General features: G+C 45.9%; 8 protein-coding genes across 18 annotated transcripts; 3 read left to right on the forward strand and 5 right to left on the reverse strand.

Annotated features, from left to right (window-relative positions):
• Positions 1–256: 256 nt before the first annotated feature.
• Positions 257–7,540, forward strand: LOC113121892 (RAC-beta serine/threonine-protein kinase-like). 2 transcript variants are annotated; one of them, XM_026292765.2, is made up of 14 exons: positions 257–592; positions 1,240–1,319; positions 1,411–1,542; positions 1,655–1,766; positions 1,855–2,008; positions 2,777–2,908; positions 3,099–3,164; positions 3,251–3,319; positions 3,490–3,612; positions 3,787–3,915; positions 4,008–4,222; positions 4,842–4,934; positions 5,020–5,122; positions 5,234–7,540. In XM_026292765.2, exons 2-13 carry the CDS (start codon positions 1,274–1,276, stop codon positions 5,105–5,107), a joined length of 1,359 nt encoding a protein of 452 aa, XP_026148550.1. In that variant the 5' UTR covers positions 257–592; positions 1,240–1,273; the 3' UTR covers positions 5,108–5,122; positions 5,234–7,540. The 2 variants fall into 2 exon arrangements, with proteins under 2 accessions (XP_026148550.1, XP_026148549.1); XM_026292764.2 differs by having other exon boundaries at positions 4,842–4,929.
• A 545-nt stretch (positions 7,541–8,085) lies between these two features.
• Positions 8,086–17,399, reverse strand: slc22a17 (solute carrier family 22 member 17). 3 transcript variants are annotated; one of them, XM_026292747.2, is made up of 11 exons: positions 17,244–17,399; positions 17,029–17,092; positions 15,822–16,365; positions 12,783–12,886; positions 11,968–12,122; positions 11,724–11,889; positions 11,223–11,347; positions 10,876–10,981; positions 10,541–10,764; positions 9,352–9,463; positions 8,086–9,180 (listed from the first exon to the last, which is right to left on the reverse strand). In XM_026292747.2, exons 3-11 carry the CDS (start codon positions 16,293–16,295, stop codon positions 8,904–8,906), a joined length of 1,743 nt encoding a protein of 580 aa, XP_026148532.1. In that variant the 5' UTR covers positions 16,296–16,365; positions 17,029–17,092; positions 17,244–17,399; the 3' UTR covers positions 8,086–8,903. The 3 variants fall into 3 exon arrangements, with proteins under 3 accessions (XP_026148532.1, XP_026148533.1, XP_026148531.1); XM_026292748.2 differs by lacking the exon at positions 17,029–17,092 and having other exon boundaries at positions 17,244–17,383; XM_026292746.2 differs by having other exon boundaries at positions 17,029–17,368.
• A 2,907-nt stretch (positions 17,400–20,306) lies between these two features.
• On the reverse strand, positions 20,307–25,184 carry mcur1 (mitochondrial calcium uniporter regulator 1). Of its 5 annotated transcripts, none has more exons than XM_026292804.1 (11): positions 24,562–25,184; positions 24,317–24,382; positions 23,358–24,159; positions 22,924–23,040; positions 22,738–22,841; positions 22,560–22,661; positions 21,683–21,724; positions 21,498–21,569; positions 21,361–21,414; positions 21,100–21,214; positions 20,307–20,989 (listed from the first exon to the last, which is right to left on the reverse strand). In XM_026292804.1, the coding sequence occupies exons 3-11, from the start codon at positions 23,512–23,514 to the stop codon at positions 20,934–20,936; spliced, it is 819 nt and encodes a 272-aa protein (XP_026148589.1). In that variant the 5' UTR covers positions 23,515–24,159; positions 24,317–24,382; positions 24,562–25,184; the 3' UTR covers positions 20,307–20,933. The 5 variants fall into 5 exon arrangements, with proteins under 5 accessions (XP_026148589.1, XP_026148587.1, XP_026148591.1 ...); XM_026292802.1 differs by having other exon boundaries at positions 24,317–24,410; XM_026292806.1 differs by lacking the exon at positions 24,317–24,382.
• A 1,231-nt stretch (positions 25,185–26,415) lies between these two features.
• On the reverse strand, positions 26,416–30,755 carry nrros (negative regulator of reactive oxygen species). Its single transcript, XM_026292733.2, has 3 exons — positions 30,384–30,755; positions 29,441–29,555; positions 26,416–29,351 (listed from the first exon to the last, which is right to left on the reverse strand). The coding sequence occupies exons 2-3, from the start codon at positions 29,540–29,542 to the stop codon at positions 27,393–27,395; spliced, it is 2,061 nt and encodes a 686-aa protein (XP_026148518.1). The 5' UTR covers positions 29,543–29,555; positions 30,384–30,755; the 3' UTR covers positions 26,416–27,392.
• A 2,337-nt stretch (positions 30,756–33,092) lies between these two features.
• Positions 33,093–35,825, reverse strand: fbxo45 (F-box protein 45). Its single transcript, XM_026292799.2, has 3 exons — positions 35,362–35,825; positions 34,766–35,122; positions 33,093–34,630 (listed from the first exon to the last, which is right to left on the reverse strand). The coding sequence occupies exons 1-3, from the start codon at positions 35,686–35,688 to the stop codon at positions 34,445–34,447; spliced, it is 870 nt and encodes a 289-aa protein (XP_026148584.1). The 5' UTR covers positions 35,689–35,825; the 3' UTR covers positions 33,093–34,444.
• Positions 35,826–36,156: 331 nt separating this feature from the next.
• On the forward strand, positions 36,157–39,938 carry tmem241 (transmembrane protein 241). Its single transcript, XM_026292797.2, has 15 exons — positions 36,157–36,849; positions 37,098–37,144; positions 37,255–37,332; positions 37,414–37,495; positions 37,580–37,657; positions 37,794–37,819; positions 38,028–38,079; positions 38,175–38,223; positions 38,317–38,362; positions 38,444–38,479; positions 38,569–38,603; positions 38,702–38,771; positions 39,148–39,241; positions 39,588–39,652; positions 39,808–39,938. Exons 1-15 carry the CDS (start codon positions 36,778–36,780, stop codon positions 39,863–39,865), a joined length of 888 nt encoding a protein of 295 aa, XP_026148582.1. The 5' UTR covers positions 36,157–36,777; the 3' UTR covers positions 39,866–39,938.
• Positions 39,939–39,994: 56 nt separating this feature from the next.
• rbbp8 (retinoblastoma binding protein 8) lies at positions 39,995–47,641 on the reverse strand. 3 transcript variants are annotated; one of them, XM_026292752.1, is made up of 17 exons: positions 47,506–47,641; positions 45,051–45,180; positions 44,842–44,884; positions 44,587–44,682; positions 44,426–44,517; positions 44,254–44,326; positions 43,910–44,088; positions 43,745–43,819; positions 42,162–42,223; positions 41,916–41,983; positions 41,558–41,831; positions 41,172–41,268; positions 40,944–41,090; positions 40,811–40,850; positions 40,548–40,635; positions 40,327–40,468; positions 39,995–40,212 (listed from the first exon to the last, which is right to left on the reverse strand). In XM_026292752.1, the coding sequence occupies exons 2-17, from the start codon at positions 45,133–45,135 to the stop codon at positions 40,115–40,117; spliced, it is 1,659 nt and encodes a 552-aa protein (XP_026148537.1). In that variant the 5' UTR covers positions 45,136–45,180; positions 47,506–47,641; the 3' UTR covers positions 39,995–40,114. The 3 variants fall into 3 exon arrangements, with proteins under 3 accessions (XP_026148537.1, XP_026148538.1, XP_026148536.1); XM_026292753.1 differs by lacking the exon at positions 47,506–47,641 and adding an exon at positions 45,398–45,637 and having other exon boundaries at positions 42,162–42,220; XM_026292751.1 differs by lacking the exon at positions 47,506–47,641 and adding an exon at positions 45,398–45,637.
• Positions 47,642–47,941: 300 nt separating this feature from the next.
• Positions 47,942–59,752, forward strand: LOC113121855 (mucin-5AC-like). Of its 2 annotated transcripts, none has more exons than XM_026292697.1 (5): positions 47,942–48,044; positions 50,227–50,345; positions 50,780–50,960; positions 54,020–54,065; positions 54,512–59,752. In XM_026292697.1, the coding sequence occupies exons 1-5, from the start codon at positions 47,956–47,958 to the stop codon at positions 59,270–59,272; spliced, it is 5,196 nt and encodes a 1,731-aa protein (XP_026148482.1). In that variant the 5' UTR covers positions 47,942–47,955; the 3' UTR covers positions 59,273–59,752. The 2 variants fall into 2 exon arrangements, with proteins under 2 accessions (XP_026148482.1, XP_026148481.1); XM_026292696.1 differs by lacking the exon at positions 47,942–48,044 and adding an exon at positions 48,054–48,201.
• Positions 59,753–60,948: the final 1,196 nt, after the last annotated feature.

The raw sequence follows: 60,948 nt of genomic DNA on the forward strand, positions 1-60,948 counted from the left end.
CCTCCAACAGAACCGGGCTCAGTTTGGCCCATAATGTAAATATATTTAGGTTCGTTGAGGCCAAACGTCAGCGGGACCGCCATGTTGGTTCGGTGCCTCAACAACAACAACAACAATAATAATATTAATACTAATACAGTCCTGTGTCAGGGGCTGGTTGCATCATGACATCTGGTGTTTTACTCTGGAGGATCTCAGCTCAGGTCCGGGCTGTCGTCGCACCTGGTCTGCTCAGGTGGTCCAGCTCCGGCTCCTACGTCACTTCCGGTGTACGTCTGCGGGTCTGCTGCACCGTCTGCCAGGGACGGAGGGTTTCCACGCGACCCGCAGCACTAAACCTACGAAGAAGCGGTTTTATGTGTGTTTGGGGGGAACTCGTAGAACCGCTCAGCGAACCAGTCCGGCAGGAGCCGCTGGACTTTATTCTCCGGAAGGTTTCTGAGTAAAACCGCATCAGGACAACGATCCCAGCGCGGCGAGCTGGTGGGCACTGCGGGGTTTCACACAGCCGGTCGGTGGTCTGCGCAGCCGGGCCCGGGGCTCCGTGAGGGCCGGGAACACCGGCAGCTGGAGGGTCCGCCCCGGGGTCGAGGTGAGAGGAACCGGTACCGGGCGGCTAACTGACATGCTAACTGCGGTTAGCACGGAAGCTGTTTGGCTAGCAGCCTTGCTGGGCCGTGGGCAGACCGGTCACAGGCTGAGGCCAAGTGTCGTCAGGGGGGTTTGTATGTGGGCTGGCGAACCCCGACAGAACCGCTGATGAGCCGTGCCGGACTGTAACGGTACCGCTGGGACCCGGTTAGCTGCTGCTGTGCTAATGTTTACGTTTCCTGTTGGCTCAAGGGACAGAGCTGAGCTGTGCACACGTCTCTCACAGGGAGATCGATAGTATTGATCACACGTCTCTCACAGGGAGATCGATAGTATTGATCACACGTCTCTCACAGGGAGATCGATAGTATTGATCACACAATGAACCAATCTTGACCTGTCCTAGCGGGGTCACCTGACGTCACGGGCCTAGCTTCTGTCTCATAACAGGCTCAGACGTGACAGGGTCCAGTTTCTTTGGGCTGTTGGGTTTGGAGGAAAGTGGGACTGAGGGATCCTGAATTAAACAAACCTGTATTTACTAGAGTCCACAGGTACAGGCCTCAGCTGCTCTGTGAGCCTGAGTTGGACCAGTAAACACAGCTCTAAGACTGAAGTAACAGCGTTTGTTCCGGTTCCTTCCTGTAGGTAACCACACACAGTGTCTGGTCTGAGCCCCAGCATGAATGAAGTCAGTGTTGTGAGAGAGGGATGGCTCCACAAGAGAGGTAGGACCCCCCCTGTGTTCCCCATCCAGGTTTTGTTGTGGCAGCTGCTCAGGCTTTGAGACCATATATCATTGACCTGTGTGTCTTTAAGGCGAGTACATTAAGACATGGCGTCCTCGTTACTTCATCCTGAAGAGTGACGGCTCCTTCGTCGGCTACAAAGAGAAGCCCGAGGTGTCCGGTGACCACAGCCTCCCGCCCCTCAACAACTTCTCCGTCGCAGGTCTTCCTTCCTCATACGTAAAAGCGGTGATGTTAATGTCTAAGACGCCTTGTAGCGTTTGCTGTCAGTCCAAGTCCAAAGTCCAAAATCCAGTGTGTTTGTTTTGTTGTAGAGTGCCAGCTAATGAAAACGGAGCGCCCCAGACCCAACACCTTCATCATCCGCTGCCTGCAGTGGACCTCAGTGATTGAGCGCACCTTCCACGTGGACAGCAACGAGGAGCGGTAAATGTCAATCAGCCGGTGGCTCACGATGAGTTTAGAGCAGCGTGGTGCTAAGATTTGATGAGGGTCATATGTGTTTACTTGTCAGGGAGACATGGATGCAGTCGATCCAGGCGGTGGCGAACAGCCTGAAGAGTCAGCAGCAGGATGAGGAGCCCATGGACATCAAGTTTGGCTCCCCAAGCGACAGCAGCGGCACAGAGGACATGGACATTGCTGTGTGCAAATCCCGCACAAAAGTGGTCAGTGTTTGCACAAGCAGGTCCTGGATGTTTGCTGTTGGTCTCATCTTCACTCAGCAGGTTGTTCAGGCCTTAAGCCTCTTCCTCAAAGTGTTTTCTTGTTCTTTGACTGAGGTCCGGGTCCACAGTGTGTGCACCATGATTCACTTTCTGTAGTTTGTCATGTCTTTAATGCATGTGGTCCATCAGAGCTAGGAGACATTAGCATTAGGGGACAGTACATTGGGGGGAACTTTAATATGCTTCATAGGACCTTTAGAGGAAGTTCCCCTTTTTTGTGTCAGAACCACAGGAACTAAGAGCAATGATAGTTCTCAGAAAGCTGTTTCTAATTTGAACTTCAGAGTCGGTGTTTTTCATGACAGTCAGAACCACAGTGTTTACGTTCGTTCATCAAACAGTCATTTCTGAGAGTTCATTTTAGCAGCACTAACAGAAAACCACTGACACACACTCTGGACTTTACTGGGTCTATAGGATGAAGAACGTTTATCAGAAGTGACCTCACTATACCAGCCGTCAGTCGGCTTACGTTACTGCAGCGTGAACACAAACAGAAAAAGGTCTGCAGTTCTTAGGTCAGTTCCTCAGTGGGGTAGTTCCTAGAACAGAGTCCATAGATCTGTTTGGTCTGAAAGAGTCTGCAGACTTCAGGTGAATTTCAAAGCCAGGCGGCAAAGTCCTCCCCCACCTGTATGAACAGTTGTGTCCAAGCTGAATGAGGTATCAGGTCTCCTCATGGATGGTCTCTGGCTATTGTTCCTACAGACCATGAGTGATTTTGACTACCTGAAGCTGTTGGGCAAAGGGACGTTTGGTAAAGTGATCCTGGTGAAGGAGAAAGCCACTGGGACGTACTACGCCATGAAGATCCTCCGCAAAGAAGTCATCATTGCTAAAGTGAGTGCTAATCACGACACAGTGAAGCCTCCCCCGTCGAAGATCTTTGGAACAGCCTTGGTTGGTTTCTCTCGTGGCATGTACTAAGTGTGTGTGTGTGTGTGTGTGTGTGTGTGTGTGTGTGTGTGTGTGTGTGTGTGTGTGTGTGTGTGTGTGTGTGTGTGTGTGTGTGTGTGTGTGTGTGTTTTAGGATGAGGTGGCACACACGGTTACAGAAAGCAGAGTTCTCCAAAACACACGACATCCATTTCTAACGGTAAGTAACCGGTTGCTTCAGGTTTTTGCTTCCCATAATCCAGGGTCCATTCCACCAGCATAACATGCTGTTGTTCTCCTCTGCAGACACTAAAATATGCATTTCAAACACACGACCGACTGTGCTTTGTCATGGAGTATGCAAACGGGGGAGAGGTACGTGTTTCTGTCATGTGCTGTTGTGGTTCTGTGTGCGGTGAGTTTTATCAAGGCTGTGGAATAAAACGGTGTGAGGCGTCAGGTCAAGCCTTTAAACCCCAACTGTTGGAGTTGGATCAGGAAACTGTGTTTTCCTCCACCATAGTTGACTTTGAGTTGTCTTGCAGCTCTTCTTTCACTTATCACGAGACAGAGTGTTCACAGAGGACAGAGCACGGTTCTACGGAGCAGAGATAGTGTCAGCGCTGGAGTACCTACACTCTCGCGATGTAGTTTACAGGGATCTAAAGGTGAGAGCTTTTATGTTTGAAGGCACTGGTTCCTTCTGCTGACATGCAGGTTACTTGCACTGTTGATTGAGAAACGTAACTGGCTTCTTAAGTACAAGGTGTAGTCCTGTTCCTAAACTTTAAACCGTGTGCTGTTCCTTTAACGACACTGTCATTTGGATCTTCTCTGCACAGCTGGAGAACCTCATGTTAGACAAGGATGGCCACATAAAGATAACAGACTTTGGGTTATGTAAAGAAGGGATCACAGATGGAGCCACAATGAAAACCTTCTGTGGAACCCCAGAGTACCTGGCACCAGAGGTAAGTCAACCACAGCTGCAGTGACCAGGATTTGGGGAAGAAGAACTGATGCCACAGGAAGAGCAATAAAACCATCATTCATATTCCGTCAGGTGCTGGAGGACAATGACTACGGACGGGCGGTGGACTGGTGGGGCCTGGGGGTGGTCATGTATGAGATGATGTGTGGTCGGCTGCCCTTCTACAACCAGGACCACGAGCGTCTGTTTGAGCTCATCCTCATGGAGGAGATCCGCTTCCCCAAGAATCTGGCTCCTGAGGCCAAGGCCCTGCTGGCTGGTCTGCTCAAAAAGGATCCCAAACAAAGGTGGGAGGTGGATTCATGCCACACTTGGTAATAATCAAGCACTGACTCATTTGTAGAAAAGACTTTGTGAGGGTTTTGCTGAAACACTGATTTAATGCAGTGCAGCTGTTGAGACTGTAGAGAAGAACTGATTGATTTGATATGACTCTGAAAGACTCAGTAGGTTTTGAAGGTTATTCGCTGCGTCATCCTGCATCATCCCGCCCACACTGCATTATGGGTAGTGCCATGATTTACATTATGTATTGAGGATAAATCAGATGGAACATGCTGTTAATGTACAGCTTTACATGACTCTTCAGTGAAGAAGGAGCATTTTACCTTCATCAGGTTTGGTTCTGTGATTATTGCACTTTAGATTAAATCTCCCATCATGCTCAGGGTGCTGCTATAAAATACATAAACCAGGTTATTTCCTCCTGTGTTCCTTCGTGATTGGTTATGGTGCAATAACCCAGCTCATAATTGATCATTGTTGTGGTTGAGCTCTGCCTCAGGGCTCACTAGCACCTGAAGGACCTGAGGAATAAAGACACCTGCTCATTGTGCTTCTCTAATGCCAGTGTTTGCACAGTTGCGTGAAAAACAAAAGGAGCCGTGTTTGCCGTTGTGTTTACAGGCTGGGAGGAGGACCAGACGACGCCAAAGAAGTGATGAGCCATAAGTTCTTCACCTCCATCAACTGGCAGGACGTCACTGAAAAAAGGGTGAGGTACTGAGGGAGAACAGCAAACAAAGATGTGTCATTTAAAAGATGTTCTGGATAAAGACATGACTGATTTCCTTTTTCTCCACAGCTCATTCCACCTTTCAAACCCCAGGTCACATCAGAGACAGACACACGCTACTTCGACGATGAGTTCACGGCACAGAGTATTACGATAACTCCTCCAGACAAGTGTGAGTGCATCTCTTCCTCCGCCTGTTGTTGATGCTTGGGTTGTGTCTCCACGGGTCTGTACCGTCTGTTTTCATCTGTGGAATCGTTCTTCTTCTTTGTGTTTACTCCAGATGACAGTTTAGATGCAGAGGACTCAGACCAGCGTACACACTTCCCTCAGTTCTCCTACTCTGCCAGCGTACGTGAATGACGTCTGACTCCAGAACAAGCAGGCCGGCCTACACCCAGATCACAGTCCCATGTACACACTTGCACCGCTGAGGGAATTTTAGTGACACAAACAAAAACACTTTCATTCGGCCTCGAACGCACACACCAGCATGTGCACACATGCTAGCAAATTAGCCGAGACACAGATCACGGTGTGTGAAATGAACACACACAGCATGAACGACTGACCTCAGCAGGTCCGTGTGCATGGACTGGCAGCTTTGTCTCTGTGCGTCCTCTCAGGGCAGGACTTCTGCAGCACTACACTGGGCACCACATCACAGCCTTGACACTTTGAAAACCAGGTTATGCCAGCAAGTACCACCTCTTTACCAGCCGTACACATGCTCCACCCACACCGACCAGCCCATGCACAGACGGCGTGTATATATATATATATATGTGTACATACATACTGTATATATATATATACACAAGTGTACTTGATAGATTGAACCCAGACTGACTCATGAGCAGCCGACCAGCTATGGCTGGAGGACGTTCACCCCCAGACCAGCCGTGCTGTTAATTACAGACAGTGAGAGCAGAAGAAGAAGGATGTTGACCAGTTTCCTCAAACTCAGCTGTTGTTCCCAGTCCAGTAATTCTCTCTCCCTAGCCAGTCTAGTTTTATCATCCATGTTAGTGTTGAAACTATTTTAAAACAAGTGTTTAATTGTTCCCATATTTAAAGATCAGTTCAGTTGTTGAGTCTGTAGCTGAGGCCAAAAACTTGACTGACGTGGTCGACGTTTAAAACTTCAAATGATTCCAGATCTAGAGCCTCTGGTTTGATGCTGTTAGTCTAGAGCACCAGTGTGCAGGTTTACAGTCGAACTAGATGCTGCATGAGCTGGTCCACCAACATTCAGAACATCACTGATGAGCAGGTATAGGTGAGATGAGCAGCTCGTTTCTGCTCCGTAGTGCTGGAAGAGACGTCGGCTGCTCTTTGAGCTGAACTAAACAAACACCAAGACCTTTTTGTTTGTCATTGTCTTAGTTTCATTTCTTTCTCCGTTTTCATCCGTTTCTCTAATTTTGCAAGACACGTTGTCTGGAGTAAGTATACGTTCTATAAAATAAAGTTTGGAAATCGCATTTCTTCTGATTATGTTCTTCATCGCCAGGGGTTTCCATCAGAGAACTGTCTGTTCAGCTGAAACGCAGCAGCAACAGTGATCTGTTGTTGAATGGTTTCCACTTCCCCTCAGTAAATACCTGAATCTACTGTTCAGCACAGATTAAATATTGATCGTTCTTTTGTTTTAGTTTTCATCTTTAAGAACAATTAGTCTCTTCCAGACAATACTGGAACAAAGCAGGTAGATTACTCTGGTCTGTTGTTTTGCAGCCATTCTCTGCAGAGCACTGCTTCCTCAGGAATATGTAGACGTTTAGCTCAGACAGCCCCCTGCATTCTCTAGGACACCCCCCATGTCATGTCATGGTTTATTTGATTTATTTTGGAGTGAGTGACAGAGGGTGATGCAGACGTCTGAGTGAAAGAGGTGGAAAAGGGCAGCAGGTCTTGAATGTCGTCACTGAGCTGCAGGTGGGCCCAGTTCCTGCAGGTGACAATGTGATCGAATGGCTTTGGTTTACACTTCATGTCCGCTCACTGGCTCAGGCACAGCCTTCATCCTCTCGCCTGGTGTCCTTTGGAAAGAGGACCAGATATCGGGGCCACTGCACTGATGGACTGTGGATTTGCCTTCATTAGCTATCTTGGCCACAGGGGGGTGCCGCTGGACTTTTTTAACCTTGGTTGTGAAGCCATAGACTGAACCTCGCTGCTGGCCAAGCGATGCCTCACAGCTGAACATGCCAGTTAATGGCCCTGAGCTCTCCTGTAGACATACATAGACACAGCAGCTGCCTCCTCACTATGAGTATGTACCAAACAAAGAAAGCTTGAGGGGGGGGGCTGCAGCTTTGTCCTTCCTGATTTGCAGCTTTACTGTGGTTACCTTGCTTCTCTGTATATTTGGATGTGATCACCTAATGATGGTGCAACAAGTCTTTATCTCTATTTTGCTTGTTGCTTTTGCTTTTAGCTCAGAGAACAATGAAAAAACAATCTTTAGGGGGGCGACAGTGTCCCGGCCTGTAACGGGTGATACCTGCTACAAAATGGTAGCTTCTAACATTTGTAACTATAACGTGCCAGTAAATATTTTTACTGAATAAAACTTTTAATGTGTTTACTTTCTGTCTTATTAAATCTACCACAAGTCTTTGAGGGTCTACTGTACCCCTGGGGGTTGCACTTTGGACCTTTGACCTCAGCATTTCTAAATCCAGAGACTAGTTTATGCAGCGTCAGTAAACTGATTGGATTAATTGGACTAAACAGCATGTTTGTGTTTACAGTAATTATCACAGGAGTGAGCTGCTACAAACAGAACAAACATTATGCTGCATGTCAGCTCTTCTCACACTGAGCCACAATATTCACATCTGAGAGATTAAGTCACTTAAACTGTATTTGTTCATGACCCAGCCCTAACCACATGTAATGTTGTGGGTAAACCCAAGTTACTGTGTAGTTTGGGGGATTTAAACCAAAGCGCCAGCCTGTTAGGGAGCTTCACCAGGGTAAGTGAATCTACTTCCTGTTGCTTACATGTTGTTTGCTATTACTGTGCCCTATTAAGCAATAATAGAACTGAACTGAAAGAGGTGTGTCTTGGACCAGGCCTATAAATTACACATCATCATAATAATGAAACCATGAGCCTGTAAACAACAGTCGACTGATAATGTGGTACGTTTATTTCATGCTGTGGTATCTCAACCAAACTTAACAACATTTAGGTAAATACTTCAAAATGCCAGACTTCTGGATAATGTATTGATTATACACATCGACAATATACATAAAACAGAAATATAAGTGACTACAGGCCATAAAGTTTGAGCATGAACAGCTTCCTATTAATTGTTGATCAGAACTAATTTATTCTTATTAAATTTGAAGAGTTTGTCAGAATGAACTAGTGTGGTCAGAATTAACCAGGAATTAAACATCATGACCTTTAAAAACAATGATTCAAATGTCTCTGCACTTTTTCAATGCATCACAATCTGTACATTAAACTTCCAGCCACTGCTCTAAAAACCTTAATGTTCTAAGAAATGAAATAAATTAAGTCTAAAGTGTTTATGAAGCATCAGCCACAAATCCCTGTTAGAAATCAGAAAATGTCAGATACGAGCATATAAAATGACATTCTGGGTACTTCCTGCTTATCTCTGAGCTCTTATTGTGATGTCCAACACAGGAAACATGACGACCGACCGTCTGTGCAGGTTTACACACACGCTAAGAATTATCTGAGGCCGTCCAAACCAGCTCCGGCATGTCAGGACAAAGCAGCTGACACCCCGACAGAGGCAGCTCATCTTGGACTCCTGGGTTTGGAATGACTATGATATGTTAGGAACCTCAGAGCATCAGATTAAGTCCACACCGTCTGTCTTGTCCCCTCTGTATGATGGTAAATGTGAATGTTCTGGCTGCACACCGACTGGTTTCAGCATCGTCTCTTCTCTGGATCTTTGAGTCTTTTAGGTCTCTGGGTTGGGTGTAGCGAGCAGCGGCACATTGTCCCTCCTCCTCCGGCCCAGCGGAGGGCGCCTGTACTGCTCCCCATCAGCCAGAGTCTGGGGCAGCACCTTCCTCTTGCTCTCAGGCAGCAGCAGGATGGACAGCACAGCCAGCAGCGCCAGAGATGAGTAGACCACGTGGTGTAGGAAGTATCCGTAATGGTTCCTCAGGTCTATGAGTGGTGAGGTAAGCCGGCCCACACAGCCAAGGGCAAGAACGGCACCGACACCACTGCCCCTGTGCCACACACACACACACACACATTTAGACATTTGATGTTGCATTCAGTTCTGTAAAAAAAAGCTCCTCTTAATCTGAAGAACGTTATTTCTTGACTCCCAAAGAACCGATCTATGTAACGTTAACGTCTCTGCATTAAAAACCTTTAAGACCGGAACATGTTTTCACCTGATGATGGTGGGCATGATCTCTGCAGTGAAGAAGATGCAGAGGGAGGCAGTGGCCTGAGAGGAAAACAGCCCCAGCACCGAGAAAACTGTGATGGCCATCTCACTGAGATCTGCAGGGGAACAAGGGGAACCAGCTTCATTGTCTGATGAAGTGCAGAACTTTTACTCTTTCCTTTCAGGTGGGGTCACGTACTTCACAACAGTTTAAGACAAACTAGTTCATTTCTGAGTAGAAGGAAACATTAGGGCCTCCTGTCTCCAGCCCCTTGTAAACTAGATTGAACTAAAAAAGACGAGATGAAAAGAGAAGAGATGAAAAGCATCCAGGCGGACCTGAGCACTAGGGTCAGGAAGGGTGGAGACCACTACAGGAAGAAAATAAAATGGGCTGCAATAGAACAATGTGAGCGAGGTCTATGACCAGAGACGACGTGTTTAGCTGCATGTTGTCTCTATGGTGTCCAGCAAACCAAGTGGACTTATTCCAAACCAGGGTCACAGGGATCTGCAGGAGTAATGTATTTTTTTACATAAACAAGTGAAGCTTCTAACTCTGGAGGAGCCACCAGGGGAGGAGGAAGCTGGACAGACTTTCCAGACTTAAAGGAATAGTGAAGGACTGTTGGGAACGTTTGACTGAACCTTCTGTGAGAGGTGTCTTTAAGTCCCACCACCGGGAGAACTTCAACCAGATCCCGAGGGAGGTTGGGGGACATTGAGTCTGAGTGAACCATGTTCTCCACCTCCATTGTCAACACAGCCACTCGGAGCTGTGGTCATAAGGTCTCTGGGGCCTGTCTTGGTGGACACCAGAAGTAAGGGGTGCCGTTAACCTAATGGAGTCCTATCGAGTCTGGCTGGCTTGTGGGACTCATGAGGCAGCTGAGATGTACCGGCAGGCCAAGCATGCTGCAGCCCGGGTGTTGAGGAAATTCTAGCAAACCGTCCAGCACCTCAGGAGGGGGAAGCTGTGCTAAGGTGGCTCGGGCATCTGTTCTGCCTCCTGGGCACCTCCCTGGGGAGGTGTTCCGGGCATGTCGAGATCGAGGACACACTGCAGGGACTATTCAAAAACTCAAAAACTCTGTATTCACACCAGACTCTCTTTACTTCTGGCTGTCTGACACAATTAGCTTTAGACACTTTGATAACGGAACAAGCCTGATGGTTGTCTTGAGCCTACTTACACTCCATGAGTCCCAGGAGGATCAAAGATGCCAGCCCCGTCAGCGTCATGGAAAGGAGCAGGATACCACGGCGACCACACCTGTCCACCGTTGCCCAGAGCAACAGCCAGGCGCCTCCACCTGCACACACAGACAGCAGGTACATCCAGTAGAAGCTGGGGGAGGTGCCTCTAACGTCCCCTCGGAAAGAGCTGTAACAGTGACTGATGCCATGAGAGATGAACCTGAGGAAGGACACACAGAGCAGAGGACGTTTCCACATATGTAGAGGAAAGGTCGGCAGCAACATGACCGGAAAGGACTGTGGAAACCTGCAGCACCGCAGGTCGACTTACGAGGTGAAGCCCAGCACACACATGTTCTTCCAGATGTTCCTGCTGTGAAAGAGTTCAGGGAAGGACAGGTGGGGGTGTGAAGAGGGGGCCAACTCTGAATCCAGCTCTGCAGGAAACAAGGAAACAGGTTCTCTTTGCTTAATCCACCGTGGTCTCAAAGAGTCTCAACTGAGACATGTTCAGCAAAAGAGGTTCACACAGAGTCTCTGACCCCAAACATAAAGTGAACAAGTTTATCTATGAACAGACTAAACCATAAGCAAAAAGAGTTGATCTTTTTGAGGATCACATTTTCACTGGTGGCGTTTAGGGTCTGTCTTAAGGAACAGATGAGGATTTCAACACACCTGTAAAGCTCTCATCATCTCTGACATCTCTGTTGGAGTTTCTTCTCTCACTGAATGAGTTCACATCTGCAGATCGCTCTGACAGGAGGAGCCAGCGAGAAGACTCTGGAAATACCCCAGGAATCCTGCAGGAGAGCAGGGACAGAAAACACAAGCATGACTCAGTCTATGATCGTTCCTCACCTTTACGTCACCAGCACCAGACACAACGCTCAAAGATTTGTGTGCTGTGACCCCTCAGCAGGAGAAAACACTTCTTAACCCTGCATTGTTCCCATAGTGATTCAAACCTGCACTTCATTTCCACTAATCATTCTGGAGGCTGCGTTTGGTTTAGACAGCAGCACATGGTGACAGGTCTGTGAGGGAACGTTAACAAAGCGCCTGACGAGTTCTGACAGGAGACAAATGCTCAGGGTGAGGAGGGAATAGGAATCAATAGGACTCACCAAAGGGTTCAGTGAGTCAGTCGGTGTTAAAACGGTATCTAAAGAGTCATACCCATAGCTGAGAAACAGTGTTAGCGGTGCGGCCCCGGCTCCCAGCAGACCCCTCCAGGACTGGCAGCCTAGAGCGACGGCCAGCAGCAGCAGCTCTCCAGCTACTGTCATCAGCCCAGCGAGCATGGTCACCAGCAGCCTCAGAGAAGGCTCACACATCTCCAGGCCTGAGGAAATAGGGCATTAGGACCCAGAGGTGTCTAAAGGTGCTTTGAGCAAACACAACCATAGCCAGAACTACTCACGGGTGATGTACAGAGTAAGGTAGACCCCCGCACTGGCAGCTGCCAGACAGAAACGCATGACGATGAAGATTGAGGGGTATGGAGAGACACAGACCAGCACCCCGAACATCACCGACAGGGCCAAGGAGATCAGCAGAGTCTTAGACCTGCCCAGCCTGGAGAGACACAGTGAAGTTATTACAACTATACAGCTGCTGCAGGGAATCACCGCTAGGGCTGCAACAACTGATCAATATTATTGATAAAAAATCGACACTCCCCTCTGACACTGATGTCACAGTCCAGGCACAGCAAACCTCTTTAAGGTTCATATCACGTTGAAAACAGACGAAAAACTGATTCATCCGTGACTCAAAGAGAAAAATGACCAAATAATTGATTGTTAAATTAGTTGTTTGTTGCAGCCCCAATGACTTAAAACAGAAAAACAAAACACATACAGTCTCTGTATATTATCATGTTATATATTATCATGTAGGTGCAATAGGACAGATTACACAAAGAGGGACGATCGTAATACAGTGACACACAAAGGAAAACCTTTCTGGAATCCTTCTAGAGCATAATGTCCTGAACACACATCACATTTGTAGTTTCATGTAATTTACAGAGAAATAGAAAAACCCAATTTAAATATGATTAAATGTTAATTAAAGTTATAAGCTCAGACTCTGGACCTTGACCTTGTCATTGTAGGATCAGGTCTAAGGACCTGCAGAGACTAGTTCTGTGTGTTAGTTATTGTGGACTGGCTTAGGTGTCTCTGTCCATCAGTGACCCACAGGTAAACCCCTGTGTTACTGAGCATATATTACCTGTCAGCAGCGTAGCCCAGGCCCAGGCAGCCAGTCAGAACCCCCAAGATGAAGCAAACCTCCTCTACTGGGACCAGCCAGTACTGACCACACACCAGATCCCACTGGACAGCACAGACACAAGGATGACATGTTGTTTTCAATGACTAACCAATGAAAATAATGAAGGGAGTAAATGGAAGTACAATAAATACATTCTAATACACTTTAAAACGACGAACGTACCAGTGGAACTGAACCAGTGTCCTCACTCGCCCGTCACTGACTCCCAGTATAGAAAATAAAGATATTTGATATTTGAGCTGGTTGATGGGCAAAGAATTTTTTGTTATATTAATATGACAAATGAAAAAATTAGTGCAGAAACTTTGAGTGTGGAGATTAATCAGAATAATAATCCAGAACAATCCACTGGCTCCTTCATGTCTTCATTATACATTAGAGGTGCAGTTACAAACACTGCGCCTGAAGCTGTGTGACATGCTCATACTGCTGTTTCTGTGCTTTTATTTTTGAAATACTGTAATGAAAGGCTTTTATTTTGAAGGTGCAGTATGTGCAGTAAACATCCGTGTAGCTTCTGTGAGACAGCACTAACTGCAAAACCAGAGAACTTTACTGCTGCATGGTTAAGACCATGACACCTGGGCCCACCGAGTCCTCAACACATGAAAGTAGAACCGTGTTCTCCTGTGTGTGTTCATTAGGTACAATAACTGGCTCCTACTGGCGTCAGGAGGCGCCAACGTAGAGACCGATGAGGTCTGAAATTCACCAGACCGGTTTTTGTGAATGTGGCTGTAGCACCAGTCCAGTGACTTTAGGGAGAACTGAAACCTGCAGCCATTTCCTCATTCCATTTCTCAATCCAGATCCTTTAAATAGTTCACGCTACCTCGTTTCCACTGAGGGCCTGAAAAAATGATCTGTTTCAGAAACAGCTTTTCATATTTCAGCCTGGACCGAAACACCAAGCAGCTCCAGTCTCAGCTGAACGTTAATAATTTAGGCAGCTGCTACTCACAGCAGCACATCCATCACAGACCTTAGACCTCACGATTCAACTACAGCGCAAACACGTGACATTGTCCTCTGCTTACTGGTTATCACAGGGCCAGACCTGTGTCTGATCCAGTCTGAACTGGACCAACTGGGAGCTGTGGGCCTTTAGTCACAGCCGATAGATGCTGGGGTAGAACGTTTCTGGCTGTAACGTGGTCTCTCTGAGCCTGTCAGCCAAACTTCTTTATTCATTATTATTGAACTCGGGTCGGCAACAGTTCACCGCTGCCCCAGGACACTGATGGAAGCTCGTCTTTATCTAATCCAGAAAGTGGAACACCTTCATGGCACCGATGCAAACGGTCAGCTTAGGATATAATACTGCCCACGGGAAGTGGTGCTTGTTGATTTGGTGACAAATACTGACAAACGGTCGCTCCTCATGTGCAGTCACAGGAAGTGTCTCAGCACAGTCAGCAGAGGAGGCAGAAACCAGAAGGACCTCCATCCAACTGTGCATGGTTCTGACCAAACTGTCCGACCTGTGCACAGCCTAGAACTGGCTGCCCCATCACTGGTGATGAGAGCAGGTTCACACTGAGCACACCTGACAGGTGTGAAAGAGTCTGGAAACCCCGTGGTGAACACCTGCTGCCTGTGGAATCATCATGCATGAGCTGTTTGGTTGTGATGGTCTGGGGGAGGGTGGCACACGGACCTCTAGCAGTACCACGACAGCTGTTAGGGACTGGGGTGAACTCCTCAGCCCTTACACTGGTGCAGTGGACCCTGGGTTCCACCTGGTGATTGACCCTCATGCTCCCTGACTTGAATCAATAATAATTCAAGAGCTAATGTTCCCTTTGTTGTTCAGAACGACAGTTTCATTACAGCTGGGAACTGTTACACTAAATCCTATAACCTAAAACCATATACTAATACTCCATGTACTAATACTCCATATATTAATACTCTGTATACTAATACTCCATACTGTATATTAATACTCCATATACTAATACTCCATGTACTAATACTCCATATACTAATACTCCATATATTAATACTCCATATACTAATACTCCATATATTAATACTCCATATACTAATACTCCATATATTCATACTCTGTATACTAATACTCCATACTGTATACTAATACTCCATGTACTAATACTCCATATATTAATACTCTGTATACTAATACTCCATACTGTATATTAATACTCCTATACTATACTCCATACTAAACTCCATATAGAATACTCCATATATTAATACTCCATATACTAATACTCCATATATTAATACTCCATATACTAATACTCCATATATTCATACTCTGTATACTAATACTCCATACTGTATACTAATACTCCATGTACTAATACTCCATATATTAATACTCTGTATACTAATACTCCATACTGTATATTAATACTCCATATACTAATACTCCATATATTAATACTCCATATACTAATACTCCATATATTAATACTCCATATACTAATACTCCATATACTAATACTCCATATATTAATACTCCATTTACTAATACTCCATATATTCATACTCCATATACTAATACTCCATATATTAATACTCCATTTACTAATACTCCATATATTCATACTCCATGTACTAATACTCCATGTACTAATACTCCATATATTAATACTCCATATACTAATACTCCATATACTAATACTCCATATATTCATACTCCATGTACTAATACTCCATATATTATTACTCCATATACTAATACTCCATGTACTAATACTCCAGATTAAAAAGCAGGTTGTCCTTAATTAAAGTTAATGGGGTGACACATAAAAATCTGGATTTGTCTTTCTGCTCCTCAACAGCCTCCACAAGGAGACACTTTGACTTTGTCACAAAATGTGTCTAACCATATTCTAAAAGCGACTTAGCAGGACTCTGGGTCCCTGCTGAATAAAAGGAGGAACCAACAGAGACCTGGAGCACTAAAGGAGACCAGTATTTGATTAGACAGCTCAGCAGGAGCTTTACCTCAGTTACAATGTTGTTCCTCAAGCCCTCTGTGGCGTTGTAGTCCCAGCCCGCCTCACAGTCCACCACAGCAGACTGACTGCCGTTGGAGTACTGCTTGCACTGGGATGGGCCCCCGCTGTCTCCGGGCCTCTGCCCCTTCTCCCAGGGGAGGGAGGTGTTTAGTAGCTCAGGTGAGGCCAGGGACCCTGGCAGGTGGCAGTGGTGGGGAGGGGAGAAGGTGAGGAGGGGGTCAGACGAGAGCAGAAAGGCCAGGAAGAGGTTGGGCAGGATGGACAGAGCGATCAGCATCCTCTGCTTCTTCTTGCCCAGAGCCAGGACCATCACCTCCCCTGTGGAAGGCAGCACATGTGGGGCTGGGAAGGAGGAGGAGGAAGGGGCCGGGGAAGACGGCACCGGGGAGGAAGGCAGGGACAGAGGGGGATCGGGGCACGAGGAGGGCGAGACTAGAGGAGGAGAGTCCAGGGACATCATGGCTCGGGGTAGAGAGACGGACGTTAACTGTTGGCCCCCACACAGAGGTGGGACAGATGTTGGAGAAGCTCTGTGAAGGAAACGACGACACAGCATTAATTTATAAACCGGCTATATAGGACTAATGTACTGTGTCCATTATATGTAGTATTATATGTAGTATTACTATTATATTAGTATTATATCAACACACAGGGGGAACAGCAAAGTTACAGTGTTTTAAACACTGAAGACTGTCCAATAGAATAGTTACAGAACTGTCTACTACAGTACTCTGGCTACTGCAGTACTCTGGCTACTACAGTACTCTGGCTACTCCAGTACTCTGGCTACTACAGTACTCTGGCTGTTAGTACTGTACTGTACTACAGTACCCTCGTGTCCTGTAGAGTTTTTCCAGCACCAGATTGATGCTGCAGTTTTACACATGGAGACTCTATTTTATATAAAGCAGATAATCCAGTCTCAGTGTTTCAGACATTTGAAGATGTTTCCTCATAAACATCCAAAACACTGGAGCATGAAATTCACTCTGATAGACGTGATTCAGGATCCAGGTGTTTTCCTGCCGGTACATAGGTCCATGAGACCTGTAAGTCCATGGGGTACATAGATCCATGAGACCTATAAGTCCATGGGGTACATAGGTCCATGAGACCTATAAGTCCAGTCCATGAGGTGAGCAACAGCCAAAGTTAAACCCAGGATGTCCCTTTGGGATCTCGGGACTCACCTCAGCAGCCTCCTCTATCGTTGGACCTGGAGCTCCAGTTTGTCCAGCCTCAGGCAGCCTGGCCCTGGGTTACATAAGAGGCAGAGACATGGGAGGAATCGAACATGTCCCGTCGTGGCTCCATTACCGAACAAGACGTTGTGATTACAGCATCCCTGACACAGCTGCCGCCGCTCGGCCTGCGGCTTCCAGCCCAAAGAAAAACACGGACTTACCCTTTAACACGAGCCGCGACAGCCCGACTACATCCCCGCGTCCCTTCCAAACACCGCGATCCGGGTAGGACAGCAGCTTCTTAGTTCTTCCGTTTCTAACACACACGGACCCGGACAGCACAGCTGAGCGCGTCGCTTCCACGCTGGATGACGCTTTACGCAAAGCCAGGACGCATCGCCGCACTATTGTCTCCAAACACCCGGGTCGGCTACAGTTGGCCCCCCACCCAACGCAAAATTTCGCAAAAATAGTCTCAATCGTTTGTGCCGGTTTGTGCTGTAAACATTTTCGGTTGTGCTGTTTTGGTTTTTAAAATATTAGACATTATATTTTGGTGATGACGTCATCAGCCCCCCCACATGCTCCGAACTCACCTGAAATAGTCTCAATCGTTTGTGCCGGTTTGGTTTTTTAGATATAAAAGATTTATTTAAAGGTCATTCTCCGGTCACTCAGCCGCCCCACATGCTGCAAATTTACCACAACTAGTCTCAGTCGTTTGTGCCGGTTTGTGCTGCTTCGGTTTTTCAAATATTAGACATTACATTTTGGTGATGACGTTTCTCTTAGTACAGCTGAAGTAACAAGGTAAGATCCAAACGGATCCAAATTTAGTTAAGTTACCGATCGACTGTGTGTTTCCAACTTGTACCAGACACAGGAAGTGTGGACTGTAACACCAACTCCAAGGTAAATGTTTTTACTTGCTACTGTATATCATTATGTTAATAACAACAGCATGTCATACAATATGTTTGTGTGCTGAGACTGCAGTACTGAGAGGAGTCCTGCTTTGTGAAGTGAACACATGAATGTTTTGTCATTGATTTTTCAATGATAGTGGAAAATGAAAATTTGCAAAGGTGACACTATCACAGAAAGCACAACATAAGCACTGACAAAAAGCATCAAATGCACATGTGTTTAGCACAGACATTCTTGATTTCCTGAGTTTAACAGGCTGTTGATTATTTCCATTTTTCAACAGTTCCACTTTCAGTCTTTCCCCTCACAGATGGATCTGCATGGAGCCACTCAGGACAAGGAGAGAGACAGGAAGAGCTTGGCCTCTCCAGTTTCCAACAGAGTCTTCCTCTGTTGGATGGATGTTTGTGACAATGTCAGACTTCCCAGAACAGGAAGGATCCATTTCTGGTTCTACATCTACACTGCAAGTTATGGCTGATAGTTGATTGGCTTCTTTGACAATCACTGTTGCAACAGCTGCATCTTCTTCACCCTCCTCTTTACTTTTTTGTTTTGCATAACAAATGTGCATGTTGCCTTCAATGAAGGACAGATGTCGAGCAATGAATCGATCCACCTGAATCGGCAACTTTTCATGCTTGAAAAGACCACGTTTGATGTTTTTGAACTCTGCTTCAACGTTGGCTGAACTTGCGATGATGTTGGTGCTTTGGCTTTGATAATGACTTGTACATATACATTTGTGTTTGACTCCAATAGTGACAGAAAGACTTGTCCAGTCCAGTGTCTTTAATGCTACCACTGAGAGGTGGGCTGTACTTTAACATCTGCAGTGACAAAACAGGATCCTTGTCACCTAGTTCTAAGACATTTCTCTCTGGCTTTGCTTTGTGCAGGGTGGCCAAATTAGGTAGATGGCTTGGCTCAGGATCTCCAAAATCCATCAGCTCTGTTGCCTCTGGTGCCCTCCACACATGGGGTTCCATTCTACCCCCACACAGGTCTTTGGATATCTGCTCACGCAGGTTACCAGACATCGGACGCTTGGAACAGCCAGTGTGCAGGGAGTCACCTGTGTTTTTCATGAAGCACTTTAGCAACATTGGGCTGACACTCCTTACACCTGCCTCTGATCTCTATGTGTCTCTCTGTGGCTGATGGATAGACCTTGGCTCTGTTAAAGGCAAATGTGCAGGGGCTTTTCACTTCCTGCCAAATGTGATGATTTATCACATGCGTCCAGATGCCAGGCTTCAAAATTGTGTATTCCCTTTTTTGTGTTTTAGAGATCTTGTTTTTGTATTGAACTGTTTCAGGCATAAATTCAATCCACTTCTGAAATGGAACTTCAAGATCAAAAGTCCAGGTCTCTTTAGGTCTGGGGGAAAGGGACCCTGGCTCAAAACCAGTGTCATCACTACTGACACTTGTTTCATCACTTCTATCACTTTCAAGAGTAAACCCTAAAGCAGTCCAGATGTTGTGTGTATGGAGCCTTTGCAGTGATCCTGTTCTCTAGTTGCTCACTAAGCTCTGTCCAGATGTTTGATCAGGAGTAGCTGTGTTGCCATGTTTGACTGTGGCCTCTTTTGATGAACACAGGACTGTGAAAATGGAATCCCTGCTGACTGCTGGTTTCTTGGGCGTCTGGCATAAGCAAAACATAATTACTCACTGAAATAATCCTGACTCCAAAAATGTCATGTACAGTATAAACCTGTATTACTGTATTGTCCCTAATATAAGGACAATACAGTAATAATATGTTATATCTCATATTACTAACAATAGAGTAATGCTGAACATGTTCTCAAACTAACATGGGTCATATGTACAACTGTAATTAGCATTTAATTGCTAGTGATATAAGTGATATAAGTGTTAGCAATGTGTTTTTTGTTCAATAAACATTGGAAATCTTAGCTCACTAATTCTGTACCGTTGTTCTTGAAGTTACACTTACAGAAATTAATCTTTGTTTTAGTATCGTAAGAGTAGTAACCAAGTACCATAACTTTTATTATTTGGCATATTCATTACCGTTTGTACAACAGTTTTACTACAAATACCATGGTTAAACTATGGTTACCACTGTTAAAACATTGTACTTACATCGGCCAGAAATCTGAGTTTGTAACTTTGACTTTTCCTCTACTAACTTGATTTTCACAGCAGCATCTTGAAGAGCGCCACCTCGTGGTGGGAGTGATGGGTATCAGACGATACTCCTTGTAAATAAGGTCAATCAGATGGGAACTGAAGTGCTGAAGTTACATAAAGCTGCGACTTGATGGCGCTGTCGCACAAATCTGTTTTAAGTAAGACGGTGACAGAAAAAAGAGTCTGACAGCAGATGAACATTGAGCTGCTTTTAATAAACTATTGATAAAGAGTCGTTCTATGAAAACATCACTAGAATCAAACTATTTGGTAAGAAAGTGAATAAGTGAGCAACCCAAAATAAAATGCTAAATAAAAGCGAAATAAAAAGCCGCACAAACGATTGAGACTATTTTTGCGAAAGCTCGTCTATAGTGAGCCAACACTCTATGAGGAAAATGGTGCCAACGTCCACAGCCTGATTTTACAGTGACAGTTTGCTAAGGGGGGTCTCCGGGACCAGGTCTTCAGGTTTAATCAAAGGCTAAATCCCTTATTTCGATGGATATCGCATTAATACATGAGGTTTTCATTGATATTTTTATAATCTTTAATTTAGTGTTTATCATTTAGATCTAATGATGCTGCAGCTCTATCACTGTGAAAAGTCACGTTCTCCATGATTCAACCGGAACCTTCTTCTTCTACTGTTTCTGCCATGTGCTGAGAACAATCAGCCACCCAGTGAAATGTTTATGGTTCTCAGTAAGTTGTTCTCATATAGAACCCCCAGAACAACAACAGGCACCTCATACAGCAGACTCTCTTTATTTACAGTGAATCATCCGTTGGATCACTTCCTCTGATGCATCTGTAAAGGTTCACATCCAAATACGATAGAAGCCCAAGACCACAGTCAGGCAGGTGAACACTGAGCCTGTAGGACAGACGACAAACACAAGATCATCACCTGGATGAGTATTTGTGTATTTGTCACCACTGAGCCAGAGATGCCGGAGACATGGCCCCTGCTGTGCCATGACCCACCTGCCAGGTACTTTATAGTGTCCAGTTTATGAGACTCCAACATGGTTTGGACCCCAGCTGCTTCAGTGTCTATTTTCATGTTGGTCTGAGTCAAATGGCGATCTTGCTCTGCAGTCTGTAAAAAAGGCAGAAGACGTGCTCCTCAGAGATCCGCTCGGACCACAACGTAAAGGGGGACACACTGAATCTGTCCACGGCTACACGGTGGTAAATTATCTCAACTACAAATTTAGTTCACTGAGACAGGAAAGAGCTCTTCACCATTTCCATGATCTCATTCCGCGTTTCCAGAAGCTTCTTCTCCTGATCTGCTTTCTGAAAGTTAGAAATGTGATTTCATTTAGCAAAGGACTTCAGGTACGGACTGCACAGACAGGAAACGCTCATTAGACACTTACCAGCTCCTTTACACGGCTTTTCTCCAAATTCATGTCCAGCATCGTGTCTGAGCGCACTTTGTTCAGTACGTCCTGCACGATGGAGCAGCACAACAGGAAACACACAAGACAGAACGACTGCTTAATAAAAGTGCTGGTGCTCCTCTCCAATAAAAGCCTCGATGCTGTGAGTCCCTGTAACTTACTGTCAGTTGGACCTTCAGCAGCAATAACTGGATCTTGAGTTTCTGGAAGAAACAAGGTGAAACAAGGACATGCTGTGGTTACACCTGCAGCTGCCTCGTCCACACTCACACTGTTATTACGGCCTTTAAGGTCAGATGACTGAGATCACTGTTATTATTTATTATTTATATAGAAGCACTTTACAAACCATTAACGTCCAGTGACGTTGAGTTGAGGTTCCCCACATTCACCTTCATTTCACCCACAGAGCCAAGAACATTTTACTGTTACTAAGGTTCAGATTCTAATAGGGTACGTGATCGATCTTATTGATCAGCATGTTCTGTTTGATCACGTCATCATCAACACTCTGCTGTCGTCCTCGTCCTGTACAGTCTGAATATTTTATTACATACAGTATTTGTATTGTTTTGTGTAGAACCATGGTTACTGCGAGAACGCTGCTTCACTGTACATGAGCCACCTGCCCTGATGTTCTTTGAGAATACACTGCAAACCTGCAGTAGGGTCTAGGCCAAAGACACTGGTCACTGAAACAGGGACAGCGTCTCACAAACAGATCAGGTCTTGTCGGAGAACCTCAGGCAGCTGATGGAAGATCCCAGGGCAGAGAGGTCCCCAGTTCATCCAAACAAGAGGACGTAATCAGAAAAACCCTCCTGTGACAAGTGTGTGAAGTCCAAGTCCTTACCCAGCTGTGGACAGGACCCACTGAGCCCACATGAGGCAGAGGGTCAGTAAGAAGCGACTACAGGTGACTGACTCAGCTTCACTATTAAAGCCTATTGTGTCTTTTTATTACGTGTTGAATCTTTAACACGTGATTTATTTCTTACATGCTGGAACCACATTAGGCTGCATGATAACCACACGTACCTCATTCTCTGCCAGCAGGGTAGAGAACTCACTCTTTTCTAGGATTATCATGTCCTTCTTCACCGCTGCTATCTGGGACATGACACGCTGCAGCATTATCTCCTACACGTGAACATAATAAGAGTAAATTAGAAATAGTCTGTTCCCTTCCTGCCTTTTCCAGCCGTAACTGTCTCACCTGATGCACTTTGGTCACCATGTCATTATAGACGACGTCCATGTTAGAGTCCGTGGTCCGGACCAGCACTTTAACCATCATCTCAGCCTGCTCCTCGGTGAAACCTTTGGATGGAAACGATGTTCAAAGCAAAAGAACCTTTTCTTATCGAAGGACAGAAACGCTGAAGCAACAGGAAGCACGAACCATTTTCCTCGAGGAGTCGCACTATGGCGTGTGTGTCAAAGAACAGCTTCCGCCCCTCGGACTTTGGCACATCCGGTTTGGAGTCGTACTGGAAGACTCTGATGGACGTGTTTAGCTCTGGAGGAGAAGCAGGAGTGTGAAAGAATTAATACACCTCTGAAAATAGTTCTTCGTGGACTCTAGTGGGTTCTTTATGGGCCTATGGTCCTCAGTCTGACCCCTGAGGGTGTGATAAGACTCTAAAACAGCTAAAGTGCCTAAAACACAATATGTGTCTAGTGTCCTTGAACACTGGAAATCCACTGTGAGACCAGTGACAAAGGTCAAAGTTGAGCCTTTAAACACAGAAACAACACTGACCATTTCACACGGTGAAGTCGATTCAGTGACTTCACACGTTTACACCCTATCAGCTCAGTGAGGATAAGACTCACCTCTCACAAACATCTGTGTCACAGCAGGAGGAAGCACAGGGGTCAGTCCTGTCCCGGTCCATGGGGGCGTCACACAGCGGCTGAAAGCCGCACAGGTGATCCTCTGGAGACCCGGGGATGCGTTGACACGTTTCCAAACCATCATGCTTGGTGACATGTTTAGTGCTGGTGGCTTAAAACTGAGAACTCTGTCTGCGTTAACACAAGGAGGACGCCACCTTTCTAACTTTTCTACGTGGTTAAAAACAAAACGTGGGTTTTTCAGTTGACACAGTTTCACTGCCACTGTCAGACCCTTTGTTCAGCTGAAGCCACATCCAGCCAAGACTCTACGTCAAGACCCTGGGACAGACCTACAGTTTACGGTCAGCTCTGCTGTGGTCACCTGCAGCTACAGGAAACGACTGAGAAAACACTGAAATTCCTAAACGTCCGGTGTGACAACTTTCAAAATAAAACTAGTGTGTGTCCATCCATCCAAGAGTTCTGACTGGATCCACTTCCAGGAAATTACTCTCAAATTTCTGCAAATGTACTTGGCCCAAGCAAACGATGATGAAGCCTCCCCCCTGAGCTAAAGACTCATCGTCCTGCTGAAAGAAAACTCCAAACTGGTTTTTAGGTTCCAACTGGGACAGGCGTCCGTATGGAGATCCGGCTAAACACCAACAGGGTCCTGGTGCTCTGCAAGTCCCACTGCTCAAAGGTATGGACAGGGGTCACACAGGAGGAGGAGGAGGAGGAGGATGATGGTGATGGTGATGATGATGGTGATGATGATGATGACAGGTCTACACTGTATCTGCAAAAGGACAAAAAAAGCTCAAACAGTGCAAAGTAAAATCTACTGTGACGAACCAAACAAACATCTGTCTCAAATATGAGACAGATGTTGATATTAGAGCCATGAAAACAAATCAGGAGCGAACAGCAGGAACAGTGGACAAGAACAGACACACCTGGACGAGGCTGCAGACACACCTGGACGAAGCTGCAGACACACCTGGACGAGGCTGCAGACACACCTGGACGAAGCAGGAAAAGGTCTGAGTACTGGGGCAACAGGACACAAGAATAAAAGCCTCGACCTGACTTAGCGACTCTCGGTGTGGAACCAGACTAAAGGTCATGACGCCTGAAGAACCAGGTGGTCGCACTTCGACTTTTCCATAAGTTTTAATCGTTAACTAAAAACATTCTTTACCTCTTCGACAGGAAAAACTTTCTTCTTTTTCTTCCTCTTCTTCTTCGGCTGCTGCTGCAGCTGCTTCTTCTTCTTCTGGTTCAATTCGGGTCCATACCGCCCCCTGCTGTCCAACCCTGTGCAGCACATGCTGTTTTCCCATGTCAGTCCTGTAGGGACTTAAGGAGGGTCTGACCTTCCTCCTCTTTGTCCTTCAGGCCCCTGCTGCTCTGACTCAAACCCTGAACAGGGTGTTATGAAGTGTTCCCCATTCTCCTGAGAACCACATGTGTCACACCTGTTTGCTCTTTCCCAGTCTAGCACTCAAACCTGGTCCCTCCTCTCCTGTTCTTTTCTTTGTGGCCTATGACTTTAACAGATTTTCGTTCCTTCCTCCTGATTGTTGCTTTTCCTTATTCTTTTCCAAAGGGGACGTGGACTGTCATAGTTTCCTACCACCCCCCTGTCTGGTCTGACCTCCTCCACCCACGGAGGACTAATAATGAATACAGGCAGCTGATGTAAAAGTGTGTTTCAGGTATGTACAGTCCTGTTCCCCGTGTCTGAGGACAATTACAGCGAGTGCTCCTCAGTTTCCTTCACGCCTGCCTTCACTTCACTCAGTTGCTGGTTCTAGTTATTAAGACGTTACTCCTCTGTCATGACAGCAGGAAGAGCTAAGAGGAAGTGAAGTTGTGCAAACTGACTGTCCACCCACGTCAGCTGACATGGGACGATGTCCTCACTTTCCAGCATGTGTCCATTAATGAATCTTTAAGGACATCACATGCTGACCTTTGACCTTTAGGGGTCTGTATTACAGTTCATATTCTATGGAAAAATGTAAAGCCTAAAAAAGTCCTCATGCATGTTTGGATTTCTGAGCCAAATGGGCCCTAAAGGTCCCAGTGAGACCCAAGCGGCACGTCTATTTTCACTGTTACTGAATGTGACGCTGATTTTATTCCTCTCTTCAAAAATGACCCCACCCTGTTCAGTGAAGTCTGAATCATTTGACACAGTGAGCCATGCCTGAGAAAAATCACTTCCTCTTTCCTCCGTCCTTATTTCCTTTAACATGTTGCACACAGCACACTTGTTGACATCTGCCTTTTATACTTCCCCAAAGTTTGCTTCAAGTAAAGAGACTAGAAACAAACGCAGAGCTGCAGCTATTTGCATAATAACATGACAGCCACATATTAGTCGTCAGGGACCTGCCGTCCTGGTCTGTCGTGGACTTGTAGTTCTTCTTCATAGTCATAGTCAGAGTCCTTAGTGTATTTGTTAGTTTTTGTTAGTTCAGCCATAGTTTGTGTTTTGCATAGTTTCCCTTGGACTCTGAGGTTCCTGGACCTGTTGGCCCAGTTTGTTTCTACTAGTCGTGCAGCCAGTTCAATCCCAGTTAGTTAAGATCACGGGTTTTAATGTGTAAGTCTTGAGGAGAGTCCACACCTCCATCTCTACGAGGCCCCACCCCTAATAATTTAATACGTCATCTCTGTATGTGATTTTGAAGTGTCCACGTTTCCTCTCTAGCTGTGAGGTGCAGTTAGTAATTAGTACCATGACTATTATACTCTAATATATGCTCACTAGTCTTTGCTGTGGGGTGATATTATGAAGGAGGACTCAAAGAGCTGACGGCTATGACAGGCTTATCTATTAAAGAGCGTCTCATGGACATTTGCTGCCCATCGAAGCAAAGAAACTCATTTTAAAAAACATCAGTGATTTACCCTTGAAGTGGTTTTCTTAGATATTTAAATTAGATATAAATCTTTGCATCTGATTTTCTAATGTCTACACACAACATTGATAACTTACTTTATTTTCCTCTAATGACATAAATGATTTCAGACACTGAGTCTTGTGATTATTTTGGATAAATATCATCTTTATTCCTGTTAGTAAAATGGTTGTACTTCCTCTATCGCCACTTTACAAAGTCACTCTGAGTATTTCTCTAGAAAAACATGGATCAAATCAACAGACGAGCCAAACCACGGTCCACGTGTGTCGCTCAGTCCTGGGTATTTTAAAATGTGCTCTCTTCTTCATGGTGCTAACGGACCTTTCTCAGAACGGATCCTTCCTGTGCTGCATCAGAACAAGAACTCACTCATGTAGGTTTGACATGTTTTTCCTCTGGACTGCCAACTTTAATCATTACATGAATTATTCTAGTGTCAAAGCTTTAAAAAGGCTCAACTCCTGTTTGTTTCTCATGTGCCAACCACCATGACCCCAAGCACCACCACAGTGGTATTCTGGTTACGTTCTGGTTAGGCCTTAGGCTCCGTGCACAGCGACACACTGATTTACCAACCTTCCCACTGTGCACGTCTGCTCACTCAGCTAAAGGTGAAGAAGCAAAGCTGTCGTTCAGCCCGGGGTGCCGGGTTCTGTTGCTGGATGAGACTATATCTGTACAACTTAATGCTACACCTGCTTTGCTGCCACATGCAGAGCAAAACAGACCAGCAGGTGTAATTGGACACAGGTGCTGTTTGGTGCCGATGCACTGGAGCTTGATGCTAAAGTTGCAGAGCCTCATTGATGGGAAGGAAACTTCAAGTCGTTCCCCTCTGAGATACACAAATGGGCAGTTGCTGCACATCTCAGCAAAACAGGAAATTTCATGTTTCCTCTGCTGCTTATAGCAACAGCTTGTATCACATTACTTCTGCCTGTGTCGCAACACATCAATTAACATACTCTCACATACACATACACACATTTCTACAACGGGACCAGGATCCAGTTGTGAGCACAAATAAAACACAGCAATGTGAAGACCTGATGGTTCTCCTGGAACACCACTATGAATAAAGACAGTTGTACATGTGTTCTCAGTAGGACGTGGGCTTTAGACACTTCTTCTTGATGGATTTTTGTAGCAGTTTAGGCTTGAAGGTGATGAGGGTGAGTACTGAAATGCCCAGAAAGGAAAGAAAGATGGGTATAAAAAGGAGAATGTACCAAAATACAGATTCCCCGCTTTCTTCTAAACAAACATGTGACTGGAAATGTTCCACCCGGTGCGTTGTCTGAAAGAGATCTTCACATTTAACGTCGGACCGTCCGACCATATTTATTGTGCCTGTTGTTTCAAACGTCCTGAACCATTCTGCCTGGCAGCAGTTGAAAGGATTTCCTGTGAGGAAAAGCGTGTGCAGTTTTGTGGCTAAGATGTTAGCTTGGGCTGAGGGGATAGTGGACAGTCTGTTGTCCCTCAGGTCAAGCACTTTCAGGTCAATGTTTAGGAGTGACTGGGGAAGATGGGCCAGAGAGTTCCCCGAGATGTTTAAAGACTTCAGACTTTGGAAATGGGAGAAGTCAAATTCTCTGATGTGAGTATTTCCTAAACCTAGATGCTGTAAAGTTCTGCTGAGGCCTTGTATGGACTGATGAGCAATGAGTCCTGTGTTATCAGACAGTTCCAGGTGCGTTAGCAACAAGCCTGCAAATGCTGACTGGGGAATTCTTTGAAGGTTGCATCCTTTAAGGTACAGCTGCCTTAGTAATCCAGCATTTCTCAAGTCCACACATGCTGAGGTGGCGTTTCCGCTGATCTCCGCTTCTTCAGAAAGACATATGTCAATGTTGTTATAGCTGAGATCCACTGACCTGAGGCTCGGCAGCGTGGAAAACAATCCTGAGGGTAACTGTTCGAGATTATTCAGGCTTAGGTTAAAGTACGTCAGGTTGCCCAGAGCGGTCAGGGTGCGTTCATCTGCCACAATCTGGCTCAGTCTGTTGTTGCTAATGTCTAACTCGTACAGGCTGCCAGGGAACTGTTCCGAGGTCATATTTAAGGTTTCCAGACAGTTTGTGCACATTTGAAGTCTGGACAGGTTTGGCATTTTCTGAATGAATCCTTCAGGGAAATACACCACCTGGTTTCCTTTCAAGTCCAGAATCTCTACAGAGGAAATGTCCCCATGAAGACCGTCATCCCATAGCCGGGCTGTCATGTTCCTTTGATACTTCCTCAGATTGTAGAACTCCACGGTTGTAGTCCAGTTTGTGAGTGTATCGTTGTTGGCCAGGTGTTCGTAGAACCTTATGCTGTTATGGGACAGGTAAAGGTTCCGTAGGTGACTGTGGTTGGGCAAGAAAGGAAAGAAGAGCAGCTTGTTCTCTGACAGATCAAGCGTCTCGAGCAGGAACGTATCATTGAGGTCCTGTCTGGAGATGAACCACTCAAGGACGTTATGGCTAGCGTTGAGGACCACCAGCTGTGTCATGTGGAAGTCAGTCAGGCAGGGCAGGTTATTAAAAGCCAGGTTGAGCCGCTGGAGTTTGGGATTGCTCTCGAAGGCACCGTCGATCTCAAACAGGATGTTACGCTGCATATTGAGTTCTTTGAGCTGGTGCAGATCCCTGAATGAGGTCTCATCCAGTCTCTGCAAGAGGTTTCCAGAAAGATTGAGGTACTCCAAGAACGTCAAATTCGTGAGGAGAGTGGCAGCCATTTCATCATTGAGCATATTCTCCGAAAGGTCTAGAGTTCTAAGAGCAGGCATTGTCCTTAAGGCGTGGCTGGTTTCCTGGTAGCCAGCATGAAGGTTGTTATTTGCTAAGTTCAGTCTTTGTAACGCCCGTGAAGCTTGAAAAGTGTTTGACTCTAATTTGTCCAGACTGTTACAAGCTAAGCTCAGGCTGTGTAGTAAAGGATAAAATAAGAGGGAATCGTCTTGTAGTGTTTGAATATGATTGTAGTTGAGCTGAAGCTCCTCTATGTAGTCTGGTAGTCCCGAAGGCACAGAGGACAGCTTCCCATTATTGCAGAGAGCCGTAGTCTGGATCTGCAGAGGACAGGAGACAATACTGGGTGTGTTACTGCATCTGCACGTGTTTGTGGGAGAAAAATGTTTGTTTCAGACAGACGTCTTACCAGCTGACACTGGCTGAGCTGGGGATGACTGGAGACTGGGTTCAGGATTATCCATACGGGTAAGGAGCAAAGCAGAATGGAAGTGAACCCGTGGAGTGGCATTTTAACATCTTAACTGTTGACAGGATGACACAGCGAGAGACAAATGAGGCTCTGGTGTGTATACAGGCCTTATCTGTCCTTAGACAACCTCAGGATTTATTACATATATGGAAAATATCATCTTTGTCTTTTAGTCGTAAACATTTACTTAGTGACTACAGTCGTCGTATGATGTTAAAAAGGCAGAAACATGTTCACTTGTATTTTTAATATATCATAATATATTAAATAGATAATATATATATAATAATAATAATAATAGATAATGATCATAAGTCGTGTCAGGGACATAAACACGTGTCTGTGGTGTCATTAAACTGAGTTTTTCTCTTAGGAGGAGAATTTTTTTTAAAATACCAATTTATCACAATGTCCCTTTCACTTTGCTGCTGTGTCCTAATCAGGACTCACTGTGTGGACATGATATAGTCAGTTTTTCACTAAAGCAAAGACAAACAAACAGAAAACACACATGACACTCACACTGCACATTTTTACAGCATGTGGTCTGAAGCATATTGAGCAATTTAAAAATGTTTAACTGGACATTTGAGGACCAATCACTTCGATCAATAATGACAGTAAAACTTATTCATTGGGAACTTTTGTTTCAACAATGTGTGATGCTGATTCCAGAATAATATTAACTTCATACCAGAAACTGCTGTGCACAAACTAAATTACAGAAAAACTTTTAGAGAACGACTTTAGTCCAAGAATCTCAAAACCAAGTGAGGGTCTTGGTCAAACAGCTTCAAAGCCAGCGTTACTAATTTACACAGAGGATGCATCTTGCCTCTTATAACAGCAGCAGTGCATATTGCACGGTGCATTTACTTACACTGGTGGTTAGTTGCAGTTTTCCCAAGACACTGACGGTTAATGTCCCGACCGTATCGCTGGCTGACTCGCTGCTGCAGTTCTCACGAGCAAAGTTCAGCTGCCCGTCTCTGCTCTAACTCAAGTATCGATGCCTCTTTTTACTATTCACGGAAGCAGGCAGGCAACGGAAACCTAGTCACATGGACAAGTAGAAAGATGTTCTCAAGCCGGGGCCACAGGAAGGCGAGTGCAGGCTCTACAGCTTTCAATCAGCATCGCGCAGTTTTTCTTCGCAGTGCTACGATAGTTTTGTTGTTATGGGCCTGGTAGCACAACTGCAACCACAAAAACCCCGATGAGAACACACCCTTCACACCCTCAGCTCGTTCTGATCAGCCAACCAACATGAGAGGAAACCACTCAACACACACACACCCTTCCTGTCTGATTTTTGGCTTGTCCCTGCAACAGCTCATGTGCACACACACACACATATATATATCTATATGTATATATAGATATAGATATATATATGCATGTATGTATGTATGTATGCATGGCTGTGGAAACACTCTATGTAATAATGCATTGTAGTATCTCAGTGGTCCTGGGCCAAACAACATGGAAGAATAAATGGATGTTTGCTGCTGAGCCTGTTTTCTGACCAAACCATTAGAGAAACAGTTTCAGTTGTTTGTTTTCAACATGTTAAACTTAAATCTTGGCTCCTTTGAGAACATGCCCCGTCACTGCTGAGTGCACCGAAGCTTCTACGTTATCTTTGTTTGACCTCTAACCTTTATCTTGTTTAACCCAGTCGTCGCCCGTGTGTGTAAAAATAGGGAATTAGGATTCAGGAAGTGATGGGCTGTCCTTGGAGAGCTGCTCAGCTCATGGCTCCTTCCTGTTTCAACACAGGACGTTTGAAAGTCTCACTGTTGTAGCTTTGGGTGGAAAAAGAGTCTAATCCCTGAGACTCCTGGTTGACTAGTGAAACTCCACAATGGTACTTGTGAGACACACACACACACACACGCACACACGCACACACACACACACACACACACACACACACACACAGGGTTTAAATTAAAAAGAGTAAATAAAAGTAGACTAGAAATCAGGACAAGCTTTTCTGTTGTCTGGTTTCTGTAGCACCTTCCAGACGACTGCACAGAGAAAAGGTGCTGACAGGGGCCATGTCAGGTCTTTCAGGATGGTGGTGGAGCTGCACAGGCAGCGTGTCCTGAAGGTGTCATCCAGGCAGGGACTCTTCGGAGACTCTTCCAGTCTGCGTCTGTCCAGCTGACATACCAAGCTGATGTGCAGTACGTCAGCAAGAAGCTGAGCCTTTTCTACCAGGGCGGTGGAGGTGATGGTCCCTGTGAGGTCCACTGTGCTCTATGTCTCAGGGAATTTGGAACTGGACACTACTATCTACTTCCTCTGAATCTCACGGGGTGTCCTGAAGTCCTTAATCCTCATACAGAGTACTACTAAGGCCCAGACCAAACAGCCTGTTTGGGTAAATGGTGTTTAATGCAGGGCTGTAGTTGATAAATAGGGTTCACACACACACGTGTCCCTTTTTGTCCAGATGTGTGCAAGGCTGTAACACTCGGGTCCTCGGTGGACCCGTGTGATCTGTAGGCAAACCAGTAAGGACCAAGGTCAACAGGAAGACCGGCCCCGACATGTTTAGAGACAGACCTCTCAGAGTGTTTGGTAATAACAGGAGTTACGCTCCTCATAATGTTCTGCAATAGAAGAAAGGCCAGTCCATTATGTTTGACGAGTCAATGATCCACCGTCAGGTCTTCAGGAAGTAGTCGACGTGTGTGAAACTACATTCAGCTCCTGAGCTGCACACAGATGGTGGCGACTTCCTGATGACCTTAACTGTGCCCCACCACTCGCTGCCTTCACAGTGAAAACAGAAAATGTTCCTGTGTCTTTGACTGACTGAGGTTCCTATGATGCATTCAGGACAACACGGAACTTACTGCGCTATAGTTGTGGTTCTGCTGTTATTTTATCCATTTTCATTTTAATTATGTTTTATCAGATTTATTGTTTATTATTTTCTGCCTCAGTAAAGCAAACATGAAGGTGCTGTACAAATAAAGCTGCCTCGACTCACAATATTTCCAAAAACCTACTGATTGAATTTATATTAGGGGAAAGACATGAATTATTTATATAAGGCACAGAGACTCCTCCTATATTTGACTCCTCATGTTGGGAGTCATGTGTCCATCCATCATCTGTACCCACTTATTCCTGTTTAGAGTCACAGGGTTCAGCTCTGGCGACACCTGGTGGCACAGCTCTATGTAAACCACAATGTAAATATTCATCCATCCATCATCTAGACCCCCTTAGTCCTAACCAGGGTCTCAGGGATCTGCTGGAGCCTATCCCAGCTCTCTTTGGGTGAAAGGCAGGGGTCCACCCTGGACAGGTCCCCAGTCCATCACAGGGCCACATAGAGACCAACAACCTCACACACTCACACTCACTCCTATGGGCAATTTAGAGTCACCAATCAACCTGACATACATGTTTTTGGACTGTGGGAGGAAACCAGAGTACCTGGAGAAAACCCACACAAGCACAGGGAGAACATGCAGACTCCACACAGAAAGGCCCCTGATGGGTTTCAAACCAGGAACCTGGAGAACATTTTTGCTGCGTTGTTTAATATTCAGCCCCAAGAATCAAACTTGTGTAGTATTCAGTTTAATGTTTAATAGACATCCTTGAGTATTTCCATTTCAAATACTTCATACTTTGACTTCACTACATTTTAGATGAAATATTTGTACTTCACTCAGTTTATTCGAAAGTATAATGAATAATTAAAACTTTACTATTTATACTATTTAAATATAATAACAGATTTTCCCAGTGGAAAACAGGAAATGCACTGTTTGCTGAACTACATGTATCTCTATATAACTGCTTGCACATTCAGATTATTGTATTACAACAGGTTGTGTTGGGGGGGGGGGTCCACAAAGTACTCAGCAGTATATCAAGTAATTAAAATTATTCACCATTAAACTAATAAACATGATCATGAATCAATATAAGTTATTCTGTCAGTTAATTACTAGTGAGTATGTTTGTTTTATGTACTTTAAGTAATTTGCAGTATTTTACAATTTTGAATAAATCACTGTATCACAGTGATGAAGTACTGTGAAGTATTATAATCAACAGCTTAGTACTTTCTACAGTACATATAAACCAGTTCATCAGTTTACAAAGTTCATTCATCTTCTGATTTAGGAGAATCAGCCCAATCAAAATCACCAGATATTTCCAGTATGTACCTAGCAGAACGTGTTCTAAAGGACTAGTGGTTACGTTTGCAGGTACTGGAACCTTAATGTGGGACCTGACGCTGCTGTTTGGAGAAGGGTTTTCTGCACATGCTTCTTCTGCACTACATCCCATTTAGGAGTGAACAGGATGAAAACAAACATGGAGCGTTTAACTGGACAGATGTGTCAAATACACAAATAAATAAATACAAGAATCAACAACCTCTAGTCCCCGTATGTTCTGAACTGTACTATAGTCCCATGGACACGTCAGAGGACACTACAGTAGCACATCAAAAAGGACCCGCACTAACATGCACCAGGCAGACCAAGAGTCACACACACGTCTGTATATGCTGTTTGTCTAATCCCATTAATTTGGCATGAACCACTATAATCCATAATCCATAATCTATAATCCATAATCCATACATTGTTTCCAACAGTTCGTCAATGAGACATAATTACTAGTGTTTTAAAGTCACTGACACAGGTTGGAATAGTTCAGAGCCGCTGGTCCGAGTCCTGAAAGTGAGAGTCCAGCAGCTGAAGTGTGGAAGTGTTGCCTGTTGGCACAGGAACGTGTGTGTCCAGTTCTCACACTTTGGTTCTCCAGATTATAGGATCTACCTGCACCGACACTACTTACTCTGCGAGGAACAAGCCTTTTCACATAGAACAACAAACACACCGTCCTCTTATCTGACCTCACACGTGACCCCTGCCCTCACTAGCCCCGTGGTGCGTGTCACTTCTACCCATCCAGCGGTTTTCCCAGGTACACCATCGTGACTTCGGTGTTGCCGTATACTGCCGACACAGCAGGGAACAGGCAGGCTTTGGGTAGTCCACGAAACGCCACTCCAAGGAACTCAAAGCCTCTCTCGAACGCTAGAGTCTTGTCGTCCATGTCGAGAATGACCCGTATTCTCTCCCCAATCTGTGGGCAAACAGGAAGAGCTGGATGTTATTATGCGTCCCTCATCATCATCACCATCATCATCATCATCACTCCCTCAGTCAAAACAACTCGACCTCTAACACAGCTGGTCATGTGACAGGCACCTGGTCCCACCTGGTATTTAGGGGCGTTGTTACACTGGGGGAAGTTTCCGTTGACCTCCCCGTTGTGCAGCAGGTTGTTGTCCACCAGGTTCCAGCCCCAGCTCTGGTCGTCGCTGCCGAGCAGAGCGACGTAGCCCTGGCACTGCATGGCCGCCCGCTTTGTGGCGATGCCTATCACCGCCACGGTGCCCAGAGGGCCTTCCCACCAGATCTCCCAGGCGTGGCGGCCTTCTGAAAAGCCGATCTTGCCCCGGGCCCCATCTGTGCTCTGGGCAATGGGGTTGCGGTGCAGGGTGAAGCCGTTCTTCTTCACGTAGACGTTCCTGGAGCAGTCATGGGAGCTCAGCGCATGTTGGAAGGCCTGGAGCTGCGGAGGACAGGACACACCGTAAACAACAACAGTAAACAAAAACTGAGACCTTTGTTTTGGTCCCTGTAGAACAATGGGGGGACTGTGGTGGATTTTGGACTATTGACAACAACAGTTGGAACCATCTTATAACAATGTTTGGTGCCTCTGACTCATTGGGGTTTTCAGCAAACACACATGGACCCGGGTACAACACTGTTCTGGTTCTGCACCCTGATCCGTATCAGAGAACTCACTTTCCCCTTGTACGTGGTCAGGTTGCACAGGATGTCTGACCGCAGCGCCTCGTCGCTCAGAGTCCGAGCGCACAGGCTGCGCCACACCTCGCTGTTTTCATCCGCCAGGGTGTTGTACCAGTGCCAGGAGACCAGCGCGCACCGCATCAGGTCCGACAGGTCCAGATAGCAGAAAATGTGCTCCAGGACTCGGGGATGAAGCCTCCCGGCTGCCCCTGCGCCCCCTGCGGCCGCAGCGACGTGGGAAAAGCCGGTGGAGCTGCAACCGGCCGCGGCTGCCGCCCCCGAACAGGAGGCGCTTCCTCCTGCGCCGGCGGATCCGGACATCACGCGTTTTTGAGGCGCACGAGCAGTTTGACACCGTGAGGACGATTCAGAACCAGCACCCTCACACGGAGCCTGCTGCTCCAGCTCCCATCGCAATGGCTGAATGGAAATGAGCTGCGAAGGTCCTGGAAGAGCAAATGATGGCGCCGCACTTCCGGTCAAACGCGCACACAGTGACTGGAGAAAATCTTAGTCAGCGTCCATGATTGGTCCAACTGCGTCCCAACCAGGGTCGAGGAGCCGTCGGGTCAAGACTAAACCTCCTCAGGTCACAAATGTTTTATCGCCTGCCAGGACCAGAGCGTCTTTTACTTTGAAAAACAAGGAGAAAACGGAAGTGCTGAATTATTTCAGTCGTAAATGTCACAGTCAGAGAATAAAGTGAAGCTTTATCCGGTTTATAATGATGGAAAATAAGATTTGTATTTATACACACAACAGCTGTGTCACAGCAACGACCGGACTCTGAGTCTAGAACAGGGACTTCCTGTGTGACTTCCGGTGTGAGCTGAGCGCCACCTGCAGACCCTTTAATGTAAAATCCACCTGAAAACAATATTGATTTGCAGACACATCAAATGTTTACACAGGAAGATTCTCCCTGTTAAGACAAAATACGGTCATTTAGAGACTGAGGACAGCAACAGGCCCAAAGACCCTGGGACCGTTTAAAGCCCAGAAAACCCAAACTAAACCAGTCCTGGATTGGTCAGTGGGAAACCTCAAAGCTCAGCCCACTTCAGTGACCTGTCTGATTAAACTGTTTAATATAGAAATACAAAGTCCAACCTGAGCCTCAGTTCATTCAATCAGTTCTAATTAATAAACACTCAGGCCACAATGGGTCCACGCACTCTGAGAATACTGGTCCTGGACCTGGACCTGGTCTACAAATGTGATATCGTTTATGAGTTGAGCTGCTGCCTGACGCAGTTAGATGATCTTCGCGAACATAGACGATCTTTGACGGGGACGTCTCTACGTGTCATCGGGGACCGAGGACCAAGTTTCCGAGTCTAACCAGGATTTTGTTAATAAACACCGTTTGTGTCTGAGCCATGTCCGCCCTGCGTCTGGTCTCAGGCCAACATGCAGTGGAGAAAGGACTTGGGGGGTCTGGTCTTCAGCCTCGTTTTTATTGGGTCATATTTCACGAATAAGGTGAGTGAACCCGGAACAACCCTTTATATATGCAGCCTCAGGTCCGGACTGGGGACTGGTCTGTAGGACTGATGGATACAAACAGTCCAGTCTGATGAAAATGTCGTGTCAGTAGGTAAAAACAGGAAAATGTTCCGAGAAGTGTCTGTTGTTATACATGAATCTAAACCTTATTGTTCCAGACCAGTCCTGCTGCTTTAGGTCAGTGATGTGAACACTGTAAATCTGACTCTTGTTTCTTTTGTCAGTTCGTCCTGTCTGTGTTAAAGTTCACTTACCCGACTCTGTTTCAGGGGTGAGTAGTTTGAAGACGCCTTTACCACAGACGTGTTTTGATTAAATGAGGATCATCAGTGTAAAGGCAGATGTTTGCCTCACTAACAAAACTGAAACCTGTGTTTTCAGGTGGCAGACGCTGGTTGGGGCCGTTCTTCTTCTGTTGTTTGGAAAACTAGGATGGGTGGAAATGAGCCGCATCACTGGGTACCGTCTTCAGCCTGCAGCATGTTTGTTCTGCTCCCACATAAGGAGGGTTTTCTACCAAATGTCTCTCTGCGGTTACAGATCAGCAGCCCTCTCCTGGCTCCCAGCCTCCCTCCTGTTTGTAGGACACATATATTCTGGCTCCAGGGCCTTGTCACACATAGTAAGTCACGTTCCTTCCTGAGGTTCTGCCCCGCACACGGAGGATTTGAATATGGTCAGTGAAGTGTTGGATCTGTTCTTGCAGGACATTCCTCGGTTCTTCACGCTGCAGAATTCCTCCCATGTCGTTAGTTACGTCATTCTGAGGCTGGTCCACAGAGAAGTAAGTGCATGCACCACATCTCATCCAGGAAGGCCCTAAACACGGTGACTGTGGGGGGCTTCAGCAGCCAAGTGCTGTGCAGCCTTTCTAGTCCAAAGCTGTGACAGACTCTCACTCTCATCTGTCTTTCCAACAGAAGACACCCTGGCTCAAACTCATCAGGTCTGTACTTCTTATTTTTATAGCATCTTATTAAAAAAACTGTTTTATTTTGAAAGTGCAATATGATCTTTAATTGGCTTTTATTGTGAAGTCAGAACACTGGCGCCTGTGTGACCTTTCACTGGACCCTTTTAGTTTGAATGAGTTGTACTTCCTGTAATCTTCTGTTGACAAGCTCCATCTTTACCTGAGCTGCCTGTTCCTACAGCGTTTGCCTCATGATGCTTTCAGCCACAAACCTTCCTTTCTACGACCCTCAGGTAATCAAATCCTTCTTAGCAGCAGCAGGACCTTTAAGAGTCCAGGGGTTTGTTTTGGCCCAGTAAGAACCTTGTCTGTCTTAACATCTGTACAGTTGGACTCCAGTGGTTACCTGTGGGCTGTGGGGCATCTGGTGTGCGTTGGTAGGTTTCACCTGGTTTTTATGGTCTCATCATAAATAAAGAGTCACGGCTGTCTCTCTGTGGCTGAGACCAACATGTTGTGTCGCTCATCAGGAGCATACAGGGGATTTCAGCTGCACTACAAGTCCAGTAACCTGAGGTACGTCAGACCACGTGTGGTGCTTTGTTCCTCTGGGCCTGCCTGAACATGAAGGTAATTAGTCTGATGTGTTTATTGTAGTGACCTGCAACAACAGTGCATCAACTACGTGTTCAGGTGAGACTGATGGAACTCACGGGTCTTTACAACAAATAAATGACTCCAGTGATTCCGTAAGTGATTCCAGCTGTTCCTCCCTCTAACAGCGTCTTGTTCCTGGGCTTCGCTGCTCCTCTGACAGGTATGACCCACCTTCATCATCTCCTGTTCACACATTTGTCATCCCATCTCTTGTGAATCTGTACCTGTTAATACCAGACAGACTCTTGTTCTCTACAGGTGACCTGACAGGTGTTCTGGACTTCCCCTTTCTCCAGTCCCACAGGTTTCACTGTGGTTGTTGTGCCAGGTGAAACCTTCCTGTCCACCAACACTTGGTGCTTTATTCTGTCACTACGCTGTAGCTCTGACGGCTCTGCAGACGTGGTTAGAAATGTTGGCTGAGCAGAGATCAGGGCTGGAATCAGAAGGTGTGAAAAGAGCTTCATGCTTCTCATTGAGTCAAACGGCTCTGAGGGTTTAAGAATCAGTCTGAGCTGCTGCTGCTCCACCTGTAGATCATCAGACTGTCAGAGTGAGGTCTCAGTGTTATCAGCACAGATCTGTTGTAATGTGGTGCAGTACTAATTCACACACCATGTCGTTCACTGAGTCCTGGAAAGGTTTCATACGTCTTTTGAACTGACCTTCCCTTCAGGCTTCCTAAGGCTGGTTTGTCTTCACAGTGCCCTGCTGGGGTTTCTGTTGCTGCTGACCACGGTCAGACTTAAAACTGGACCGTCCCTTGAGCACTTTGGGATCTGGATGTTGACGTCTAAGGTAACGGGGTCTAAGGTATTCTGAGGGCACATTGGAAACACTTGGTATTTTAATGCGAAGCTTCGCACTGAAACGTTCTGTAGATGGATCAGGTGGATCCACAGCACTGTCAGCTGGAACGATGTTCTCATTAAAGAAAAGATATGTGGGGGGCGATGGATGTTTATACCAGAAATATTCTCATTTTGTTCTAAGTTACCGTGCAGACATCTGGACTGTACATTACTTTAAATCATTTCTCATGTTGATTCTGTCTGATGGTGAAGCGTTAGAACATTTTATACAAATGATAGAACATTTTATAGTTTCCTACGAGATGAACGAAGTAACCGTCTTTTTCCTCCAGGTCACCGCGATGTTCCTCTGCCCGATCATTTTCTACATGGACATTAATACGCCGTCTCTCATTTGGTGAGTAGCTCGACCTGCTTTTACTCTGTTTGTTCAGGTTATGTTTACTTACAGCTGAGACGTGTGGAGCTTTGAGTGGTTAATGTGGTTTCTTTATATTCAACATCTTATTGTGGAGGAGCTCAGTCCTGTTTACTCTGTTCTTCCTGTTTCAGTGTGGTCATCAGTCACGTTGGAGAGGCCCTACTTGTGTATTCGGACAGAGAGTCTTGACTGTTAATAAATCTGCTCACAGAGTAAAATCATTGTGTTTTTAATGTAATTAAATCTCACAGAACAACTGAAACGATTGTGGATTTCATCTTTTAATATTAGAACCATACAATGTATTAAAAGCTGGTGAGGTTGGTGATCATGTATAAGCCTCCTCAGATATTTACTCTTTACTGAACATGCCGTAGGCTTAACCAACCATGAGCACAGTCTGCACACAGGCAGCACAGTAATACTGAGACCGACGTTCTAGCTCGCCTGCTGGTTCCGTTTTGGGGAGAACAAAACGTTGAGCGGCTGTCGTCTTCGTGAACGCGCCTGTTGATTGTCGTCTTCCTTGATATAACCTGCAAACAGATCGAGGAAACCTCATTCTACACCACAGAACGACGACTGTGTGTGTTAAATGCTTTGTTCACACGTGACCGCCCTGTTTGAAGGACCAACTGTAGTGACGTTACCCTTTTCAATGCACGTCTGTGTTGACGGGAACCCGACTTCCCAGAAGTTCTCAGGAGTACAAGGAGGAACGTAGAGAAAACGGTGCCTCGAACACATAGACAGCTTTTTCTGTTTTTGCTCCTCTGGCAGATCAGCGTAGTACTGGAACCAAACAGATCCCACTTTAAGAACCATCAGTGTTAGACGGTGTCTGTTTTAGCTTCGTGGTCACGGTACTCACACTCTCACACTCCCGACACGTGACGCCCTGCAGCTTCCTCCTCTCGTCCTTCTTGCGAACGACTGCTGCATATGCAAATGTTGGTTGTCTGGTAACAGTGAGAGAAAGGTTTAGGTTGTTGTTCAAACAGAGAACGTGTGTAACAGTAACAGTCAGTGAGAACATCCTCCCACAGCACACTCAATGATAGTACACACGGATCAATGAATTATTTGTCATTATTGACGTTCTAAGACCAATCACTGAATGAGCATGAGGCCTACCGTGCTTTGCTTGGACCTGGACTGGTTTCTGGACCATGATCTAATTTGGGAGACAAACACCAACTGAGTTCATCAGCAGAAACATAGAAACAATGATGGACGTACATGATAAACACACAGTCTGAAATCCTACCGTAGTCCTCTTCATCCTCATCATCCTCATCATCATCATCACAGGCCTGGCTCTGGTCTTCATGTGAACTGTCATAAGTCTTGTACTCCCCAAAAGTCGTGTTGTCAAACATCATATCCAAACTGTCCACTGCCTTCTCAGCGAGTCCTTAAATAGAAGTTAATATTAAAAACATTATTCAAATCACTTCAGTAAACGATTATTTTAAAGGTCGTCTTCTATATTTACCAGGCTGACTGTCCTGTCCCTGTCCACCCTGCAGTACGCTGTGACTGACCCAAGTGCAGTCAGTGTCCACCAGCTCTTCTTGACGCTGCTTCTTGGCCTGAAACACAGAGAATATGTTCCAGATTTCATCTGTCCGATACACAACACACATCACACACACGTCACAGTGACGTTATTACCATTATCATTATCAGCTTCATTAAGTTTGTAGTAGTTTGACTGTAGCTGCCCTGTGCCGCTTTAATCCGACTCAGACGCGACAGGAAACCAGAGACGTTTTTAGAGCAACTGGAAAATCGAGGTGAAAATTGTGCAAGAACTGTTTTTTTCAGTGACATGCAGGTTTCCCCAAACACACACACACACACACACTTCACGTCTCTAACCTTGTTGTCCAGAGGCTTCTTTATTAAACTTTGGTCCCTGCAGGTTTGGTCGGTCAGTTCAGGCCTCGTGTGATTGGATTCCTTCTGTTTGGCCACTGTTTCCTGGACCCTTTGTGCCTTAATCTGGTCTGGCTCTGGTTCACTTTGCTCCTTTTTCCGTTTTGCTTTGTTATTGGTGCCGTGTTCTGAAAGCCACTTGGTCTGTGGGAGGAGAGACGGGGACCTTTCCGTGGTCAAACCCGGACTGTGGATCAGCGTGGATGAGAGGGAAGACCTTAAGGCAGGGAAAACATGGTTTAGTGGGACGGTTTTTGTAAGTCAGAAGGTTTAATAGCAAACGAAAGTGTTTCCAACTCACCTCAAATGAAGGTCACACTTCGAGGGAACCTTTAAGCTGCTCTCTGCTCCCTGAGCCGTTTTAGTTTCCTTGGGGCGACGAGACAAAGAAATGAAGAAGGCAAAAGCTAAATGGGTCTAAATGTCCGCTCTAAGGTGTCAAGTGGTCTGAACTGTCCCCCCTGTAACTGTTCAGTCTTTCTCAGTAAATGTTGAAAAAACAAAATCAGAAAATGCAAATGACACATCTACTTTATTAGTGACTGACCTGATCCCTAAGACCTTCAGGTGTTTCTGCCGTCGCCTCTTTCAGCTCATGACTGACATCTGCTGAAACAAAACAGTACAACAGTCTGTATTTATAACAACAGTCTGTATGTGTAACAACAGTCTGTATGTAAAACAACAGTCTGTATGTATAACAACAGTCTGTATGTATAACAACAGTCTGTATTTATAACAACAGTCTGTATTTATAACAACAGTCTGTATTTTATAACAACAGTCTGTATTTTATAACAGTCTGTATTTTATAACAGTCTGTATTTTATAACAACAGTCTGTATTTTATAACAACAGTCTGTATGTATAACAGTCTGTATTTTATAACAACAGTCTGTATTGTATAACAACAGTCTGTATTTTATAACAAGTCTATATTTATAACAGCAGTCTGTATGTATAACAGCAGTGTATTTATAAAAAGTCTGTATGTATAACAACAGTCTGTATTTTATAACAACAGTCTGTATGTATAACAACAGTCTGTATTTTATAACAGTCTGTATTTTATAACAACAGTCTGTATGTATAACAACAGTCTGTATTTTATAACAACAGTCTGTATGTATAACAACAGTCTGTATTTTATAACAACAGTCTGTATTTTATAACAACAGTCTGTATGTATAACAACAGTCTGTATTTTATAACAAGTCTATATTTATAACAGCAGTCTGTATGTATAACAGCAGTGTATTTATAAAAAGTCTGTATGTATAACAACAGTCTGTATTTTATAACAACAGTCTGTATGTATAACAACAGTCTGTATTTTATAACAGTCTGTATTTTATAACAACAGTCTGTATTTTATAACAACAGTCTGTATGTATAACAACAGTCTGTATTTTATAACAACAGTCTGTATTTTATAACAACAGTCTATGTATAACAACAGTCTGTATTTTATAACAAGTCTATATTTATAACAGCAGTCTGTATGTATAACAGCAGTGTATTTATAAAAAGTCTGTATGTATAACAACAGTCTGTATTTTATAACAACAGTCTGTATTTTATAACAACAGTCTGTATGTATAACAACAGTCTGTATGTATAACAACAGTCTGTATGTATAACAACAGTCTGTATGTATAACAACAGTCTGTATTTTATAACAACAGTCTGTATTTATAACAACAGTCTGTATTTATAAGTCGTATCAGCTTCTTTCTGAAAAGGAAGTTTTTATTTTACGGAGCTGATTTGGTGTGAAGGCAAAACATCAGGGGCTGATTCACACACGTTTCTACAACAGGAAGTAGCTGTTTTTGTGTTTCAGAACAATCTCCCTCCAAATTTAAAGATAAAGGTTATTGATGAAACTGTTGGGAGCAGAGAGGAGGACTTTAAAGAGGCTGAGAAACAGCCAGAGAAGAAGAAACAGACTCAAAACTCTAAACATTCGTGGTTAATCTACTTTCATCTACACTGACACCTTCAGGCTCCAGGTGTCACGTAACTGAAACTTAGGAAGGACCATACTTGTCATTTAAAATATAAGAGAAGAAGAATTTTGTCTTTATGGTTCCTCATCACTAATGTTGAGTCCAGTGGGTTTAGACAGACCTGAGATTTCTGTGTGTAAGTCACATGTGTTGGGTACCAGCACTTCAGTTCCCCCAGAATCCTTTGCACCATCAGCTGAAACACCAAAAGTGAAACTTAGTGTCTCAGTCATGAAACAGTCATGAAACAGTCTGTATTGAACAGGTTATCTTAACGCAGACTGACTGTTGAAAAGCAGGTGTCTGGACTGTGGTAAAGGCAGCTCTCCGTAACAAACGGGCTTGTTCCGGTTGTTCCTACGTTTCCTCAGTCTCTTGGCGACGGGCACTGAGCTCGGCAGGATGGGAGAGTCTGGGATGATGCCTTCTTCTTCTTCTGCAGGCGACGTCTGCTGGTCATGTGACCTAACAACAACAAACCTTTCAATGTTCCACTGGGAACTTAGACTGTTCCGTAAACTGTTGAACCTACAACATCTGCAGAATTTAGAGCTGCATTATTAGGAAATACAGAAAATGTGATGTTTGATTATAAGACTAACGCTGACTGCCCCGTACAGACGGCCTCACCTAGACACTGTCAGTCTGTGCAGGTCAGAATGGACTTTCCTGTTTCCACCCTCAAGGTTGACTCTTTCAGTTTCTGTGGAACAAATGAGAGTTTCACACACACACGACGTGAATTCAACAACAACAACAATAAGAAGAAGAAGAAGAAGAAGAAAGAAGTGAGTTAACTCACGTAGTTTGGCAACAAGGTGCAGATTCAGGTCCTTGTTGTTTTTGAGGTCCTGCTCTAAGGTGGCACAGCGATCACACGCTCCAGCTCGAAGCCTGGACACAGTCATCGGTTATTTATCGTCACGTTTCATCTCACTGCAGCTTTTTACTGAAGACAGTTACCTTCCCTCCAGCAGAGCGATGGCTTCCTGCAGGGCTTTGTTCTGCTCCCTCAGCTGCTGGTTGCGAACGTAAAACACCTCCAGCTTCTCAGCGTCTCTGTGGAAAAACAAACGCTACAGTTTGATGCTTCTGTCATATGTCCTTTAAAACTTCCTGCTGTTTGGACGATTGGTCAGACAAAACAATACTGAAGCTCGGATAAATAAAAAAGGCTCATGTTCGTCAGGATCTTTAGTTTGTTTCCTGTTTACTCACAAACAGCGCTCCTTCTTCAGCTTGCTCACTTTGTCCTCCAGCTCTGGAAAGAACAACAGACGAACACACGTCAACAGACCAACGTGTGAGGCCGTCACCAGCAGGGACAGGACCCAGTACAACCAGAGACACACAGACTAAAGACACACACACACACACAGACACAGACACCCAGAGACACAGACACAGACACACACACACACACACACCTTGAATGGCCTTGTGGTGACACAGTCTGAGTTGTGTCAGTAAATCTTCAAAATGTTCAGCTGGATTGTTTGACCCACTGTTCATCCTCAGTCTCTTTAAACACAGCTGGACTTTAAACGACCTGTGGACCTGGAAACAAACAGAACCACTGGTCAGACTGGTTAGAGACAGGTTCGGGTGAAACCGTGTGGACCACCTCAGAGTCAGAACTACAAGAATCCGTCTGACAGTGAAATAACGTGCAGCTCATATTATAACACTAACACCATTAACACAGTCACACTTATATCTAATGTAAGTCCAGATGTTTCTGGACCTTTTGATCCATCAACATCTTTCCAGGTACCTGGTGCCGGACGGTCCAAACCGGGTCAGAGCCGCTCGATCGTTTCTGGTCCTAAACCGCCTTAAAGCGGAACTAATGTTAGTTACAGGTGCGGCGCTTTGAGAGGACCAACACCTACTATCCAGGTGTCACGGACAGGTGTGTGTGTCGGTCACTTTTAGCCCCCTTTATCTTCCGCGAAAACATTTAAGTTGGCGCGCCGAACTGCATACTGGGAGATCCTCTTCTTCTTCTTCTTTGTTGTTGTTTCTTCTTCTTCTCCTTCATGCGCAGCCGTTACCGCCGCCCAGTGGAAGAAGGATCATTAACGAAATCTGATCCAGACCAGACCAGCTGTTCTAAACTCATTTAGAGCCTAAACCATGTGTCTGCACCCTGATAGACCACGTTCCACAGTCTGTAATAAACTGTTTAACTATTAGGATAGGTCTGTAACTAGGTCTGTAACCTGCACTATAACTCTATAGGTCTGTAACTAGGTCTGTAACCTGCACTATAACTCTATAGGTCTGTAACAGGTCTGTATTCTGCACTATAACTCTATAGGTCTGTAACAGGTCTGTATCCTGCACTATAACTCTATAGGTCTGTAACTAGGTCTGTAACCTGCACTATAACTCTATAGGTCTGTAACTAGGTCTGTAACCTGCACTATAACTCTATAGGTCTGTAACAGGTCTGTATCCTGCACTATAACTCTATAGGTCTGTAACTAGGTCTGTAACCTGCACTATAACTCTATAGGTCTGTAACTAGGTCTGTAACCTGCACTATAACTCTATAGGTCTGTAACAGGTCTGTATTCTGCACTATAACTCTATAGGTCTGTAACAGGTCTGTAACCTGCACTATAACTCTATAGGTCTGTAACAGGTCTGTATTCTGCACTATAACTCTATAGGTCTGTAACAGGTCTGTAACCTGCACTATAACTCTATAGGTCTGTAACAGGTCTGTATTCTGCACTATAACTCTATAGGTCTGTAACAGGTCTGTATCCTGCACTATAACTCTATAGGTCTGTAACAGGTCTGTATCATGCACTATAACTCTATAGGTCTGTAACAGGTCTGTAACCCGCACCATAACACCATGGGTCTGTAACAGGTCTGTATCCTGCACTATAACTCTATAGGTCTGTAACAGGTCTGTATCATGCACTATAACTCTATAGGTCTGTAACAGGTCTGTATCCTGCACTATAACTCTATAGGTCTGTAACAGGTCTGCATCCTGCACTATAACTCTATAGGTCTGTAACAGGTCTGCATCCTGCACTATAACTCTATAGGTCTGTAACAGGTCTGTAACCCGCACCATAACACCATGGGTCTGTAACAGGTCTGTAACAGGTCTGTATCCTGCACTATAACACCATGGGTCTGTAACAGGTCTGTATCCTGCACTATAACTCTATAGGTCTGTAACAGGTCTGCATCCTGCACTATAACTCTATAGGTCTGTAACAGGTCTGTATCCTGCACTATAACTCTATAGGTCTGTAACAGGTCTGCATCCTGCACTATAACTCTATAGGTCTGTAACAGGTCTGTAACCCGCACCATAACACCATGGGTCTGTAACAGGTCTGTATCCTGCACTATAACTCTATAGGTCTGTAACAGGTCTGTATCCTGCACTATAACTCTATAGGTCTGTAACAGGTCTGTATCCTGCACTATAACTCTATAGGTCTGTAACAGGTCTGTATCCTGCACTATAACTCTATAGGTCTGTAACAGGTCTGCATCCTGCACTATAACTCTATAGGTCTGTAACAGGTCTGTATCCTGCACTATAACTCTATAGGTCTGTAACAGGTCTGCATCCTGCACTATAACTCTATAGGTCTGTAACAGGTCTGTAACCCGCACCATAACACCATGGGTCTGTAACAGGTCTGTATCCTGCACTATAACTCTATAGGTCTGTAACAGGTCTGTATCCTGCACTATAACTCTATAGGTCTGTAACAGGTCTGTAACCTGCACTATAACTCTATAGGTCTGTAACAGGTCTGTATCCTGCACTATAACTCTATAGGTCTGTAACAGGTCTGTATCCTGCACTATCTCTGACCAATCAAATCGCACTTTCACATATCTCACCTGTCGGATATTCAGGTGAAATCTCTTTGATGATAAAACGTGTCACGTGACGCACATCAGCAGACTGTCAGGATGCGTTCAGGAGCGGAGCAGAGTGTAGGTGGTCTGTGTTTCCAAAGTGCTCGGAGCCGCAGGGAAATACACCTGAAGCATGGAAATGGTGCCCTCTCATCGCAGAACGGTTCTGGAGTGAAATAAACATGAAACAGGCTAATCACAGGACATTAATGCGTCTCATGAGACAGACCAGACCAGCACATGGTCCTGCAGGAGCAGCCTGAGCTCCGGACGGTCCAGAGAAGGAAAGTTGGTTCAGCCAGAGCCGAGGGGCAGCACGTCAGTCCTGGCCGAACTGCAGACCCGCAGACAAACAGCTGTGGATGTTAGTTTGTTTGTTGTTGTTTGCTGCTGCACACGGAGGCAGAGCAGCCTGCAGACCCTGAAGGATCCATGTCCGCGAGTGACGCAGCCGAGCTGGAGCTGCGAGTCGTAGGTGGAGAGACGGGACTGCGCTGCAGGACTGCAGGAAGAGCTGCGAGGTAAAAGTCTTCACACGGTGTTTACGCTTTAAATGCTGTTTCTCTGTTCCCGTGGACCCGACGGGGGAACCTTTAAACTCATCTCTGTGTGTGAGGGCGACGCGCTGAGGACAGTCCGGGTCAGGGGTCCTGGTTTGTTCAGTGTGTTTGGAAAGAGGTTAGTCTGACTCCCAGTACATGAAACACGCTGCTGGATTAGGTCGTGATCAGGTCGTGATCAGGTTATGGATCGATGTATTGATCCTGTATTGATACTGTAGCAGGAGACTAGGGGGTCATGGGTCAGTGGACTCGTCCTATAACATGGGAACCAGCACCAACACGTCACATGTGGTTTAATGCGCCGAAGCTTCGGTTCATAATGTCATGGGCGCACGGTGCGTGTGCGTGTGCACGTCAGGAGGTTTACTACAGTCCATTCCCTGCACACCCTCCTGTCAGCAGCCTCTGTGTGTCTGTATAATGGTCTACAGGCTTAAATGGGCCCCAGGGGTGTGGCAGCCACAGGACCAGTCCCTGTGTCACGGTCACCTCTCTGGGTTTGGGCTGTAAATCATCTGCAGGAGCTGGAACAGTTCATGGGTGTTGAACACACACCCACACTTGAGTCCAGGTTGGGTTGTTATGTAAGTGTTGGCTGGTGATGTGGTCACACACCCACAGTCACACTGACCTCGGCTGCAGTTTGCATGACACACACACACTCAGAGGTAAATCAGCAGCTCAGACCAGCCGAGGCCCGATAAGGAGCCGAGGCCCGATGATAACGAGGGACTGTAGCTTGGATGAAAGCTGCACTTTGTGTTTGTTAACAGACCGACAGGAAACGGATGAGTTGACTCTCAGGGCTCAGTGAGTTCAGGTTTGGATCCAAACACAGGACCATGAGTCCTCTGCTGCAGCACGCTGTTAGAAATGTTCAGAGAACATTCAGTCCGTTAAGAAAAATGTTCCTGCTTCTGAGAAAGTGAGGATTTGTTGTGAAACTGCGATGAACAGGATCACTTTGGGTTCTGTCCTGTTCATGTGGAGAAAACTGAAGGTATCAGCTGAAGCTCAGTTACACCAGTCTGCTCTGATTTAGTCGGGGGGAGAAGTGGGAACACTGGTCTGTTTAATTAGTCCAGTAATGTTTTCAACATTAACGCAGAATGTAGGTGATGATTGCTGCAGACAGACTCTACCAAGAGGAACCAGATTGGGGCCTATTGGAAGAAGCAGGACACATGAATTTAGTCACAGACCATCAGATCCCTTCATTAATGGTTAAATTATGAAAACATGGTCGCCTGCAGGTTTACAAGCTCTAATATCACAGTGCTCTTCTTAGATTTCTTCTGTTGCCTCTGGCTAGGGCAGGATTAAAATCCTCAGAACTATCTCCGTGCAAGGCGTGTTGGACTTGGCACCGGCCGACATAGGTGTTGGAGAGCATAACGCCTTCCTCCCTCCTCATAGTTCTGCTCCTCGTCATGTTATGTCACGTCAGGCTTTTATGAGAGCTCCAGAGATTATGCTGTAATGAGGCCAATGACTTGGCCCCGAGGGCAAGGTGGAAGGTTTGATGGTCCGTGCTGTCAGGGAAGGCTGAGACATGATCTCTCATACCAACACGTGACACATAAAGCCTCTGTTCCTAAGAAACAATAACAAACCACTGAACTGAAAAATGTTCTGTGAGGGAGAACCGCTGTCACTTAGTTTATGTTTATCCAAACAAAGATATTTGGTACTGGTGACGTTTCCAGGCTCTGGACTGCAGGTTCAGCTTCGGACTGTGAGTGAGCATGTGCAGGTTTTAGTGAATCTGTGAGTGGGTGTGTTTCCTCTGCACGTTGGTGTGCACAGATGTGCGTGGTTATATAACAGCAGTCAAACTGTTTAGATAAGCGTGTTCTCAGTGTTGAAGCAGCAGCTGGAGATAGAAATGAAGGATAATTGATCAGCTGCTCTGATCAATCAGGGCTTTTCTAGCACAGACACCAGATGTTTGTTGTTGTCAGGCACTAAGGTCCAACACGGTCCAGTCACATGTGATGCAGCTTTATAGTGTTGTCCTGATGAGGGGGTTCCCCTTAGCTGGAACCTTTTGAGTCGTCAGTGAGAACGTTATTCTTATTGATGATTATAATCTGATTATTATTATTAGATCGTCATTAATTGTAGATCGTTGCTTTTTTAGAGCAGAGCAGGATGAAACACTGGGACGACGTTTCCAGCAGGAGAATCATCGCGGTGATGAAAAGCCAGCAGGCCAGGACCGTTACCCATCAGCCATCAGGCAGGAGGGAACACACAGAGGTGAAGCACATACACAAACCTTCAACTGGGGGTGTCTGTTCTGGCTGTTCCTCCCAAATCTATTTTTTATAGGGGCAGATAGTTCTGTTGACTTATGGCCCAAACACATTCTGGTGTGGAGGTGCACGTTGATGTGCACGTGGCAGTCAGAGCGTTATCGTCCCTCTGGTCTGCGGCTCCTCTCGCACCGAGGCTTTAAACTAGCATTAGCTGCTGGAAGACTTCGCTGTGGCGGACTCAGGACTACAGTCCTGCATGAGCTGACACAACAAACACAGGAATGTAGGTGACGGTCTGGGTGGAGTGTCGGAGAGGGAAGGTGTGAGGGGTGGAGAAGCCTCGTGTGCTGTCTTTACATCCAACAATATCAAGGCTCCAAACCTGAATTTCCAGCAGTCGCCTGAAGTGAACGGGTTATTCTGAATCTGTTGCAGCACTAAACCCTGGGACAGACAGACGGCAGAAGGATGCTCACTGTGGGGATCCTCAGGTCCAGATCCAGAAGCCTACTGGACCCAGATTCACCTCATGCCTCTTCTTAAGATTTTCCTCAAATCCCAGGCTCGGAAAACCAGAACTAAACCCGACGACGGAACCAGACTCCTGTTCACACAGGTAAGCCTTCACTTAATGAAAGTCAGTGTTGACATTTTGTCCATGTGCAGACTGACCAGCTCAGTCTCTCTTTGAGGAGGTCTGTGCACGGACCAAGAGCAGCTCCTGGTCTGTGACTGTAGAAAACACTGGACCATTTAACTGCACGTTCTAATAATCAACATGAGAGAAAGACGCATTTATTGCAATTATCCTTTGGTATTTAAGACCAGGGGAAACACCTGGTCAGACCACCTGGACCTGGTCTAAGACAGTTTGGATCATTTTGGAAGAGATAGATTTAAAACTGGTGTTGTTGTTTTTACAGTTTCAGTTTGTCACTTTGGTTGTCGAGAGTTAAGGTTCAATCTGTTTGTTGTTATGGACTAAATGAATCCAAACCAAGTGAACAGCTGCTGTTTGTGGATCCAGGACTTTTCATTCCCACAGCTGATCAGAAACATTTGGGCCGACTGGTCTTTAAGTCTCTTTAAACAGCTGGAGGTGATTTAGGTTGGACAGGAATCCAGAGCAGGAGGAGTCACTGTAGTCCAGGAGAAAACAACAAAAACAACAACGCTCCTCACAGCTCCTCACTCCTTACAACGCTCCTTACAGCGCTCCTCCTCACAGCTCCTCACAGCTCCTCACTCCTTACAGCGCTCCTCCTCACAGCTCCTCACAGCTCCATACTCCTCACTCCTTACAACGCTCCTCCTCATAGCTCCTCACAGCTCCTCACAGCTCCTCACTCCTCACAGCTCCTCACTCCTTACAACGCTCCTTACAGCGCTCCTCCTCACAGCTCCTCACAGCTCCTCACTCCTTACAGCGCTCCTCCTCACAGCTCCTCACAGCTCCTCACTCCTTACAGCGCTCCTCCTCACAGCTCCTCACAGCTCCTCACTCCTTACAGCGCTCCTCCTCATAGCTCCTCACAGCTCCTCACTCCTCACAGCTCCTCACTCCTTACAGCGCTCCTCCTCATAGCTCCTCACAGCTCCTCACTCCTCACAGCTCCTCACTCCTTACAGCGCTCCTCCTCACAGCTCCTCACAGCTCCTCACTCCTTACAGCGCTCCTCCTCATAGCTCCTCACAGCTCCTCACTCCTCACAGCTCCTCACTCCTTACAACGCTCCTTACAGCGCTCCTCCTCACAGCTCCTCACAGCTCCTCACTCCTTACAATGCTCCTTACAGCGCTCCTCCTCACAGCTCCTCACAGCTCCTCACTCCTCACAGCTCCATACTCCTCACAGCTCAGTTTCAGTGCAAACAGCAGGTCAATAGTGAGACACACTCACGAGGGAACATCAGGTAAATAGATCAATAGAATAGTTTATTAAATCATTGTTGGTGTCGGGCAGCACGGTGGCTGAGTGGTTAGCACTGTTGCCTCACAGCAAGAAGGTCGCATCCCGGCCTTTCTGTGTGGAGTCTGCATGTTCCCCCTGTGCTTGTGTGGGTTTTCTCCAGGTACTCTGGTTTCCTCCCACAGTCCAAAAACATGTATGTCAGGTTGATTGGTGACTCTAAATTGCCCATAGGAGTGAGTGTGAGTGTGTGAGGTTGTTTGTCTCTATGTGGCCCTGTGATGGACTGGGGACCTGTCCAGGGTGGACCCCTGCCTTTCACCCAAAGAGAGCTGGGATAGGCTCCAGCAGATCCCTGGGACCCTGAGCCAGGAAAAGCGGGTATAGAAAATGGATGGATGGATTGTTGGTGTGTGTGTGTGTTGAAGAAGTTGGTGTGTGTGCTGTTAGTTTAAGGCTCTGTCAGTGAAAGTCATTGATGTAACTCTTGGTTCTAAAGAGAACACTCCTCTTTCACTGTCTTTGGCCTTATATGGACATCGGCACTGAGCGTGGGATCCACAGCACACGCATGTAGGAGCCATGTGCTGCCATTGCAGGTGCTTCCCTTAATGGTTAAGAGGTGGAACTGCAGTGTACACAGGACTGTGAAAACTGTTTAGCAAAGAATCCTGTTGATCCTGCAGATCAGCATTACTGTGGCAAATGTTCCACATCTAATCCCTCGAACGTTTCACACCAAAGCAGCTGAGAACAGACGGACTGGGTGTGCCCGTGAGAAATGTGAGTCTTCTGGGAGGCGAAGCGTTAAAGCGTTTGTTCAGGTCTGACTGTCGAAGTGTTTTATCGGTTTGTATAATCTCAGCAGTAAAGCCAGCACGGTGTCTCTTCACACTGTGGTTATCGTGCTCTTCCCACCAAGCTGGGATCAGGGAGCTCACTATCAGACGTTGCACAACTCACAGCAACAAAGGACAAGCTTTCACAGGCTCTCTCTCCTCTGGTTTATTGTCTGATCCTGTAACACACAGCTGAGATCAGACTGCACAAGGAAACGTCAAGAGAAAAGGAAAACAAGTTTAAGCTGAGCACAAAAGGTCAGATGTCAAATATGAGATGTATAGAAAATTATATTTCACAAACTAAACTCATTATTTGTTAAATGCCTCCAGTAATTTATAGTGAAGTCATAGTGATTTATTCCTGTATTCAAAATAAACAGGACACTATACAGGAGTAATGCAACTATGACTACAGCAGCAATTCAAAATGAATCATTCATCACATTGTGTTGGAAAATAGGAAAATAAAGGTTTATTGTGAAGTGCACGATGAGCTGTGCAGCATTTAGCATCGTGGAGTCCAGCAGGTCCCTGTGACCCTGGTTGGGAATGAGCAGGTATAGACGACGGATGGACGTCGTCTTTATAAACTCCGGCTGGTTAATGAGTCAGATGTAATTTAAAGTGTGTAGAGTGACATGTGTTAATGTTTATGTGTGGGGTGTTAAGTCACGTCAGGCTGTTATTACAGAGATTGTGCTGTAATGAAGCCAGAGCCCCTGAGGGCAGGGTGGATATCTGCTCCTCCCCGCCTTCATTATTCACATCCATCTCCAGCAACAACAATAAACATATTTGTCATGGCCCATAATCCGTTTTGGGTAGCCTTAACACTTCCTGTGTACTGTACATTAGTGACAGGTGTGATTCAAAGGATACTGTCTAGTCTGACTTTAATCTCTTCTGTCCCTCCTGTTTTTCCAGCTTGACTGAACCAGTGAGGCCTGGGACCGAGGACAGCAGCCCTCAGGTAAGGACTGTCTGCATCCACATCCAGACCTCCAGACCTTTACCTCAGTGGTTCTAAATGCAGTCGCACCCCGACCCATTTCCCCCTGGTTTATTGATCCTTAAGATGAGGTCAGGCCAGGTCAACGTGACATGAGATAATAATGTCACCTTGAGTTTAAACTGCCAACCTAATCACACCCTTTTGTTCTCCTCCAGAACAAACGAACCCACATGCCTGAGTGTAATTACCTTTAGTTCTTCTTTGTCCTTGTTGCTTTCTGTTCTGTCTGTGAGCAGCAGCTGCTGAGGGACAACATGAAACTGCACTAGAGCCTTTTAGTTGTGAGGTGACCAAACCACAGTCCGGCCCCAAATGTTCACATTTTTATATTTGACTGTGAAGAGCGAGTTGCTAATTAGCATATACCATCTGGTTATCTGCAGTAATTCTTCTTCTTCTGGCAGGTTATCAGACGAACGTCTAGAGAGACATCCAGCACCTGTTCAAAATCAGAGAAGAAGAAAGAAACGGGCAGCACACTTTGTCAAGAACTGCAGACTGTCAGTAAAAGTCCCAGTTTCTCCAATGATGATTTGGGACCATATGAGTGTAATGGCCTGCACATACTCTCTGGTTCTGGTTCTGGATCAGTACAGCTAAACAAAGACATAAAGGACCATTCAAATCCTGAGAACCCAAAGGATCCTGAGAAACTGTCCAACTTGAGTCGAACCATGTTGTCTTCCTCTGTGGTAACAGCTCTTGCCCCACACTGGAGCGGGAGGCGCCGCAACAAACGACTGGAGGGAACTGGCTTTTCAGACGCTCAGGGGAACTTAGAGGATGTGAAAAGCACCGCGGTGAACTGTGCACATGAAAGCTTTCAGGCTCAAAAGCCACATCGTGAAGAGAAGGTGCTGACACAGGAGCAGCTGATGGGTTCTTTAATAGGCTGCAGGAGAACCGCAGTGGGCTGGTCGACTAACAGTGGACCTGCCAGCCTGGGCTGTGAATCTAAGAGGAAAATGATTCAGGTGGTTTCTTTGAATGTAAACCCTGGAGTGATAAATGCATCTGCACTTCCTGCACTCTCCCTTAACCCAAAGGAAGAAAGTGGCCACAAAGCAGGTGTCTCTCCTTTAAGCTCAAAGCCGACGACCAGCAGTGTACTTCTGTCCTTGAGGAGAGTCAACCACAGCGGCAGGAGCTCCAACGCTGCCTCCACCTTGTCTGGGTCTTCGGCTCTGAGCAACTTACCAAGTGAGCGAGATGAGAAATCCTTCACAACACACTTCTCTCCACCGTTTCTGAGTAATAAAGAGCAAGAGAGGCCAAAACCCCTGCACATCTCATCCTCCACTTTTTACAGGACACCTGAACCTGGGCCTCTCCAGTCCTCATCATCATCCCCCAGTAACAGAGACAGGAACATTTCTGGAACTTGCCTGTTTTCGTTTCCAGCCACAAAGAAAGATGGAGAAGACACACTCTTTACACAGCAGCCTCAACCAATAAGTCGGACCCAGTCCAGTCTCAGTCTCATCTGTTCCAAACCTTCATTACTGAGTGAAGGACCATCTCAGAGCCCAAACCTCCTCTCAGAGAACTCGGGGCCCTCACCCAGACATCCCTCTGTCCTTCTCAAAACCCACTCCCTTCCTAGAAGGACCACCTTGACATCCACTTCCTGGTGGAAACAAGTTACACAGGAAGACAGTGACACAGCCACCGACAAAGAAGAGCCAAACTCACCGTTAATCCTGCTCTGTAACGACGGCACTGACTTCACCTCTCCCAGTACGACTGACCACAAAAAGCTCAGTAGTCAAATGTCCCAAACCAGAGAAAACACCAACACAACAGAGTCCGTTTGCCAAAGTGACACGCACCTTGGTGTCAACACCCAGAGAGAGACTCGGAGCCTCGAACATAGAAATGACCACAAATCAGACATCTCTGTGGACCAGCAGCACGGCTACAGTTTAAACAGCACAGAACCACAACAGCCTCTTAGCCTGGCCAGTGTTTCCTGCAGCTCTAACATCAGCAGAGCACAAACACTGAGTCACCCTAAAGACCTCAGCAAGTCCGATAATCATGGCTCATCTGAAACCACCAACATCCCAGCGTCTCCTCATAATGTCTGTGAAGCATTTTCACCTGCCGCTGCCATCACTCACAACAGCAAAGCTCTTAGCTCTAAAACCACCCCTGGTTTCTGCCCCCCCTCAACAAGTTCCATCTTCAGTTCTCATCCAGGTTCTTCTCAGGCCAATAATACGTCACCAGTAAATGCCTTTTCTCCCCAAACAACCAAAGTCACCAACTCAGCCAGTGCCACACCTCTCGGCTTCCAAAGAAGCCAGCCCTCCCTTCCCAAACCGTCTCACCCTAAAAGACTTTCCAGCCAGATTCCCACCCTCAGATCCTTCTCTAAGACAAAGTACAGCCCTGTGTCTGCTGTATCCCTGCCCTCCTCCATCCTAAACCCTCCTGCAGCCCCAGGCCCATCCCCCCTTACTCCTCCAGTCACTCCTGTCATTACGTCATCTCCCATCAACATCTCCTCTATCCTAACACCCCCTGCGACCCCAGTCAATACCAGCCGCAGCTTCTTAGAAACCTCCAGCTCTCAGGGGGGTAGTGCCGAAAGTGACCCAAAGAAACTGAGGACAGAGGGAAACAGAGTGAGACGAGTGAAGTGGGATGAGTCTGTGGATCTGCAGCATTATGAGCCTGTCACTTTGGAGAAAGAAGATTCATCTCAAGTCCCTGTGGGTCATCAGACTCTCTCTGGGTCCCCGCGAAGCATTAAGGCCCCAGCCATCTTCTCATTTCTAAGATCAAGCTCTCCAGCCCCCAAAAGTGCCAACACCCAAGTGAGGAAGGCAGAGAAGTATCGGTCCTTATCGTCTGACTCTGCTGCTGTAACGTCCAGAGAGCAAAAACGACCTAAGCTCAGCCCCCGTGACATTAGGGTTTCTGATCAGGGAGCATGTGATTTAATTAGACCTGGTCAGGAGGGGACACAGTCCCTGGAGTCTGGCACAGTACAGTACAAGTCTTCTGGTCCTCTCTCCCTCCCTCCTGAATTTTCAGCTGGTTCAAAGTTTCGTTATAGCACTACACCTTATTCCACACTTATATCCAGCAGGTCAACACAGGGAGAAAGTAAAAGTAAAGTAATCAGGTCCCCCCTCTTCCAACCATATCTTTCCTCATCCAACCCTCCTCTGGTGCATGTCAGCCCCACCCAGCCCTCGTTCCCTTTCCAGAACACAACTGCCATGAAAGAGAGTTCACACAATGGGGCTGCAGAAACGAATGAAGTCACGAATAACCACAGCAAGATATTACTTGTTGACAACAGAGTTCATATCAGCTCAGAGACTCTGCAGGCTGATAAGTCACACAGCAGCTCCTCGACGTGTATAACCGAGACACTGATTTACAGCATTAAACCTAAAGCAGATCCAGCTGCCACAAAGAGCACCACACCTACGCCTGCACAACATAGTCCAAACACACTGGCTTCTATGGAGACCAAGTTAAGTAAACAGTCACACACAGTACACAACAAGGAAGCAGCACATAAACCGCACAGTCACTCAGATCAAAGCTGCAGCGGCAGCAGCTCGACAGAGACTCAGTCCCAGGATGGAGAAGACGGCAGCAGAAGACCGAAGACGAGCGTCCTGGGCAGGAGCAGACTGTTTTCCACAGAGGCTTCCTGTGTGCAAAGCCCCAAGAGGAGCCGATTTGCTCTGAAGAAGAGTGTCAGCACCACAGACTCCAGTCTATCGAGGTCAGACTCTGAGAAGAGCAGTAAGAATAACAACAAAATGGACCAGGTCCTCAACAGACTGAGGCAAACATTCAGCAATAGATGGCCCGATGATGATCTGCCGTTTCCATGGAAATGGAAACGCACATCCCAAACACCTTCAGTCAGTGGATCAAGTGATGTCAGTGATGTCACTGTGGACAGCACCAAAACACTGGAGAAGCCAGAGGAAGGAAGGGGTGTGGTCCTGGAGGACCGGGGGTCAGAGGGTCCAGAGAGGCTGACACAAAGCAGATACACTATCACACCACCCTCATCTGCTGGGAGAGCCGTGCCAAGAGATGAGTTGTCTGTGTGGCCGGATGAATCGGCTCCAGAAGAGCAAAATAAAACCCAAGTCCACCTGAGAGTGCACAGCCCAACAAACCAGTTTTTCTCAAGTAGAGATCCCAACTTTGGGAGCAGCCAGAATCTGTCTGGTTGTTACCCTGCTAAGTTAAGAAATTCAGCATCCAGCCCCCGAAGCCCCAGAAGCCCCTTCTCCCCTTTCTCCTCTATTTCACCCCCGTCCCAGTGTCCTTCACCTGACGTAACAGACGACAGCGTCTTCTACAGCCCAAAGCTTCGGTGTCGCAGGGAGTCCTCCTCACCGTGTGAACCAGGAGAGAGACTCAGACTGAGGGGTTCAAGAAGCCGTGCTTCCACAGGTACTCACAGTGCAGATCCAGAACAGGACTCTGCGTCCTCCTATGCAGACTTGAAGTATGGCATTGAGCCTGGGAGGTCATTTTCTGTGAGTTCTGTCCTCTCCAGTCGACCCTCAGGGCCTGGACGCATTTCCACTGGATCCAGGTTCATGAGTGTGGGTGACCTCTCTAAGTCTGCCCTGACTTGTGGGGGTACTGCCAAAGACTTGGATCAGTGGTCTTTTGTACCTGTGTGGTCTACAGAAAAGGACTGCCAGCCCACTGGTGACTGTAGTACTTCATACTCCCCCAGTGACCCTGGTAAGATGAGATCGAGGTCTCTTCCTCGATCACTGACAAAGTGTTTGGCAAACTGGAGCTCTGGAGTCCCCGCTTCTCACTCCGGAACTACCACAACCTCAAAGCCAGTCTGCCTTTTTAGCCCTAGCATGAACAGCTCTCACTTTGCGTGGGACACAGACAGTCCTCCAACACCTCCTCCAACACCCCCCCTGTCTCCGGTGACCAGGCGCATGTCCAAACCTGCCAGCTTTTCCTCCCCTACCTTCTCCGGCTTGTCAGAAGCCTCACAGCCAGTGGACACCCAGTCCTCCAGGGGGCATTTGCCCTCCAGAGGTTACGTCTCCAGCCTGAGCACCTTCGAGGAGTCTTCAGACAGCAGCTCGGACACTACGACAGACGATGAATATTACTTAGAGACAGGCGAAGATGAAGAGAAGGAGACAGAATTGTGAAAGTTGAGCTGCTTAGTGGTCTGGATCAAACACATGAAGAAAACTGTCCCTCATCATGGACCATGTTCTGCTCAGGCCTTGTCCCTGTTCTGTTATCGTTAGAAAGCAGATCAGAGGGAGAACTGACTGCCTGTATCGAAGCTGCTGCCATGTCAAAAACATAAAGTGAGCGTAGCTTTAAAAAACCTTTAATCTCTGCAGGATGAGAAAGAACATTGACCGTGTAGAGTTTGGTCACATGACATCAGGGAGGAATCTGCATCTTTTTAGGTTTAATATTCAAACTACTGTGTGTGGGGTTGATCTGTTTCTTACCTGTGGTTTTAATGTGCTGAGGCAGATACGTGATTGAGATGAACTGTGGCTGGTGTCAGCATGATGCACTCACATTATGATCAGACATTACAACGTGCTTTATGAACTGTACGCCCTTATTCGCACACTGATGTATCTATTTTATTAAAATATTTTATTAACACATATGTGGCATTTCCAAAAAGAACCTGAAAACACAGTTTCTGCTCCGGTGAGAACGTGTTTGGACCGATTCTGGTTTTTCATGATGTCATTTTATTGCAGTGATCCAACACGGTGATTGCGTGCCATGAGTGAAAAGGTATTTTGAGTATTAGCATAACAGAGTGTGTCACATTTGAGTCTGCTGGGAGGTTCGGGCCACGTCGATCACGGTCCTTTGATGGTTGCTGTGGACTTAAAATAGTCTGGTGTGGGTGGGGCTGTCAAATAGTTTCACTCATGAAGTCAGAAGGTGTTTCCTTTTGTTTTAGCTGTTATGGTGATGAATACATGGTGTAAACATCCATTTCACTGGGTGTAATATCAATACTTCATTTGCTAGTTATGTACTTCATGTCCTTGACTTTCCCTTCTTTGTATATGAGACACTGATCATCATATTATCTAATACCTTCAGCAAGTATGAGGAGATCTGTTCCAGTTTTATTGGTCTAAAATAATCCCAAGGCCCTTTACAGAGAAGTCAGATAACTTTGTTAGTTAAAGGACTTTAATACTGTGTCAATATTCAACTTTACTGATTTGATCACATTCATGATTGTTGACTTCACGTCTGCTCACCAGGAACCAGGAACCAAATGTTTGAGTAAACCTCTTTGGCCCTCTAGTGGTGGATCAGTATAGTTCACCTGTAGAAAAATCCTCCTTCCTGTTCCTAAATGTTTTGTCCAAGCTGCTGATGCATCACAGACACACAAGATTCACTTTGGACTGGTTTTAGGTTGAGTCCAGTTTAACCCACCAGTGACAGCTGGACACTGAGCGTAGTTCAAAAGACCACATAAACCTCAGCTCATTAAATCCTTGTCTTCAACGATTAATATGTGAATATGTGAAGCAGCGATATAACAAAAAATGGTGGTTCTTCCTCACCACAAGGGGACCAGGACCTCCAGCCTCCCGTAGCCGGTCTGTGAGCCCCACCTGGGCTGTACCACAGTGCCCCTTGGTTCTCTGGTTCTCTGGTGGAGAAAGTAGGAGCTTTTTTATTAAATGCAAATACAGAAAATTAATTCATCTTTTATTACCTGCAGAACTGACTGTAATTCTGGACTTTCTGTCCTTCCAATCAGAACTGCAGCTTCTCCTCAAGTCAACTGCTCGTGTGCTGAAAACCAGAAATAGAGTTTATATTACAC

This window comes from Mastacembelus armatus, chromosome 20 (assembly GCF_900324485.2).
Source record: "Mastacembelus armatus chromosome 20, fMasArm1.2, whole genome shotgun sequence".
Lineage (NCBI taxonomy): Eukaryota > Metazoa > Chordata > Actinopteri > Synbranchiformes > Mastacembelidae > Mastacembelus > Mastacembelus armatus.

What these genes read in the sequence shown, in the direction of transcription:
- fbxo45 (XM_026292799.2), bottom strand. Translation starts at nt 35,688, where the DNA reads ATGTCCGGATCCGCCGGCGCAGGAGGAAGCGCCTCCTGTTCGGGGGCG. An exon ending in TGACCACGTACAAGGGGAAA is followed by an intron (nt 35,123 to 35,361) that starts GTGAGTTCTCTG and finishes TGTCCTCCGCAG; the next exon opens with CTCCAGGCCTTCCAACATGC. An exon ending in ACAACGCCCCTAAATACCAG is followed by an intron (nt 34,631 to 34,765) that starts GTGGGACCAGGT and finishes GTTTGCCCACAG; the next exon opens with ATTGGGGAGAGAATACGGGT.
- LOC113121855 (XM_026292696.1), top strand. Translation starts at nt 48,077, where the DNA reads ATGCTGTTTCTCTGTTCCCGTGGACCCGACGGGGGAACCTTTAAACTC. An exon ending in GCAGGAGGGAACACACAGAG is followed by an intron (nt 50,346 to 50,779) that starts GTGAAGCACATA and finishes AATCTGTTGCAG; the next exon opens with CACTAAACCCTGGGACAGAC. An exon ending in CCGAGGACAGCAGCCCTCAG is followed by an intron (nt 54,066 to 54,511) that starts GTAAGGACTGTC and finishes TTCTTCTGGCAG; the next exon opens with GTTATCAGACGAACGTCTAG.
- mcur1 (XM_026292806.1), bottom strand. Translation starts at nt 23,514, where the DNA reads ATGTCACCAAGCATGATGGTTTGGAAACGTGTCAACGCATCCCCGGGT. An exon ending in TGGTGACCAAAGTGCATCAG is followed by an intron (nt 22,662 to 22,737) that starts GTGAGACAGTTA and finishes GTTCACGTGTAG; the next exon opens with GAGATAATGCTGCAGCGTGT. An exon ending in AAAGCCGTGTAAAGGAGCTG is followed by an intron (nt 21,415 to 21,497) that starts GTAAGTGTCTAA and finishes TCTAACTTTCAG; the next exon opens with AAAGCAGATCAGGAGAAGAA.
- slc22a17 (XM_026292747.2), bottom strand. Translation starts at nt 16,295, where the DNA reads ATGATGTCCCTGGACTCTCCTCCTCTAGTCTCGCCCTCCTCGTGCCCC. An exon ending in CTGGGCTACGCTGCTGACAG is followed by an intron (nt 12,123 to 12,782) that starts GTAATATATGCT and finishes GTGTCTCTCCAG; the next exon opens with GCTGGGCAGGTCTAAGACTC. An exon ending in CCTCCTGGGACTCATGGAGT is followed by an intron (nt 9,464 to 10,540) that starts GTAAGTAGGCTC and finishes GTTCCCCTGCAG; the next exon opens with ATCTCAGTGAGATGGCCATC.
- LOC113121892 (XM_026292764.2), top strand. Translation starts at nt 1,274, where the DNA reads ATGAATGAAGTCAGTGTTGTGAGAGAGGGATGGCTCCACAAGAGAG. An exon ending in TAGTTTACAGGGATCTAAAG is followed by an intron (nt 3,613 to 3,786) that starts GTGAGAGCTTTT and finishes TTCTCTGCACAG; the next exon opens with CTGGAGAACCTCATGTTAGA. An exon ending in CAGAGTACCTGGCACCAGAG is followed by an intron (nt 3,916 to 4,007) that starts GTAAGTCAACCA and finishes ATATTCCGTCAG; the next exon opens with GTGCTGGAGGACAATGACTA.
- tmem241 (XM_026292797.2), top strand. Translation starts at nt 36,778, where the DNA reads ATGCAGTGGAGAAAGGACTTGGGGGGTCTGGTCTTCAGCCTCGTTTTT. An exon ending in TACCCGACTCTGTTTCAGGG is followed by an intron (nt 37,145 to 37,254) that starts GTGAGTAGTTTG and finishes CTGTGTTTTCAG; the next exon opens with GTGGCAGACGCTGGTTGGGG. An exon ending in TTCCTTTCTACGACCCTCAG is followed by an intron (nt 38,080 to 38,174) that starts GTAATCAAATCC and finishes ACATCTGTACAG; the next exon opens with TTGGACTCCAGTGGTTACCT.
- rbbp8 (XM_026292752.1), bottom strand. Translation starts at nt 45,135, where the DNA reads ATGAACAGTGGGTCAAACAATCCAGCTGAACATTTTGAAGATTTACTG. An exon ending in GCACCTTGTTGCCAAACTAC is followed by an intron (nt 44,327 to 44,425) that starts GTGAGTTAACTC and finishes TTTGTTCCACAG; the next exon opens with AAACTGAAAGAGTCAACCTT. An exon ending in TGAGGATGAAGAGGACTACG is followed by an intron (nt 40,851 to 40,943) that starts GTAGGATTTCAG and finishes CTCCCAAATTAG; the next exon opens with ATCATGGTCCAGAAACCAGT.
- nrros (XM_026292733.2), bottom strand. Translation starts at nt 29,542, where the DNA reads ATGCCACTCCACGGGTTCACTTCCATTCTGCTTTGCTCCTTACCCGTA. An exon ending in AGCTCAGCCAGTGTCAGCTG is followed by an intron (nt 29,352 to 29,440) that starts GTAAGACGTCTG and finishes TGTCCTCTGCAG; the next exon opens with ATCCAGACTACGGCTCTCTG.